The sequence below is a fragment of the Nelusetta ayraudi genome, unplaced genomic scaffold (assembly GCF_046127955.1).
Source record: "Nelusetta ayraudi isolate G7.1 ecotype Tasmania unplaced genomic scaffold, CSIRO-AGI_Nayr_v1 ptg000135l, whole genome shotgun sequence".
In the NCBI taxonomy this organism is placed as follows: Eukaryota; Metazoa; Chordata; class Actinopteri; order Tetraodontiformes; family Monacanthidae; genus Nelusetta; species Nelusetta ayraudi.
In genome coordinates, this window is record NW_027466185.1 from 10,718,525 (window position 1) to 10,787,667 (window position 69,143).

The following is a 69,143-nucleotide window of genomic DNA, read 5'->3' on the forward strand; positions in this document are numbered from 1 at the left end:
AGTAATGGACAGTGAACTGGGTCGTGTCAGAGGTCACTCGCTCGAGGCTGTGCGACCTCTGACCTAAACTTTGGCATATTTGTGGGTCCGCAGAGCAGGAAGAAGTGGACAGTCTGCTCGAGGTGAACCATAACCACCTCCTCCCCTTGTAGAATCAGACCTGTGATGGATTGGACCTGCTCTGAGATGGCGACTGCCACCTGGGAGGGCTCGATACAGACCAGAGTGATTGACAGGGGTTTAAGGGAAACACGTCAAACAGGGGCTGATGGGCACAACATCATTATTCTGGGTCACGGCAGAGGGTGGTCTGTACTCTGCGATGAGGTCTGGTGGAGGGCAGTGGCTGTAGCCAGATTATAGAGAGTATATGGAATGTATTTGTACTGGCTGACTTCTGTTCAGTTGTATGAAGTAGGGCAACACACGTGTATTAAATAAATCCTGGTTGGTGCCAGCAAATGGGGACATTATATACAAGTGATAAAATGTAAAACAGTGTTATCTACAGCATATCAAGAGTCATGATTAAAATCTACATGTTGAACAGAAAGTGGTAATGCAGAAGTGAAAACTTGCTTATGTGTTTATCTTATTATAAGTTGTATTTGAGGACATTGCTCCTTAAGAATTAGAAGTAGCTAGTTTGAAGATTTTTTAAGTAGTCTGTAATTTCATTAGCAGAGAAGATAAAATGCTGGTCTTTGTCTCTGCTGAGTGTCACAAAACAAGCTCACCTCTTAATGCGCAATCATCATTTTCTTGTCTCATTATTTTGATGGTCATAATAACAGCAGACTCAACTGTGAAGGCCATAACATACAGCAACAATATTCGGCAGTACATATTAAAGAGTATAATTACAATTTTACACATTTTAATGATGAATTTGATCCAGCGTAATTGCCAAGCTATGCCTAATTAAACATGTCATATCTCTCAAACCAAAAGTCGCTGGAGTGATTGTTACACAGAGAGAAATGAGATTCCAAAAAAGGGGAAAAAAATCCTTTGTGAGGCAAATTGAAATCCCCCCCCAAAAAAAGGTAATGGCCTTTCTCATTAGCGCCGTACCGCTGACTCTGCAGCAAACAACACATAATGTTGCATATTACAACCCTATTAGTGCATTTTAACCCACCATGCAATTAAAACCGTGACTGTTGCACACGCTGGAACAAAAATAATCCACCCACCCACCATCAACAAGGCTGCAAATTTGTCCATCGTGTGACACTTCAACTTGCATTCGTTTGCACCGTGAGTGGGAGACGAGGTGTTGATCCATTTGTGAGGAGGCCCATCATCATCAGGAACAAGGAACAAAATGAATGTGGTGCCATTTCAGCTACTGCTGGCACCGACGGAGATGGGTTTCACCGTGACTTCTACAGTATATATCCTGCCCCCTCCCACCACCACCACCACTAGCACCACCACCTCCTTTATCATTTTCCTACTAAGACTCCTTCATCTCTTTACCTTCCTCCTACTCCGTCTACACCCCGAGTACATAAAGCCTATAAATCACGTGGTGATAGATTAGCCCCGCTGGGAATGTCTCAACCCGAGGCTTGGCTCAAGGATAGCTCACCAAATATACCTTCTCTTTCTTTCCAGCCCATGTCACGTGGGAATATTTACATGAAGGGCACAGATCCCAGTCATCCTGGACTTAAAAGAGGGAAAGAAAGAGCTGTATTCACAGGAAGTCCAAGGACAGTAAAAGGCTGCGATAACAGATATTTTCAAGGGACCAAATTGCTGGTTATATTTGGACAGAGGCCTCTGGTGGGACAGAACACTACCATCGTCTCTATTTATATTGCCGCTTCAGGACTTCACAAGGAGTGGACCATCAAGGTAAAATGTGTGTTTGAGTTCAGGAGGTATAACCTAGAAAAGAGAGATGTGTTACTCGTGCGCGGGGAAACAACTGCCGAGGGGTGTTGTTTGTTTTTGGCAGCCTGGATCTGCGATAAGCGGCTTGTCTTGCAGGAAACGGCACCATTAGCACATATACGCGCTTGCTTTGCTGTGCTTACAAGTAACTCGGCGGAACATCCCCCTAATTCCTTTGGATACATCCTCTCGAACCCATCAGGTAGACAGCCTATGGAAAGTGCTTGTGAAGGGTCAGAGAAAACTTGGAAAGTGATTGGACAAACCTTCTGCCTATCACAGCTTGATGCTTCCTATTAGCGCCACAGGCCCATGGCTAGCTGCTATGTCCCACAGTGTTGGATAATCTCTTGCCAAAGCTATTCAGAAGCTACGCTAAAGCTAGCTCCTTACAGAGGCTGTTGTTGCTGGTGTTAATTCTTCTCTCCGTGTCAAAATTTCTGCCAATCCTGATAAAAAAAAAAAAACATTTGCATTAACTTCCTGTTTTTCATTGTCATCCCACACAAGGGCTGTCAGTGGCAGTTAGCAGCGGTTGCTTCCCTGTTTCATCATAACTAAAAGGACGCTGACTGCTTAGGAAACCCACTGTAATTTCAGGACTGATTGAAAACGTTTGCAATTGAAGGTTAAAAAAAATAGCAGAACAATGTTTGACAATTAAAAATGGCAGCAACTCAGCTGCCGTGCAGGGTTAGCTATCAAGAGGGTCAATTAAATCAGCTTTTCACACAGCAAATGCTTCAAATGACCTTCATCCCAACATGTTGCCTTGTAGCTCAACGCCGTGACAGCAGGGCACCATGGCTAGCTTCGGGGGGGAGATGCTCCCACCATTTATCATACCTCGCAGGAAAAGGTAGAAGTGGTTACTCTGCTCATACTCTTTCATGAGAGCCGGAAACAGCAAGGTCACGTTGCACCGTCACAGTTTGCCCAAAAAAAACCTTCTGCTGCGAGTCACTTAGAAATTTAACCTGAGGCGTCTTTCACAGTCGGATTAAATATTTATGCAACACAGTACGGGCTCGCAGTGGGGAGTGGCAGCGCTTAACACTATGCCAAGTGGAGTTATCACCACTTTGTTAATAGAAGCCACAGGACAAGTTGAGGAAGTTCTCCAGGTTATGCAAACTGGGGCTTCACACAGGTCGCCTGGGGGTTAAAAAGGGTGACAACTCACCTTTGAGCAAAACTACCTGTCTAAATGAAATGAAAACGTACTCGGTGGCCTAAAAAGTTGAAATGATTTCAAAACGTCACCAAGTGGCGTGAGTATGAGGCTAGAATCAATCCACCAACCTCTGAGGTTCACAAGAAAATGCAAAATAACCAGATGCAAACGTCTTATGACGAATTTCTAAAAACAACACCTTGCATCATTTGTCAGCGTTTGTACTAAGAGATGTAAATAATAATAATTGGCTTCCAAAAAGGAACCCACGTATTTGTATTTCTGCCTTGATTCATTTGCAACCTACAGCTTGTCACCTTCATAAAGCCTTGTTTTATAGCATAAAATATCAATTGGGGGACTTTATATATAGACTTTTATAACAAGCGCCTTTTTCCCCTTGGCTAGAAAGATGAAAACACACAAGACGCTTTTGTTTATCAAGATACCAGTAAAGTCAAGGATGTTTGCAAGCTGAAATTCGCACCCTATAAAATCACATTTTTATATGTAGAAATATATACGTACCTTAACAGTTAAAACACAAGGCCGTGTCTTCATGTCTTTGCCATAAATCCCCTAACAGCTCACAACAGAGGGAACATCGCTGCTTCTGCTGAAAGATGGAGAGAGAAAAAAGAAAGTCCTCTAAAAATCTCAACTTAACTTCAACACAAAAGACGATGCTCAAAAACTATCCTTGACAAAACACATTAGACATCCAGAACAACTAGGGTCCTTTGATAAATAAAGAGCAAAACACAAACCCCCTCATGAAGCCTCCCTGTAATTGCTTTTCATTATTAAGCGGTCAGAGGCTGGAGGGGATTTAGCGAGGCGAACTTTCATTCCTCCTTTCCCTCCATTAGCTGCGGCTGCTCATGGGAGAGACGCCTGCTCCCAGAAATCTGTGGCAATAACGGGCAATGCACAGTGACAAGGAGTAAGACTTTTTAATAAAGAATATAAGGGGGAAAATCCTGCCAGGAGACAGGAACAGGAAGCTTTTTTTTTCCTTTGCAGGGCCGCCCGTTCAAAGTGTCTCGCTCTGCATTATACTGTGCAGTTTTGGGCGCAGCGCCACCGATAAGGGTAAATAAAGCCTTTTATTGCCTTGATTTCTTCAAAGATAGGCTCAGCTGTGTAATATAGGCGCAAGATATCCAGGGGGGATAGAGGAGAGGAGTGAGGCGAGAAATACATGGTCTGAAAAGGTTTCTTTTTTTTTTTTAATACAATGCGTGCAAAAGGAGATCTCGCAAGTGTGGGCATTGAGGAAAATTAGCGAGGAATTATTTTCAATTAGGCGCAATTACAGAAACCCAAACGCTCGACGTCGCTCGCGTAATGAGCTGATGTGATATGAGAGGATTAATGGCCATAATAAACAGGCTGAAATGAGTGATTACACCTGAACTCATAAAGGTCACATCTGACAGCAAAGCGTTTCCTTTCATTACTTTCCCTTCTGACACTCAAAGTTCCTGATCGCACACTGTAGCCGCAGCGTGGATCGATGGAGGCATTAAAGCTACTTTAGGTGTTCAGCCTCAAATCAATGCGCTAATACTCCTTCACCTCCCAGGAAGGGGGCGGGGGGTAAGAGGAGAAAGAAAATCTCTTTTCTGAAACATCAGGTCCTCGAGCGCTTTTAAATAATTTCTGCCAGCACAGATGGTTGCTCCCCGAAATTACTTTTTCTTTCCTTTTTTTATTTGCGTCCTATTAGTATTCATCTGATAATATGGCAGTGATTGATTCTTGCACTTGGCCGTTTTTTTTTTCCTTTGCCTCTTTCTGACACGCAGCAAGCGGAATGACCCGTCGTTTACGAGCAAGGACGCTAGAAGTCAGCCTCAGCCCGCCTTTTTTTTCTTGCTACCTCATCCTTGAAAGTGAGAGTCGCTCCTTGCAAACACATCAGCCATTCATTCTCCAGCTATGAAACTTTTAGTTTGTTTTCCACTTTTTTTTAGATGTCAATGGGCATTTTCTTTCTGAATAAACCAAAAGTTGTTGGCTTGTGATTTTCTTTAAAAAAATAATAATAATAAAAACAAAAAGAGAAAGGATAGAATCCCTTGATTGCTGAAACTTTGACTGCAATAAGTGCTCATGAGAATCCTGTTGAACACGTCTTAAAAACAACAACATCTAACGAGAGAGTTTGGCAGTAAAAACAAGCGCGGGCGGGGCGGGCCTTCGGGCGAGTGACAGATGACGGACATAATGCTGAAATTACTAACAGAGCAGCAAAACAAAATAATTGCGAGCAACACTCAAGCCTTTGTCACAGATGATTCAGTCATTTACCTGCAAGAAAGGAGAGTTGTGAACACATCAGCGGTGAGTGCAGAGGCGTCTGCCTAATAAAAGTGAAACCTGTTTCATAAGAGGAACAGACAGGGGAAGCAGAGTGTTGAGTGAGGCTGATGATTTTTGTTTTTGCCTTTCATGTTTTTTTCCTTTTTTGTTGCATGATTCAGCCGTATATGACGGTTGACTCAGCGAATGTGAGCGTCACTCAAGATTCGGGCTTCCTTTATTAAAGATTTAGCTGCGGCCGAGGCTTAGGCCACTTGCCAGCTCGTCGGTGAGACAAAGCAACGCGGTGGGGGAAAAGAAAAAGGCTTTCAGGTGGATTCGCGTGTTGTATTAATTTACGGGGGCAGCGTGGCAGGATGATGAGCAGCCCCGGAGCGGGAGGCACCTGAGACCGCTCTGCCCTCACTCAATTTAAATCACATCACCGGCGCCGCCGAGCCAATTTTCCCAAAAGCTAAATTGAAAAGGAGGGGGCGGGGGTGGGGCGGAACAGGGGAGGAAGGGAGGGAGGGGCGGGAAGAAAGTGTGCTTTCCCCCCCAGAATGTTCTCATTCCGCCGCTGCGAGGACACAGAACTTGTTTTACACGAGGCCGACCGTGTCAGCTGTCTGTTCCCTTTAAAGGGGGAGAACTGTGGCGGGGGGGTGTGATGGAGAGGAGGCGGTAATCTTGTGTTAAACCCGCTAAGCTGCTCTTTCTCCTGGTGTTGCCGCGCCGGAGCCTCGTTTAGAAAAACTCCGCCATCACTGCATGATCGCCGTGAAACTGGGATGAGCGGTGGCGCAGCGCAAGAGGAGAAGAAGTGAGAGCTGAAATGCCGTTGTTGTGTTGTGTCAATAAAGTTCTTCAAGGTCATGCATTGTACAAAATGCACTAATTGAAAAAAACTGGACTTAATGATGTCACAAAGGGCACTGACACCTCTCCCGGTTACGCAGATGATGCTCTCAGTCTGGCATTTTATCCCAGCTTGGTTTCATCTATGTCCAAACACGGGTCCGTGAAGGCATCCGTTTTTAGTGGGAAGCTGCAAACAGAGGGCTAAATGTGCTAATTTCAGGAGATACAGCAGTATATAGACTTGATGAGGTAATTAATCACGGAAGGCTGCTCCACCGGACTCGTGTTCCAAAAAAAAAGAGAGAAAAATGGCATAATAATAATATGGGACCTTTAAGTTGATCCGTTTAATTTGCTCATCAGGGATTCTGCCGGCGATCTGTTCCCAGTCCTCGCAAGGCCACAGAGGAGAAAATATTCGACCTCTCACACCTAGCGTGTCACTGTTAATGTCATGTACTGATTATGCAGCAGGAAGAAAGCAGTGGAGGTGAGGGAGTGGAGGGATGGGAGAAAAAGAATCAGCAAACTCAGCAGCTCATCGAGTACGATGTGCTCATGCAGGTCTTTTAAAGGTTCGCCGTGTTTCCCACCAAAGAGGCACCTGCTACTCAAGACTCAAGACGCACGAAAACACGCCTTGCACATTTTCGGGGCGGGAAAAAAAGAAAGACGGCCGGAGGTCTCAAGGTCGACGGCTCCGTGATGCATGGCGGAGGTTTTCTGCTAACAGCTCGCCGGCGCTGCTTACAGCCGCCTCAGCGTTTTGCTCCCTTCACCTGACACAAGTCGGGATTTCTGCAGCCTCCACACAGGAGGCGTCAGCAGAATGACGGGCCAGCGGCAGCACATCTCGGCCAGTTGACCGGACACAACCGCAACATAGATCAAAATGTTCCAACTTTTGTACTTTTTCAATCCATTATTGGAATCTTTTTTACTTTAAACTTTAAATTTTCTTCTTTTTTTCGGTTATTTCCCATTCTGCTAATGCAGCGGCGGCGATGAAGTTTCACACCTGCCTAGTTTGAGGGCCAGTTGGAGTTTAGTGCCGCGCCAGCACTGCTGACAGCTGCGTAGTCTTGCAGCTGCGGAGGCTGATGCTATTCTTTTTTTCTTTCTTTTTTTTGCTGCTTGAACACAGAGCAGAAACTTGGCAGCAGCAGTCTGGCTTCACTCGCAGTTGTGTTATCGCGCCCTTTTATTTCACTTCAGATTGTCTGAACTGTCACAATTTTTGTTTTGCCTCGACAAAGGTGTCTCAGCAAGATTTTGTTTATATTCACACACAGATTTTATCTCATTAGACTTTAGTAAAAACAAAATGTCCGTCATTTACGTCTTTCTCGTACGAAAGCGCACTCGTACCTCTGGCAAGTGAGTGACGACACCCACAGCCAGGTGGTATTTCTGCCTCGCAGCTGCCTTTATTTATGTCCTCATCCAGCCATTCAGATGGTCCAGTCAAGGATCAGCTTTAGCTGAAAGCTTAGTGTGGGAGGCCTCAAACACAGGGACAGGTTTTGGTTTATTAATGGTCCCGAGCTCTCTGGAATAAAACAAATAAATATGTGAAAATTGCACAATGTGAGGCTTTTCATAGATTGTCCTGTGAAGTGCATTACTTACTGTGCGACAGTGTGTGTCAAATTCAAGTAATCCCTAAACTCGTGTGAATTCAACCTCCTGTTTCCAATCATTTATTTTTACTGTCTCTGCTCATGTGTCAGTGGTTTATGAAAACCTGCAAGAAAAAAAGATGACATATATAAATAAATAAACATTAAATTACATTACGTGCAATATTACAAAATGTCACCCTGACAGCTGCAGAAGAGAAACTTTTTCCCTGCGACTTTGATTCACAAGTCATACTCAAACGTCATTACACTTGTTTATGCTGCGGAGTCTCAAATCAGAGGGCGAATAAATGCTATGGGAGTCAGGTGGGCCCGAAACACATTTATGGAGTGTAGCCTGAACACGGCGCGCGTACATATTAGATTATGTTTTTGCACCTCCGTTATGCACAGGTTGACTCTGAATTGCTTTTCCCACCTAACAATATGTGCATAAATTGTCTTACATTAGTAATTCACTGAGTCCCCTCTGCAGGCAATAATAACGGGAGGATTGCGAGCAGCGGAGTCTCGCTCTGCGCTGGATTCCGTCCAGGTCACACTGCTGCAGGACGAAGACCCTGCACACTCAGAAACATTAGATGAACTGAGAATGTGGAGAACGTCGCCTTTGTCAGTATCCTGTGACATCCCTTAATTCATATCTGAAATACTGCAAACAGTGTGTTGCTGCACAGCTGAGGGAGACAAATTTGTCTACCACTGTTTGATAACTAACATGACATTCTCGTAAAAGTTTTTGGAAAAGGGAGACAAATATTTCGATCACATTCTCGCCGATCAATCAGATCAGTTGCTGTTAGTTTAAATAGGCAGCTGAAATGCGATGGTACGGCATTAGCCCTGTGGCTAGCTGCTATGCAACAGAGTTGTCCAAGCTAATTAGTTAAACTTCTAATGTATTTCTTTTCCTATTTCTTCAAGTGGAGTTTTTAGTCATATGTCAGCATCATAAATCTGTGTACATGGATTGTCACAGATCCTAAGTGAAAAGTGAACATTAGATAATGTTAGCGTTAGCTAGAGTCATACAGCGACGGGCTACCTTCAAAGAAAAATGCTACAATCCATTGGAATAACATTAAACTAAGACCACATAATGGTTAAAGGTATGTAAAAATGAATTAATCATTAACGGAACAATATTTGCATTTGGTTGTAATAGCCATTAATACAGAGGGAATTCTGGGAAATATCCCGCGGCTCTCCATTTGAATCGTGCCCACAAAAGAAATCTTAATTTCAAGGGCTACTGAGTCCTAAACATTTCAACCGAATCTATTTATGTACACTTCATAAATGTGCATAAATGGGAACATGCAAAACAGAAAGAGGGCTCCATGTGAAAGTACAGAGAAGAACAGGAGCAAGCCTGATTAAAAAACTGGAGCCTGGCAATATGGATGAGTGCTTGTTGAAGTTCAGCCCTCCAACACGGCCGGCAACAAGGTGAACTACAATGTATCAGAACACAGAGCAGGATTTTCTGTGAGAGGAGAAATACGGACCCGTTGTTTTTCTTCCTGCTCTCCTAATGAATTGGTTTTAGCCTATTTTGGAGCACATTATCCTTCCCTCTCCTTCTAATTTTCCAATTTGCTGTGTCATTTATACCTAATTGAGGACCGCACTGGGCTGTATTACTCTCACAAATAGGGTGATATAGTTTATTGAAGGGTCCGCTTGATACTCAGAAGCTGGTAAACCAAACATCAATTGTAGACCATACAGAAGATGGGGATTTTTTTTTTTCTTCCTGGCGGCCGACGGAGGATTGCAAAGAGGCTTTAATTATTTCTCAAAGGCACTCCTGGCCATTTGCTGCACCGCTCATTTTATGGTCACTTTTATTTCTTTGAAGCAGGTAATGAATGGGGTGAGAATTCACTTTATGTTCTCCTTGCTCCGGCGCCCTCGCTGATATTTTTGCATCTCATACTTACCTAACTGAATAAGGAGAGGCTGTTTTCCATCTGCACCAGGGTGGAAGGGGTGGAGGGGGGGGCATGTCCAGCATAAAAATGAATGGTGAATTAGTGCCTCTTTCAAAGGAAGTCCTGTTTCCATCAGACAAATCAGAAACGGCGCTTGTTGATATGCAGAGGGGGCAGTGACAGCTCTGCGCCCGCCGTAAACCTCCAATTTATGGGCAAACGCTATTACACATCACATTAACGACGAGCCGGGAAAAGGCGGAGTGAAGTGAAAGTCAACCCCCGCAACCCAGCCGATGCTGCAGAAACCCCTGAAAAGCAAAGCCAGTCAGATTCTCCCGGATTTGTCGGTATATACGCGATTCTGTGAAGCTCCGTGGCCCCCTTCTTTTTTTTTGCCTGTTTCGCCCTCTGGATGGCTGCTGCAGAATCCTCGAGTCCAATTCGCCCGTGCGGCTGAGATTATTCTGCACAGCAGGGAGCAGATTCAGGGTGTCCCACAGTGCGTCGTGACGGCAACTTCAGGTTGCGACTTACAGAATTAAGGCCGACTGAGCTTTTCCCCTGCACAGGACACAGCTGCGGGTCAAAGGTCAATCCAGGTGCTTTCCTCTCTGTTTGTATTTCACAACTTACAAAGAAGCACAACAGTATCCAGACCTCGAGACGACGCACACAACAGAAGTAAAAAAAATAATAATAATAATAAAAAAAACAAGAATGGAAAAGGAATGTAGGTGAACACAAATCTCCGGAACCGCTTCAGGATTTAGACACAATTACTCCGAGATAAAATGCACTTCAGTTACCAAGGCCACAGAACGGAGTAAAGATTAGAGCCCTGCTGAACAATAGATGGAATTCTCAATAACACTGGCATTTTTATATCACTTTTCACATTTAATTGCATTGCATTTTCATATTTTATTCTCATCACATGCAAATTCTGTTGTTCAAAACTTCATCTTGTTATTCTTTCACTGAATTTTGTTGTTATCATTATTATCAATGCCAGTAGCATTAGTGTTGTTATTGTTACACAAATACAAAATCTGCAAATTGCACCCACTGCAGACCCCCCCCCCACCCAAACCCAAAAATATCCAGCATTTTGTTCAAACACAGAACAAGGATAAAATGTCGAACCTCTTTTGCCAGCCAGTGCAAATAAATGATTTCTGCGGCAGACAAAGTGTCGGTGTTTCAGACCCAGCCAGGTGCCTTTTAAGAAGCGGTTGGCCTTTTGTGCTCTCAGTAAACGGCATTTTCTGGTGCCTCATTTCCACAGGAGGGTTTTTTTTGGGGGGGGGACTGTTGGCGGGGGGTGCAGCAGATGTTCCGGTCCTCCCTGCGCATCATCAAGAGCGGGCCGACAGCGACAGAGGGGCCGCCCATCAAAACGCCATCAGGACCCCGCTGGCCACCAGACTACCAGACTAGTACCAGACCGCTCAGTCACCCACTGGCTCACACAACAAAGCAGCCCATTACATTTGGTTTTTCCTTCGCGCTGACGAAGCAAAACCTCTGCCGAGAGATGCTCCCCGACCTCTGGCTGGCTCGGGGAGGGATTCTGTGAGGGACGGCGGCAGATGGAGGTGTGGGCATGTGAATAAATCGATTAGCGGGCCGCTTGACAGATGGGATTTATGGGGGGTCCCGACGCCAGAGAATTAATTTTTTTCGAGGGGAACAAGGCTCAGCCAGGTTCATTCGTCTTAGCTGGAAATTTGGCACTTTCTTCCAGTCCAGGGGCTCAATTAACCAGTTACTCCGGCAACGTGGGGAGCCGAGAACGGCTTGGCTGAGAGCTACACTGTGTTATCGCGACAGATGTGTGTGGTAGTGATGAGAGATGGGGGTTCTTGTTGTTTGTTTTTAAAGGGTGGGCTTGGGTGCTGAGAGGTGGGACAAAACGACAGGAAGTGGCCCTTTTGTACAGGTTGTGCCGCACAGTAACACAGGGTTACTGCATTACTCCACAGTCTTCTTTTTGTTTCCCGGCAGGACCATTTGCATTATCAAATTTTGCTCACATCAATTCAGATTCCAAGAACAGATTCATTTTTGCTTGTGATGCTTCCGTAGTTGGTTTAAAAAGTAATAAAAAAATATATATTTCGGTTCAATATCAAAGGAATTGGATTCAAGCAAAATGTAATCTCATTAGGGAACGCTGGAGGTAGGATTATGTGAACATGACATCAGCAAACAATTTTCAATTCACCAGAAACGGGAGATGGGAGGGGGGGACATCTCTGCATCAGCGTGACCCTGGACAAACAATCAAGACAAGCTCCGCCGTTTCAATCAAATCAAAACCATGAGTTGTACGACACGAGACCACCGCTAAGGGTTGCTAACATCAATCCCATATAATGCCAATTTCACTTGCTTTCCATGTTGAAGTTTCCTTTAACAAAGTGCTGTTCTCCTAAAATGGTTTGGTGCATCTTAAAAACGAGCTACCGTAGTTTACGCCGTCTTTGTGGGTGAATATAAAACTGGAGAACCTAGAGTGCCAAAGTATTTCTGTACCGCATCTCCGTCTCCCCACCTCAAGTTTCCAAGTGGCCGCTGCATCCTGAACATCTCAGCCGATGATTTATGCAGCAGCGCTGCTCTGTGACCTCGGGACCCGCCCCATCCATACCGCACCTGTCACTGCGCCACTGCCTGCGTGCTTACTGAGAACCAAGCCATCCGTGCAAAATGGCAATTTTACCAGCCACCCAGAGAATCTTTTAAAGAAAAAAGGAAAAAAAAAAAAGGATCCAATCAATTCAGAGGCAAAACTTGGAAAATTACATGATATGTAGAGCAGGTGCGGCAGGGCTTGGTGCTCCGCTAACGAGGGAACTGAACTGCACGCACCGCCGACCGCAACATCTGTCGTTTGTTGGGATGCAGCCTTTTTTTTCCCCCGTTACTTCTGCAACAGTCTGCAGAGAAAACCTAGCAGATGATAAAGCATCTCAGATGGATACAGATGGGAGCGACCAGGCTGGGTTTGCATCAGGAGCACGGGGGTCACGTGCTGCTGTTAGGTAACATATGATGCATGAGAATGCGGCAGGATGAGCACAGAGTTCCGTGCGGGCCTCTGGTGAAAGGCCAGGTCCGACCCAGTTCGCCATCCCCGCTGGAGACGTGGCTCATCAGGCATGGCAAAGTCTAACGAGTCCCTAATTAGCAGCCCTCTGATGTCAGAGAGCAGCTCTGCATGAATCTGCAGTGAGACAGGTTGCCACTTCCTGCCGACAGAACGTCACATGACCACCTAATGCTCCGAGGCAAAAACAAAATAAATCTGAATTGAGAGATGAGAGAAACTCTTCATTTATTAGTCTGTTGTTACCAAAATACAAGTGGCTTGGTCAAATAGTAGAAGCAACAGAAGGGTGCTGAACAAAACGAAATAAAAGTTTAACAAAATATATATTTACAGGTGTAACTGGCAAGATTTCTGAAAGTCACCACGACCGGAAACGCAAACGCTTCAAGAAGCTTGATGGCAGTTGACATTTTCTATGACGCAATGCTGCCATCTAGCGGCCACCGAGAAAAGCTGCAGCAAAAAATTACCCGGAATTTAAAATGCTCCTATAATTTTGTGATCAGTAGACTCGTTCATCACCGTTAAAACAAACAAAAACGAACTCACTTGGAGTCGAGTTAAAATGTTCATACATTTACCAGTTTTCAGAAAAAGTTTATACATAAAAAAAGAGAAACGATTAAAAAAAAGAAAATTAAAATACAGCCAACAGTAGACGTCTTGGTCACTCTGCTATCCCGCACAGGGTGGTGAGGCGATTCTGATGAGGAACAAACAGAAGAGGATGAAATTAAAGCCTTGCAAAACACTGCTAAACAGTCTGTTTCTTCTTCAACAAAGCCCACCGACGTACCTGCAGCAGACGAATGCTCTTGAGTGCCGTCTGATCCAGGAGCGACACGTCCACTGAGTCCATTTGACTGGCTAACAGCTGGAGGCTCTGCAGACATGTGATGGCGTTAAAGTGAGTCACAAGGCAACAGAGGCTTTTTGTGCTTTTAACTTTTTTTTTTAAGTTAAGGGCAACGTCTCGCGGGTCCCTGTGTGCTCACCTCGCCGTTTCTGCTGGGGATGCTGATGACGATGTCGTCGTTGGCCGCTGAGATGGGAGAGCCGTTGACGGACATGCTGTACACCCTCTCTTTGTGACGCGGAACTCGCACGGCGGTTCTGGGGAGCCTGAAGAGTTGATTTGTGTGGTTATTTTTGAAGTAACTTGATTTTCTGTTAAGGAGGACTCGCTGTCTCACATGGGGGTCAACTTTGTAAAATGAAATCCAAACCTTATTTGTATGGAAGGGGATCTACAGTCTCATTAGCTGATAACCTCCCAGCACAATTTCAATAAAACAAATAACAAACAAACGGTATACAAAAAATGTGGTTGTTAGCAAGCCAATAGAGTGCAGGTGTGTCTACCTTGGGTCAAAGCGTGGAGTGATGAGGGGGGTTGATCCCAGCAGTAAAGAACAATCCATCATGTTCCTGGCTGGAGTGACCAGTGGCTTCCTGTTGGACCTGCAATACTCAACAAATCATCATCGATGCATTGCATCAGTGGCTCTTGATGCTGTCACACTGCACACAGGTGTTTCAGGACAGACACGCTGGAATACAAAGTATCAATGTGGTGCCACCAGAGACAAAGACAGCACTGACCGCCTGACAGACGCGTTCTGATTGCAGACACCCATCGCCTTGGCCCTTTTTGTAGTCGCCGGCTTCTTTGCTGTTCTCCCCTTGAAAGACAAATCGATTAGTGATGAATGAAACTGGCATGCAGCATTCGTAATCAACTAATTCTTCACAGAGTTTTCGGTCATCGGCCACTTTCTGAAATGCACGTGGTAAAAAATCTGCCGTTACCTTCCTGGTCCTCGCTGGGACGTTTTCATCGTCTGAACTGGATTTGGCCGCAACGCTTTTCTTTGACGCTGCAGGGTGAGCACAAAACAAACGTTGTGAAATTCCCGTTAAGTTGGGGTCACTTTTTGTAAAAAAGTCATTTAAAGAAAGCTGCTTTCAACTTACTTTTTTTGACTGATTTCAGAAGAACTGCGTGGTCCTCTGCCATGACGCTGTCGATGCTGGCAGCCTCTGCTTCTTTCTGGAGAGGATTTTCGCAGTTCATTTTACTCGTTACCATTGTGTGTGGAGAACAGACGACGTGAAATGATATAGATGAATACAGGATTGCTATCTGTTCTGTTGTTGCAATGCAAGGACCCACAATATGCAGTAAAACAGTTCAAGAAGACGCTTGAGAATTTTTTCCATCTGCTAGTGTAATGAAACTTGTTCCTTCTCATTTAGTACCCCCATAAACACTGTCCATAACACTATAAAATATAGATACAATTCTAGGGATGGATAGGAGATCAATTCTAGACTCACCTTAGGATTAGTCACTTCTGGAGACGCTGGTTTCTCAGATTCTAAACAAAGACAGACGCATGTTTCCGTCAGCGAAGATAAACATAAAACCATCGGCTCTTTTCTGACATTGTGATATTGTCGTCTTTCTCTAGACACAAATGACACACATTGAATGAGGTCTTTGACGTGTATAAATTGTTCATTTCTGACTGCAATAAACACATTCAATACATTTCAGACCTCTGGAGCTTAATGTTGCAAAACAACATTACTGATTAGATGTGCATGTGATTTGCCTCAGACAAATGAGTGCAGGTGAACTCACTGAAGTATTCCAACCAGTTCATTTCCCGGACAGACATGGGGAGTTTGAGGAGCGCCATATTGGCGCTGTTGTCCATGTCCTTCAGCAGCTGGTTGATCTTCTCCTTCATCCGCACAACTCTGCTCTCCACTGTGAAGTCAAGGCAGGCATATCAGCAATTTGCAAAGCAGCATAAAGAAAGAATTAAAAGAGAAACAGTGTCCATTAATGCCATTGAAGAGACACTGACCCTCGCTGTCGAAATCCTGTAAGAAAGCATCGAGCTTGGCTTTCTTGGGGTCATTTTTACGTTGTCTGGTTGTCCTCTTCCTGGGAGCCATGACTGCATGAACAGACCATGCATTGTCAATTTCTGCAAAGTTATCAGTACCAGGCAGGGCATAACACAAGCATCTGGTTTTCCAGTGTGGTTACGTATGATTTATTTTGACAAAGAGGCCACAAGGAGATATGGGACATGCTCTCTGAGGTGCTAGGAGACAGCGAGCAACATCCTCTGATTTGCCAACAGGAAAACGCAGAAAGGGTTCTCAGGGGGTCTTTTATTTTGTACAAATTAGCTTATTGTTTTTTTTGCCACCTTCACTAGTAAGACACACATATATGCTGCGTGTGTGTCAGCGTTGCATGCAGTGCACTGCGCTTCCCTGTGCACCGCGGTGCTTTATTCCTTCAGCCCATCTGTAAATTCTCAACTGCGTTTCGGTATTGACAGCGCTGACTGCTTGGTGTGCATCCTTTGAACTGGTCGGAGCGGATAAGAGCTGCCCCACAACCCAGACTGCCACTTTGGACGAAGTGTGCAACACATGGCTGTCACGAAATGTAATAACATTTACGTAAATTAGTGTCGTAAGGCCGATGGGACTTACATTTGAACTACGCCGATCCCAAACACCACCACCACGGGCCCGAAAAAGGGGGGTCAGGATAAAAGAGGACGTATAGTCACACTACCCAAAAGAGGATGTGTCCGTGACGAATTATGGCCGCACTACCCAAAACATGATATATGTAGCTGAAAGAGACAATTCAACCATCGTATTCCAACGGTTACCTCGCGGAACATACATGCAACGTTCATTGTTTGCTAGTTGGATTAGCTAGCGTAATGGTTAGCTTGCCCCGTAACTCGACTGACTTACATTTTTATCGGTTTTTACACCGTGAACAACGTCCACAATTGCAACTGAATATTGCCTATGTCGTAGCGGTTAATATTTTAGTACAATAACTTGCCTTAATATGTTTTTCTCTTCCTTCGTCGAACGTCCTCAACTCTCCTCACAAATGCCGTTTTCAAATCTTGCCGCTGGGAGGGGCTATGCGTATGGCCAGCCAATTAGAAAGCAAGTTCTGCGTTGCGTCAGGAAAAACGTTGTCGTCCAATCGTGGTGCCTGACGTTGGTGACGATCTCAGGAAACCGGAAGTAGCTTTCACAACATGGAAGCAATGTGATTCCGCTGTTGTTACCTCAATATAAAGGACTACAAAAACAGAGAGTCATGTTTCCCAGGAACTTATGAAAGGGAGGTCAACTCGCGAAATATAATTTATGATCAATTTTTTTGTCAGAAACAGCGCGTATAATGTCAAGTACTGGAATGATTCCCCTTCACCAAGAACTGAGAAAAAACTTCCAGAATTTGGAGAACAACAGGAAAGTATGGGACGGTGCCTTAGCCGACTGCGCTCCACTGATGGTGTCTCTCGGGAACCTGGCCGAGCAGTTAGCGGCGCTCTCCAGGGTCCAGCTGTCCAACACGCCGCTGAGTGTCTTCCCGGACCTAGAGGCGCGTCTGCGTTTCAAACTCCTGCATGCAGCGGACATAGTACTGGGCAAGATGAATGAGAAGATGTGGGTAATTTTAATGCCAAATCAGGAATGTAATTGATGACATACAGACATCTCTTCTATTGCCTAGTTGTATTTGTTTAGTTTTGCTTTTTACTTCTAGAAGGATTAACTGATGAAGTATTTATTACCTCGAGCCTGTGTCATTGCTTTATACAGCTGTCCTTTGGATCAGGATATTTGATGGTTTAATTTGCCTACTTATTTATACAATTTGCTCCATAATATAAACATCTGTCACTTTAAAATGTTTAATATTTTTATCCATTTTTAAATATATATTTATCCATCTGTCTTGTCCCATTTAGATCTTCTCTGCAGTCTGTCAAAGATTCCATCAGTAACCAGGTATCTGCAGCCTTCCAGCTCTACGAGCAGAACAAAGACAGCCTGGAGCCGTCGACGGTGACGGCGCGATCGCCCACCACACCTTCCATCTCCGATATGCTGGAGTGGCTGCAGGATGCAGAGCGTCACTACAGGCAGCAGTATCCTTTCTCCTCACTTTATACCTTTAGTAATGGTGCCAAGTCACTGCTCGAAAGGACGATTCCTCAACTCCCGTGTTCATATTTGTGAAGAGGAAAACTCTGCTGCAGATGCTCAGGGCAGATGATCTCGCGCTTTTAGAGTCTGCGCCCAAAAGATGGAAGAGCCTGGAGTCGCCCAGCGCAGAGGACAGGATCACAGGTGATGTAATAGGATTAGTATACTGTAATGTTCCTCTTCTAAGTAATGACCGGACAATATCATAATCAAGTTAACCCTGTATCGAATATGTAGATCTGCATTGTAAACCTTCATTTGTCTTTTTAATTTTATTTTCAGATATGCTTTGCCAAGTCTCTTTTTTCATAGAGTCCCAGTAAAGCAAAAAAAAAAAAAAATGAAAAGCAAGGAATGGAATGAGAAATGTCAACAGTCAATGCTTCAACAATCTGCAGCTGAAGCTGAAGAGGACTTTCTGGACTCTCTGAACAACAGAACCCCCTGAGGAGTCATTTCAGACTGGACTGACAACACTGCAAATTTGAACGGTCTTGTATTCAGATGGCTGGTCAAAAAAAGGTGCAGAACAGATTTGCTTTTTGCACAAACAAGCAAGGACAAACCAAAGTCTGTGACGCACACTTGGACTAACCTATTTTATTTCACTCTTTCCACACAATGAGACAGTCGGAGAACAGGCCTGTCGGTAATCACTGCAAACTGTCACAACACAGGCTGTCATTAAAGCTGCTGAAAGAGTCTCATTTTGTCTGTGAATGCGGTGGATTTGACATGACAGGCGATGGTCTTTCTTCAGGGCGTCAAAGGAAGTCAAAGTGCAGTAGCAGTTTGGAGAAACGTCAGTGTTTATAACAGAGAAATACACAACAAGCAAAATACATGTTTTTAGATGTCGTGATTTCAATGTAAAGCTTGAAAGTCCAAAGTTAGAACCATTTTACATCAATATTTTTCTTATAGACTTCAGTGGTGTAGCCTCTTACCATTAATGGCCAAAAAAAAAAGAAAATGTAGATACACAACAGCATGTTCAGCCTTCTGTTTACAGCCTCCCTCATAAACCTTTAGTTTGCTGCTTTGTTGTTGTACCCTCCCCTGGTCCTGACATGGACAAAAACAAGTTTTTTTTGTCATTGGATGGAATTAACACCTGCCTGGGGTTGTTGTCACTGACCTCAGAGAGGTAGCGGTGCGCTTTGTGACATCACAAAGGGCTTATTTACAGAACAAGGTGGGGTTTTTTTTTGCTGTTCTTTTGCGCACACTAAAAAGTGGTAATTGACTGGCAAGAGACACAGTACCGTTAGAAAACACTGCTAAAGGGATTTGTTTTTCATACTATCTTTTTCATAAATGCACGAATCCAGAAAAGGTTTCCAAACAGCGTCCCATCTCTACACGTACTCCTTCAGCGGGAGGCTGCTGAGTGTGATGGGCTTCGGCGGGTCAGCGGCGGCGGGGGGCGAGTTGGCAAAGCTCCGGCCGACGTAGCCCCTCCGGTACCTCCCGCTCCTCTCCATGAGGGGGCAGGTGCTGCTCAGCACGGCGCCGCTGATCATCAGGATGACGGCGGCCGCCCAGCCCAGGTAGATGGCCTGGCCCAGCTCCCGCTTGTGCATCAGGGGCACGTTGGGGTTGTAGAAGTCCTGGATGACCGTGTTGGCCGTCCAGGACACGGGGATGAGCACGCACAGGCCCGTGAGGATGAAGAGGACGCCGCCCGAGAGCGCGATGCCCGCCTTGGCGCGGCGGTCGTCGCCGGCACAGGTGGTGCACTTCATGCCGCAGCAGGACACGGTGCACGAGAGCCAGCCCATGAAGATGGCCAGGCACATGAGGGCGCGCGCCGCCTGGATGTCCGGCGGCAGCGCCAGCATGGAGTCGTAGGTCTTGCACTGCATGTGGCCGGTGGTCTGGTAGATGCAGCTCATCCAGATGCCCTCCCACTTGATCTCCGAGGTCAGGATGTTGCTGCCGATGAAGGCCGACACCTTCCACTGGGGCAACGCCGTGACGGCGATGGCCATGATCCAGCCGGTCACGGCGCAGGTGAAGCTGATCAGCTGCATGCCAGTGTTCACCATGGCGACGCCGGTCCTGGTCCACCAGCGAGGCCTTGCTTTGTTTTCTTTTTTTTCACAGGGGAAGCGTCCTTCTCGTCCTTTATAGCACTTCACGGATCTCCTCGATTCGGTTCTCCGCAGCTCCTACCCCGACGCCACTTTCTCAGCATCCATTCTCTCCTCTTTTTCGTTTCTTCTTCAACATCTGCTCGCCACTTTCCTTTCTGGTCTCACCCCGAACGTCCCAGAGCGCTTGTTTTGCTTCCTCTCGCGTCCACAGACGGATCAGACGGTCGCACACTTTCTCCTCCTGTCAGTCATTCAATGCATTATTGAGCAGCCCAATAGCAACGCAGCCACCTGTGGCAGGTCCGGGTCCTGCCGGGTGAAATGGATCTCGGCCTGATTTTTTGCGAGTGTAGCGTTCGAGCGACGGGGTTCCTCTGCTTCAGACCCTGAGGGGGGTGGTGGGAGTGCAGTTGTTGAGTTGCGCTGCGGTCCAGTGTCAACCTCAGGGTTTGGTGTAGCCTTACTAAGGAGGGATCAGACTGATACCAACCTGATACTCGGAGCCAGCGCCAATGTATCCTCACACAGCCGGAATAAATTTAAAAAAGCGTGTTGATTTTTACCTCAGGGACAAGAATAAAGTGTTTCACTTCTTGAGGATTAGTTGAGGCAAACGTCCCGTGAAGAAGATGAACAATCAGTCATTTAAAATTAATCCCTGGTGTTAAGAGGCGTGTAAGTCCCTCCTCAGTCCAACGCAGTGCAGCTTTTCAGAGGGAAACAACCAAAAAGTGCAGTTTCTGGCTGAAGCGTCTCCTCCTCTCAGACAATGAACAGCGCCGAGGTCCGAGCCTTGACGAGGCCACTTCAGGCTTCAGCTGCCGCTCGGCTTCACCCAGCAGCCCGCCCACCCAGCCCCCGACTCAACCGCACTTCCTCTGCTTATCGACACGGCTAAAAGGATTTGGTTCAGTTCCAAATAAAAGAGCATAAAACAACAAATCAGGATCATGTCGGGGAGCGCGGCGTCAGCTCAACCCCCATCCTAGGTGGCGCCGCGGGGCAGTCGGAGCTGCGAGGGACGACGGCGAGCAGGACTGGATGCAATGCGGGCAGAGGGTGCGTTTGCATGTGTGTGTTAAGAGTGGGGGTGGTGGTGGCGTGGGGTGCATAAACAAAGGGAGGGAGGGAGGGATGGGTGAGGATGGAGAGCCCGGTTGCAGGTGGATCAGTGGAGCACAAAGACAAACATGGGGGGAGCCTCCTGGGCGAGGATTATACACGCCCGTGTCGCCTCAAACTGAACGAGCTTTCACGCAAAAATTTCACCTTTCCACGGCCCTTTTTTGTCCCGCCGTGAATCGGAGCTCACAAAAGCAGGAGCCATTGTTGTCTTTTTGCGCTTTCTTTTTGACAATTATGGACGAGAGACTGGGAAAGCCAAAGGGCAAAAAAAAAAATGCAAAGGTCACGTAAAAAAGTGAAGTCCATCAGTCGTGATGGGAAACTGAATCAATGGGGCAACGCGTATTGGAGAAAATTAGTATTTGCTCTAATACATATGGTCATCATTCACCAAATTAGGATTGAAAAGAGAAGATGTTGCAGTCTGAACAGACAATTTCTTTATGGTTGACATTAAAATGAACTGGGGACAGGGCTAATACACAAGTAAATATATAAATAAAGACCCTGAATGTGGCAGATGCTTGTGACAGCACATCTCTCCTGCCTTCACATTCAGAAATGGGCCTCTCAACCCAGCAGCGCTTTCCCTGCGTCTGCACGACGCTGAGGCTCAATGTGCCGATGAATTAAATATTATGGCATCAAGATCTGCGGCTCAGGTTTCCTTTCTTCTGGAGCCTCCACTCTCCCTGGTAACGGTGGCCGTGACAACGAGCAGGAAACAGGGTGATACACAGAAGGGGAAAGCGGGGGAAGGCGACGCATACCAGCGGCGGAGCACAGACGCAATGAAATGTTGAGTGATCAGGAGAAGTGACGCTGCCGACTCGTAAAAGAGATCATAACATGGCAGGAAACGCCATTGTTTTCTTTTGTCTCATGACGACGGTAATTCAGCAACTTGTATTTGCGAGAATGGGATCCCTCTCACTGACATAGCGCCACCCCCTGGCCTAGTGTAGGACTGTTTAACTTTGGTTGCCTGCCCAGCAACCTCTCTCAAGGATGCTTTTGTTTCAAAACATATTTCAAAAACGTTTGTTTTTTTTAATAACCGACTAATTTTTTTTTTTTTTTTAAATACAGTACTGTATACACTAGGAAGGAAACATTTGTATGTATTATTTTATGCATTTGGAAATATGTTATGTTGACAGTTAGTTTTGTTTAAATTTGATTTTAAAGAAAAACTTCCTTTTTAAAATTTAAACAATGACCCATTTTCTAGTCTCCCTTTTGTGTAAACATGTTTGTAGTTGAACTATTTAATAATTTGAAGGCGTTCTGAGGATTTTCTTTGCGCTTGTGTACAGGGATAGGCGACAACAGCAACCACAGATGGTATTCATGCCAATCAGCTGATCAATCTTCCTTTGGCAAAGTTTACCGTCCAACAACGGTGTACATGGAAATGAATAGCTGATGATTGGTGAACTACATGGTTTACCAATAACCACAACACACAAGCTATTTTAGAGGCATATAATACCAATTTATTACTTTGCACATGAACACAAGAATTCCCTGCAGGCTAAATAAAAAAAAAAAAAATTAACATCACATAATAGCAATAACAGTGAGCAAACAGCCCTCAGCTGGGGGCCTGCTGGAACACACCCCCTCTCACCACCAGAGATTTGGAACGCTCCATTCAAGGAACTGGACGGGAATGTTCCAATTCTACAATCCTTATTGCTATTAAACAATCAAACACAGCGTCAGAGACCACTAGCAGGAGGGAAAGAACAGAAAATAAAAGGGAGAGAAAAAAATAAAACTGAGCAGAGCTATAACAAAACCCCCCAGGATAAAGAAACCAAGAAAAAAAATAAGGAAAATAAACTAAAATACACAATACACAATGTCAAAATACAAACTCGTTAGGATATAACAATATATCAAAGTGAGAGGAATCTGAAAATAATTCATGCTCTCTTTCTACCAGGGCAGAGAAACAATTGTGAGTCGTTAAAAGAGGTACACCTGCACCGCTGATGCCACAGGAAGTGCATTTGTGAGGGGGGTCAGCACGGGTGCCGAGAAGACAGACGGGGCCGCCCACCGAGAGAGAGGCGCGGCCGCGTGTACAAACCCCGAACGAGGAGACCAAAAGAAACAATTAAAAAAAGATGCTCTACAGTAAGATGGGTGGAGGCGAGGCGGCTCTTCAGCGCGTCCACGTTTGAAGAAAAGTACCTCGTTTTGGATGTGGCCCGCGGCACAAAGAGCCACCGCCTCGCCTGGAGACACGAGTGGAGCTCCAGAATTACTGACATTTGTGTAGGAACTTTTAAAATACATCTCGGAGAGACTGGACACAATATTGCTAGACTAAAACAGTTTCCACCAAAAATGTATAAACATGTAATAACCCTCCTCACCCACCCCCTCAAAAAGAAAAACATTTTGATTTTTTTTTCTTTCTCATAATAAATATGATTTCAAAAGGTTGTTTTTTTTTCAACTTTACATATCTTTTTTTTTTCTTTTTTTTTAATAAAAAAAGGACAATACTCTGGCATGCATGCGGGCCAAGTCTACATGATCGTTACTTTCAAAGGAAATTGTCTAGAGCCTACGTAACTACTCCACCAAAAAAGGAAAAAAAAAATGCACATTCCCACTGATTGATACAAGCAAAATTAAAACGAACTAGACATAATTAAAAAAAATAATAATAGTAAAAAATAGAGATACACAATCGCGAGAGTTGACGACCGACCACAAGGACTAGATTTATAGCTTCGTTTCTGAACCGTGTTTGGAAAGAATAGCTGGCTAAATATTGCTTTGCATGGTTACGGACAGGGAGTGATCACTGATCTGAGTGGGGGTGTCGCCGAGGACGGGAGACCGTTTTTGCTCCTTTTGAGATGCCTGGTGAATATTTTATTATAGTCCGCCTGGCTTTGTAAGACTAGTGCACGTTTTCTTTTTTATTTCGTTTCATTTAAAAAAAACAAAAAACTTCTCTGTCCCCCTTTTGTTCGCACAAAGAGTAACATTTATTGCAAGCAAAGCCTGGAAAGCATCATCCAAACACACACACACACTCTCTCTCTCTCTCACACACACACACACACACACACACACACACACACACACACACACACACACACACACACACACACACACACACACACACACACACACACACACACACACACACACACACACACACACACACACACACACACTCCACGACGACCTCCACCGTGCCAACGCCCACGCCTTCGACAGGCAGGCGCTCAAACTCATTTCATAGTAAACCTGCTGCTTTACGGGTGGTTTATTACAAGAGAGCTGCCGCTGAGCCGTCCCTCCCTGACGAGGCGTGCACGTCGACCTCTCTTCTCCTGCTCCGGACACTAGGGGGAGTGGCGCTACTTGTGCGTCTGTCAAACCGTCTCGAAAGAAAAAAGCCACGCCCTTGTGGGGGATGGCTTCTACAGAAGCGTATTACTGCTACCCTGGGGGGGGAACAGGGCTCAGTATCCTGTTATAACGTGAAACTATCACATTTGTACGTGATAATTTTCACGTTAAAACGTGAAACTATTAGCTCAGTGGTCTCGTGGTCGAGTGTCCACCCTGTATCAATGGTACCCATTGCCTCCCTGCTTGGCACTCAAGTATTCGGGGTTGGACTTTGGGTTAGATCACCCAATGATTCGCGGGCGCAGCAGTGCTGCTGCCCACAGCTCCCTCTGGGGATGGGTCAAATGCGGAGGACAAACTTTGTATCCTTCAGGATGTAACAATCAGTGGGACTTTTATTTTGTGATATTTATCACGTAAAAACGTGAAACCATAACATTATTTCATGATAATCTTCACGTTATAACGTGAAGATCATCATGCAAAAATGTGATAGTTTCACATTATAACGTGATACTGAGCTCTGTTTTTTTTTTTTTCCAAGGGTGACATCAATGCGCTTCCGTAGGCTTCCGAGGGCAGTGCTGATGCTTCCCGCCGTCAATTCATGCCATCCAGTGTTAGAAAGAAAAGGACATTTAAGAATGAAGCCGCAATGCACGACATCCACTTTTAAAATGGGGGGCAAGGGAGGTAATTTCACAAAACATTAAAAAGCTTTCTTCTTCTTTTTTTTTTTCAAACTCATTGCCTATCGCAGACTGTTTTTAAAACAAAATCCCTTAAAATCGCTCCGATTACAATCCCTGATTGTCGCCGTCCGTCTGATCCGACACCAACGCCTTAAAATCTACCATCCGGAAGTCTAACATTGCATCGGAAAAAACCTACAGAGGAAGCGTGTGCTCGTCCGTCCCGGGCCCCCACGTCTTCTCACCCAATAGTCAGAATGCTACACATAAAAAAAAAAGAAATAAAATCGCCAAACCCAGAGCTGGAAACTCATCGCCTGCAGCTCAGCAACTGAAGTCTATTCCTGAAGTCACACTAGTAAATATAGAACTGGCTTTTGCTGCCGACCGTAAAATTTTATCACAATAGTAACAACATTGACAACAACGATAACAACAACAACGACAGCAACAACAACAACAACAACAACAACGTTGTGGTACTAATTCTAAACAACAGCTTTTTCTTTTCTTTTCTTTTTTTTTAAGATAATCATCACAAAACATCTTATATTAAAATTTTACAAATCTGCTTTGTTTGATTCCTATGTATAAATGCATAAAGGTACGAGAGATTTGAGAGTGCCCTCTGTTGCTTGCCAAGCGTCCCGGGTCAGTGCAATGAATTGGCCAGAATTCGTTAAGGGAGACCTCGAAAAGAACCACGTCGGGATTATTCCGGCCTTTCGGACTACAACGAAAAAAACAACAACACATTAATGCATTTAACATCCAGCCGTCTCGCCATAATAATAACCGTTCAGATAATCAGGTCCAAAGAAGAAAACAAGATCCTGCCTTTCACACAGGCAAGCGAGGCTGATAAAGACCCAAACTCTTGTGTTCAATGCCAACCACCGTTCAACAGGTCCCAAAGCTGAGCCAGTTACTGCTGCTACACGTCAGGCCCGACGTCACCTACCACTTTAAATACCTCAAATTGCATCTTTTTTCTTTACTCTGCGGATCCTGGGCTCCAAAAGGAGCCCCGTTGGCAGCTCGTGGTGCGAATCCCGTCCCTCCTTTAGCAGTGCGCACTAAACGCACACATCCACGATGCAATTCAAAAGCATTTCAGACTAATAAGTGACCCCAGGACTGCTACAAATACCCATGCCGGCCTCCACAAGGCCCGTTAAAGTCATATGTCTCAAGGTTTGCTTCTATAGATGTAAATATATGCTTATATGTACTGTATGAGTGAATATAAAAGGAACATATCTGAGGCATTTACAGCAGTTATCTCCTTGATTTCCCTTTACAATTCAGTGGCCTGCCATGAAAACGCACACATGCGCGCGCGCACACATTCATACGGAAATACATGTATATACATAGACACGGACATACACACACAAACACACGCAAATCAACACACGCACACCCATAAATGTATGCTTTGTTAAATTGATAGGAGAGTAGTCTTGGGTAGAACACCCAGGTCACCTCGCTTGTAAAAGATCGTAAAGGAGAAAAAGTTAAAACACACGCTCATAAAAAGGAAAAATATATATATGTATATATGTATGTATGTGTTTATATATATATATATATATATATATGTATATATATATATATAATTATTCTCAAAAGGTCTACTCCTATCCATCTCTTTACCTGTAGAGTTCCCTCCCCACCACCCAATAAACCCAAGACCTTATGACAGATTTGGCCCAAAAGGGCTTTGAGGTAAAAGTAGATAAGAGTCCTGCTTAGCTGGGAGAGCTAAAGAGCTGCGCTGACACGGGCCGTGCCAAATTCACTCCCTTGCTCAGTGTATTTTACAAAATATAAGAGTGCAGACATTCAAACAGGAAAAAAAAACAAAACAAAAAAATGCAAAAAATAATGGCTCATCTTGTACAATGTGTGAATGTTTTTTTTGTTTTGTTTTGTTTTGCTTTTCTTTTTTTTCTTTTTTTACGCACCGGTAACCCTGAGGGGTTCCCAGCACCGGATTGCTGGTTTGAAAAGGCGGCTCGAGCGGGAACGCTGGTTGCTTGTTTGTTCCTCAACGAAGATTTAAAAAAGAAAGAGAGAGAGAGCCGCTTTGGTACAGATGAAGAAAAATGAACACAGTGAGTGTGAGGAGACAGAGAGACTAGGCGGAGAGAGAGCCAGAGTGGCCAACGAGAGGAGGGGAAATAAAGAGCGAAAAGAGGGAGGAGCCCACGGGCGGGCGGACTGGCTGCTGCGCTCGCCGGCTCAGGCGAAGTACATGGTGTGTTGGGTGTCATAGTGGATCTGAACCGCCTTGGCCAGGGCCAGGGGGTCCCGGCCGTTGCTCTGCCCCGACACGTGGCTGCCCTCGGCGCTGCAGGACAGGGAGAGGGCAGGGTTCAGGAATTAGTTCACGTCTCACACACAAAGGCCAGATATGGATCCATAATCACAATTCAGTTGTCATCGCGACACTTGCATAGGGCTGTGCAATTAGTCGATTTTAAATCGAAATTGGATTTATTAGTCAAGACAATGTTAAAAAAGGAAAATCTTAAAATGGATTTTCCTCTCGCATGCTTCCGGGCTGTGCGCCTCTTCTAAAAAATGTGAAAGTTTTGCACTTCATTCATTTATTTATTTAAAGTGATGTTTGGTGAAAGGGTTATGGTTGTCACTTTATCCACAGGGGGATTCACTTGTGTTTGGTTCTTACAGGGATTTGTGTGCTGAAAGGGAACTTCATCTTTGTTTATGAAGTACCTGTTGGCAGTCGCCGGACCCCGTCCAATGACATCACATATGGAAGTCTATTACGGCAAACTACATCGCGGTCGAACAAACAAACGGAAAAAACTAATAATATTTAGATACAGAGCTATCTATCTATCTAACTATCTATTGTTAGTTTGTTCTATTACATGTATGTACAATATGCTTATATCGATTTATCTATTTATCTACTTTTCTATCCATTTAGCCGACCACGATGTAGTTTGTCCTAATGGAGTTGCCGAAGAACCCCGGTCACATTCCCTAGCCCCGGACAGGTTCTGTACCTACACTGGAACTGTCTCTCAACACATTTGATTAAATAGCAGGACTACAGCACCCTCTCATGGAGGGGTCGAACAACTACAGCCCATTTTTACATCATTTATAATTTTAAAAAGAAACGTGTGGGTTTATAAAATGTTATGCACACAGAAAGGACTCAATCAGGGTATTGATCGGCACAAAGACACATGGGCCAGATTAAGCCAGTTGGAACCGGAATGGGAATCCTATACCGAGAACCAATCACAATTTAAAAAATAAAATAAAATTCACGTTTACCTATAAATTTTAAAAGAAAATCCGTCACGCCTGCTTGGATTTGCCAGTGCAAGCTGTGACTAGCGACACCCTCACCTGTCATGGTCTTTGTCCACCAGGTGGTAGCGAGCCCGGAAGGCCACCAGCCTGGCGTAGTAGGCCGGTGCGGGGATGGAGACGGAGCGCGTGCAGCGGACGTAGGTGTGGCACAGCTGGTAGGTGAGGAGCTGCAGTTCGTCGGCAGTGAAGCAGTTGTCATCCCACAGGACGTGGTAGTGGGACGGACGACTGGTTCCCTGGGGGGGGGGGGGAGGCACAGAACAGCAACTTAGTATGCAACCAAGTATGATTTAATGTTACAAGTCCTGCAGGGCTTTTTCAAAGAAACGGTGGAGGATTAGTTTGCTACTGTATAACCAAAAAAAATCATTAATTTTTCTGCTTGAGGCATTTCTATTTATTTCTAACCTGGAATTCTTCAATATTTACAAAAGGTTTGCCAGAATTTCTAGGGTGGAGCAGGCAGGCTTCCAGTTATGCCAAAGCTTTACAATAACAATTTCCCTTGATGCAACCCCACCCAAGCCATGAATCGTCCTGTGGCAGGTGAAGGTCCTGAAAGAGCTGAAATCAGGCAGGCAGGTCAGAGGAAACAGTTCCACTACGAGTAGTGATGTGAAGGGATGTGCAGAAGCAGAGCGTCCTATCCAAGACACTGAGACATCTGCGTTGTCAGAAGGTATGCTTCAGGAGATCCTTCCTGCCGGGAGCCATCAACCTCTAGAACTCTTCTCCGCTGCGTGACAGAAAGCATTCTGGACATTTTCCCTGGACTCAATGACAAATAATGCACTAATGGTTTAGAAAACCTTGCTTGTCTCTGCCTCTGCACAACTTGACTGTCTTTTGCACATCTGCTTTGGATGTTTGTTGTACATAGATTGATTTGGGATTAATAAAGTACATCTTTCAATCTATAAGGTGTTCTCTGGCGTACTTGAAATTGAGATAAAATGACTTTTTTCACATGAAGATAATTTCATTGTTTTTGACGCTAAAATTTAAACACCAAAACAAGGTCCAACTCACTTCCTGCAGCCTTTTAGAAAGTGATTAAAATTCTGGGCTATACAACTAAACATGGAATGTAACTTACACTAGTCGAGCCCAACGTGAGCTCAGACTGTTGCTGAATCAAAGGAACAAATGGTGTAATTTTTCCAAGTTTTTGTAAAAGTAGCAGCCAAAGACTCTAAAGCCCCTTTCCCAGTGGTCGATGGGCTTGCAGTGGAATTGGGACAACATTGCGACGACATCACATCTTTTACCTGCCGCACGGGATGACATTGAATGTTACGTGCACTAAGTCATTACATTGCACCAGTGGCGGCGTATATATCACGTATCGAAGCAAAGGTGTTTGATTACGTTCCATCACCGCTTGAAAAATGTTCATTGTCCTGGCTTTTTCACTCGCGGCTCGCACACCAGATGGCGAAATGATGGCTGCACAGTGCGAGCAGGCCGGCTGCAGAGGTGAGCGCCACTTCAAGTCTGGCATGAACGACAACATCGTTCGGCAGCTATTCGCGGAACGATTCTACAGGCAAAAGCGGCCAACAACAAAGAACACTGGCCACCGCCAGACTCGCTTCCACGTTGCTCTCCATTGTTTACTTCCCTGACTTCTGTCGCACTTCATCTACGCGATCTCAGCGTGATGACGTCAGCAGACACGCAGCGGTGAAGGCTGTGCAGCTTTCCGGCAGGGGTGACACCCCGCTGGGTTTGGTCCGTGGGAAAGTCGACCCGCGTTCCAAAATCAACAGTGGGAAAGGGGCTTAGGACTAAAGAGAAAATAACCACATTCCCTTCATTGCTTTTACTGTCATTTGGCGTCGGTGGTGTAAAAACCGCAGACCAAAATGACTTCACACCACCAGGGGTAATGAACCGTGACCACAACTTTTATTCCCAGTGTGTTTAATCCATACGCCGTTTCTAAACCAAATAAGTGTCAGTGAACCCGAGATGTCAAGCACATTCTGTGACTATATAATCTCTGCCACAGGCCTGTGAAGGAGGCGTGGTTCCGTGAAGGCCTCACCTGTATCCCTGCATGGCTGCACAGGTAGAAGTCAAACTCGGACGGGTGTGTGATTGTGCTGTCCACTGTGGTGCCCGCCGGGACGTTGCCGCTCTTCCCGACCTGCGGGAGGCGATAGAGAGCACACTTGTTAATACCGCCTCGTGACAAAGGGGGCCTGCAAACGGGGGCGGAGCCGACGTGCACATACCCTCTCTGCTTTGTCGGAGCAGAACAGACGCGTGTGATGGCGTTTCTGGACCACGATGTAGGTGATCCCCGGCCGGTAGTCCTCCTCCAGGCTGATGCAGGCCTTCCTGATGGCGATCAGCTCCGGCCAGGCCACCTCAAACACAATGACACACACATTTTATCCATTTGGGGCTCCTGTGCAAAGATTTTGGCAGAGGTAGCAAATGCTTTGATGCTGTATTGAAGCAGATTTTTCAGGTATCTATACTTTACTCCAGTATTTCTTTATCTAACGACTACTTTACTTTTATTCCCTACATTTATGCACAAATATCTGTACTTTCTACTTCTTACAATGGGAAAACATGCTTGTTATTTTTGTGTTTAACTAAGTCCTCGGTGTGCATACTATTACATTCGATTCAGAGTACCAAAATTGTTAAAAAATAATGCCGCTCTCGCAAGTCAGTTTAGTTGAAAATCTTCTGTCACAACTTTTTCATTTTTGCAAAATTATCAATACCATTTTCACTAATGGCCTTTTTTTTTAAAACCTTTTTACTGAGGTACATTTCAGAATCTGTACTTTCTTACTTTTACTTGAGTAAATACTGTCCTTTTTAAAATTGTTTTTGCATTCTGTATATTATTTTATACATTGCACATTTTTGTATATTTTTAATTTTCTTTTAAATACTTAGTCCCTTATTCGGCATTCTGTGGGCAACAAATTAAGAATTTCATTGCATAGGGAAACTTGTTACTTTACTGTGCATAAGACAATAAACGCTTTGATTTTGATTTGAATCGATTTTTTTTTTTAAAGGTGTCCGTACTTTAGTACAGAAGTAAAGAATGTAAATACTTTTGCCAAATCTGGACTGTTGGCAGGCTCTTGCAATGGGCTGCGTGGATAATGTCGAGAAAATACCTCACCTGTTTCATCTGTCCCTCCGACACCCCGCCGCGATAATAAATGATGCGGGTGGGCTTGAAACGGGTGGCTTTGTAGAACTGGATGAGAAGCTCGCGGACCATGTTGGTCAGATCCTGGATGACCTCCTGGCTGAACAGCTGCTCCTAGAACCGAGAAAACAAACCCAAGTCTCAGTGATTTTTATTAACAAGTGCAATCTTGACGTACGGGCAGCGCTCTCGACCTTCACCTGCGACATGTCTTGCCGTGACGTCTGCACTCGCACGGTGGCGCAGTAACGGCTGGGGTGGCCGTCCATGCTGCCCACCACCGCCGCGATGGACGGCTTCTTGCCGTCGCCCGCCGGGGGGTGAGTGACGTCTGCGCCCAGGAAGATGACAGGCTGCTGGAACACAGAGGGCCTGGACCGGAGGAAGAGAAGAAATTACCACACAACAGCGCTCTGAATGCAGAGCGCAGTGAGCAGCGAACACACATCGCTTGAGACTGACCTCTGATGGGGCACCAGGACGTTGTTGATGCCTCCCAGCTTGGCGTTGATCTTGAGGCAGAGGTTGGAGAGGGTCTGGGGGGAGGTCTTCACCACGTTCTTCACTTGCACACACTGGGTGGCCATGCCCAGGAGGGTGTCGCCGACCCGCTTCACCTCGGCTGAAAGTTCAAATGGACGGCCACGATCAAAATCAGCATGGCTAATGTTGTGTTGTTTGTGTTATGGTTGAAAAGGCATTTGTAACACTTAACACTGCTGAGTCTAAAACAAATTTCCCCCGGAGGGACAGTATATTGTATCGTATCGTCATGACAGACAAGTAAATGAAGTTTAGGTGAGACGCAAGTTCAAGTTCCTGCGCTCGCTCAGCCTGAGTTGACAGTTCAATGCCGGGGATTTATGTCTCGCACCATAGACGGGTGTTTTGCCAGGCAGGATGACCACAATCAGCTGCAGCCCCACGTAGGACATCTTCAGGTGTTTGAACATGGGCTCCACGCTGTCGGCTCCCTGGGCGTATTTGCAGAAGCACGGCTGGCCTTGAATGGGCATCCCAGCGTCCTTGGAGATCTTTCGAAGCTGGTCAGTGAAGCTCCTACCAGGGAAAAGAAAATCAATACAAACAACTCCTTCCATGCAAACGTCTTGAAAACTTGAGTCGGTGTCTGTGACTCACTTGAGCAGATCCTCCCGGCACTGTTTCTGCGGAGCGAAGCAGGCCACGGCCCACACTTTGATCTCGATGCCGGCGTAAAACTGCTTCCCTCTCATGTCCCACACGCCCTGGTTGGGTGTGGCCACGGTTTTGTTCTGCGGAGAGAGACCCTACTCTCTTAGTCAACCCCCCGGTTGGATGAGCCGACACACCGAGTGCAACAACGACCCACTTGGCCAGGATATAGAAAAACAAACTAAGACTTTAAGGTGCATTGTTCAAATTCAAAATGACTTAGAAACAGGGCTGTACATGTTTAAAAGGTGCTATATTGTGCAATATTTCCGTCGCTAATATTGTATATTCTAACAATTTTTATTAGAGGCTGTAAACTGTTAATCTGCCATTTTCTTGAGATCTGTGGAGTTTTTTGGGAAATGGGAAATAGTGCCTAATAGTCATGAAGACTACTGCAGTCTGATTTTAAGCATTAAGATCTTAAAATTGGTAAAATGCAGCAACTGATATTTCAATACATATATAGTGTATTTTTCCCCCAACTGCAGACAAAAACAAATCTGATTTTATTACCATCAAACAAGAAAAACAATACTGCAAATCCAAGGCATATGATGGTGATGATAAGGCAAGCTACACGTATCACTACAGGCACAGACTCAAAAGAAAGCAGACTTTCATTCGGTTGACAAGATTTGCCAGAGGCCATTAAGAGATTTTACTCTGCTGGAGTGACGACGGGCCGGCTGAGAGAGGAATGCCAAGGAAAAGTCACAGCGTCGGTTTTATTCAAAGGTAGTTTGAAAAAAAAAATCTGAAATAAAAGCAGAGCCTCGAACTTTCAAAGTGTGTCTGTCTTCCAATTGACATGGATCCATATGGATCATCAGCTGAACATACAGTTGGGCCACTCCAGGGAGTTCTCTTCATCTTTCTGCAAGTGCACTAAGTGCATTAAGACGCATGCTTCACAGTGTGTGTTTGTGTGAGCGTTCCATTCATTTATAGCAGGCTACCTTTAGATGCATTTTGCAGGGAAGCAATCAGCCCAAATGTCTCAGCAGTGTTGGATGATGGAATCATGGCCCCTCCAACAACACTACCGCCCTACACTCAGTTGTTTCAGGAATACCTGAATGCAGATACGATGATCAACTGAATGATTCTCACCAGGACAATAAAGCCATAAATCACTTGCTGCCTGCGAATGAGGCGTCGCATTCCAGCACCTAGTATTTACAATGTGATTTCATGGAGGGAGATTAAAGTAACTCTTCTGGCCATAAAGATGAATCTCTCAGCAATTACATCGACGTTTGAAGCCTCATCATCTTCCACACGCTTCCTTTCAAATCCATTCACACAAACTCGGATTTCAATTTGGTTTTTCGTGCATGAAAACTTAGCTTTGAAGAGAAAAAACATACTGTATATAAATGAAAACTCATCTAAATGCATCGCACCACCAGGTTCAGCAGCTGATTTTCTGCTGCCTGCAGCAAGCTGCTCTTCATCTCCACGTCTTTTCTGAAGCTGCACCGAGACAGAACGCAGGCTTTATTTTTTGTTTGCACACTCCCTGGCTGTGCCAGTGAAGGGTTGGAGAAGTTGAGCAACGCCTTTGACATACTGCACAGATGCACCACAGGATGAAAAGCAAGGGGCAAGATCCAGGTCTGAGAGAGAGCGGCAGTTGGGCCTGGCCAGAATTAAATTGGAGGAGATTGTAGCGTCCGTACATCTGGGCTCGCACGTGGTTGTCATTTGTGACAATTTCAAAAATGCACTGTGGGAATTTTTTTTATTGACCTTCCTGATTAGCAACAGGCAGGTACCAATTATACAAAAAAGAATAAGATTAAGACGATTGATTTGAGGTGACAAATGGTAAATAAGTAAAAAACATAATTGCTGCATAATTAAACAGGCAAAACATTGACAGACTCAAAAAGACAAAGGACCTCAACCTCACTTCCAGACTGCTTTGCTCTCTGAACCTAGATTGTGTGTGTGTGTGTGTGTGTGTGTGTGTGTGTGTGTGTGTGTGTGTGTGTCTGCAGGTCCAAACAGGAACTTAATTAACACTCTTGCCAGAAGATTTTAATGATCAATGACAGCAGACTGAAACTGATCCTGGGCCTGCGCGGCCCCTGCTGCCTTCTTTTCAAAGCGGCAACGGGCGTTTCGTAACGCGGCTGTTTGTCATCTCCGGCGATGACTCAACTGACGCACATCCAACCATTCGAGCCTTATGAATACTCCAAGCGTGACTCACGCGCTGTTTATGAGAGAAAAAGTCGGAGTGGGATCTCGCTCCTTCCCACTCTGCAGCTCGGGAGTCACCGGGTCGGAATGATGGTGATTCGCGAGTCATTTTGTTTGCATAAAAACCCATCGAGCGCCAATGTTCACAGCCTGACGCCCCCTCCAGCCCTCAGTGAAGCCCACCGCCCGGTACTCACCCTGCCACAGTCCCTTCCTGTGTCGGTGCTCACTCGGCCTCCGTACTGCAACATGGGCGCTGGGAGAACGCGGCCCGTCACTTCCGTCATGTCGTTGTGCACGACGATGCCAAATTCTTTCAGGTAAGGGTCCGGGCCACCGACCATGCTGTTGCTTTTCACCTGCGGGCAGAGGGCATAGTCGATTAGAAAATATAGCAAGTTACAAAGTATGTTGCAGCAAAGTTTTTAATTGTTAAAGAGAAAATTCAGCAAAGATTCATCCAATCAGCACAAACCCAAACCCTGTGATGTGGATGGAGGCTCCGCTGCCTAGACAGTGCATTACTGCTGGGTGTCTAGCACTTATTTACTTTTTATTTATTTTTGGGTTTGTTTGTGCGATGTTTTTTTTTTTTTTTTTTTCAATTTCCCCCCCCCCAACATTCAGGTATCTTTATGTTGCATGCATGGTATGTACGTTACATGCATACATGTACATGTGCATATTGTGTGCTTGCGTTGCGATATAATATGGTGTTTTATTAGATGGACTTTAAGAGGGAGTGGGACCAGATAAGTTGTACTTCCTCCCACTCCTTCTCAGGCATGTGAATGGGATCTATGACCTTTGGTTAGATCTGTCTTGTGATTTAATTATCTTATTTTTTTGTTTTGTATTTGTATTTTTGTCTGTGCATTAATGCAGTGTAATTTCTTTCACGTGTCTAAAATAAATAAATCAGAACTTATTAAATTAATGCCAACGTGGCTAAAAATACAGCATCAACCTCTGCTTTTTTACTTTTCAACTTTTCTATTCACTAGGCTGTTTCATGTCATTACTGTGATTAAAATAATTATCTTTTTGAAAAAGCAACAGCATAGTTTCCCAATTTGGGATAAATAAAGTACATCTATTCTATTATTTTCAAGTCAAATGGGACGGCAGAGTCTTCCAGAGACTCGGACGACTTTGAGCTTCCACTGTGTAAACACTGGGTGAAATTCTGTCGTGCTGTCAACCCGTGCTAAGAACGCCCCCACAGACTAGAAAGCGTCGCTCAGCAGAGCCTCCGTCGACAAGAGGCGTGAGTAAAAACACGCAGTGACTCACCAGCCTGCTGATCTCTTCCTGTCTGTCGGGGGCCGAGCGCGCCGTGGCCTTGATCATGGTGGAGGTCTGGTTGTCCGTCAGCTTCTTGATGCAGCGCTGGCCGGCCACGATGTTACAGACCTGCGCAGCGTCAGGACACACCTCGCTGGTTACACAGGGATCACTCAGACAGGGAGAGCTAAACCCGGTGGATTAAGAGAAGGTGGAAAGGACAAAAACTCCTCCGTCTCACCTCCAGGGGAAGGTAGGTGTGCTTCTGTTCTTGGCCCACTTGCAGGCAGGGCAGGTGCGGATACTTGAGCTGCAGGTTGTACTTCTGCTTGAAATACTGCGCGACGGTGCACTCCATGGCCTGTCCGTTCTCCAGCTGCAGTGGGAACCTGCAGGTAAAACAGGGAGATGTAGGCAAAGCTCGCAATTGCAGGAAGGCGAGCCCACTGATCGGGCCGAGGGGCACATACGTTTGGTGACTGGCAGGCCGGCGCGTCACGTTGCACACGCGGTACTTCCTCTTCATCTGGCCGCAGTGCGTCACCTCCACTTTCAACCCTGCGTCGTCCGCAAAAGAGAGAAAAGTTAGGCAATCGTCTTTGGATCAGGTGGTGTTTTTTCTTGAGTTCGACCTCACAAACACTTCAGACATCAGTTGACATGGTCTCGACCGCTAAGGGAACAGGCGACTGTTGAAGAGATTCCATCATGATAGCGCTGTTAAAAATGACATCAAAATGTGGAAATACCCCGAGTCATTTGATCAGGGCCTTCACAGACAAAAGGCAGTTGTGTTGGAAATACAGCTGGTTCCATCCAGAGGGAAAAATTCAAAAACAAAAACTCCATTCATAAAAAAAACGTCTGTGGAAATATTATCTAACTTTGAGCATCCAAGCTTATAATTCAGTAGGGAAGAAGCATTTTTAGGTTCACCTGAGGTGTGGAAGGAGGGTTCAGCCGTGGTGTAAGTTCAGGACTGCGTGAATATAAAGTGAGGATTCACTTTTAGTGTTTGTTGTTTCCCTCCCTTTACTTTGCTTGCAAACACACAGTTGGTCCTTCTGCACACAACTCATTAGCTGTGTTTCCATGACCCCTAGAATCGTGCAAAACCTAAATATTGCAATAAAAAACTGATAATGGAAAAACCTCCTCAAATATGGCTAAAAGGTTTTGACGCTGCCATGAGGTGGTTTTTCAGACATATCAATATAGAGGTGTATCACAAAAGTGTCATGGAAACACTTTTTTCACATTACATGTCAGCAGAAGTGACATACGCGGTCACGTGATCAGTTCACTTCAAGTGAAAATAGCGAGTCTCTGGACGGAATATTTTCATCAAAGAGAAAACCATTCTTGACAGCAAACAACATCGAAATGCAGATTTCTCACATAATGGAAACGCAGCTACTAGCTGTTAAACACTGGTGTGTGTGTGTGTGTGTGTGTGTGTGTGTGTGTGTGTGTGTGTGTGTGTGTTTGTGTGTGAGAGTGAGTGTGTGTGTGTGTGTGTGTGTGTGTGTGTGTGTGTGTGTGTGTGTGTGTGTGTGTGTGTGTCAGAGTGAGTGTGAGTGTGAGTGCGTGTGGGCTGAGCGTCTCACCTCTTATTTCCTTGGTGAACTTGACGCGCTGCGAGTCCGTCAGTGGTTTGGTCTGCTCGTTGATGTTCTGTATATCCAGCACCTCGCACATGAACTCGATGACAGGCTGGGCGCGGTAGAAGGCCGTGGCCGACACTGAGGGCAAGCACGGAAATAATGACATTGTTTTGACAACGCCAAGAGAAAAATACATCCAAACAACTATGTGTGGTGGTGATGATGACGACTAATTGTCCATCTTCTCTAGTCAGGAACGCTATTATATAATTATTTGATTATATCTTGCACACAACGCAAATAGGAAGCTGGTTGCACAACAGCAAGTCCTAATTTAAGCGACTAAGAATCGTGTTTAACTGCTTTTGTTTGAGGAACTGGCTTTGGCACAAGGAGGTCTTGCAAAAGCGTGAGTTTTACAATTATTAACTGTTTTACCGTGAAACAAGGGGAATGTGCTGAGGCGACAAACAATACAGAGTAGACGGTTGATTTAAAGTGCAGCCAGAGAACTCCAGGTTGTCTCAGGCCCTACCATCGATGTTGAGCATCATGTTCCACATGGCTGGACGGACCGACTGATGGAAGCCAAACCACACCTCCCTGCCTCCGCCCAGAGGATGGTAGTAGCCCTCCGGAGGGGAGAAGAAGGAGCGTCCCACTGGTGTGTATCTGTGTAAAAGACAGAGAGGGTGAAATAAAGAATCTGCGGAAGAGCTTGTTGACAGAATCTCTCAACAAATCCATCATTTCTGTCCAAAACCAGCACATGTAGAGGAGAAGTTTTCACAATAACGGCGGAATACAAAGCCGCAGCTGCATTTTTGACGCTGACGAGTTTACCAAGGCCTCGCCATCAGTGTAGATATGCTGCAGGAGTGCAGAGATGGACAAAGTCGAGCGACTGTGCTTGTCTTCGCCGCTATCACAAGTCTTGCTTGGTTCAACTAACAGTCCTGGTGGTCAAACATTTTAATCAAAGGCGCGTATTGTGTCTGTTAGTTCCAGTCTGATCCTGTAATCTGCCATCGTGCCACCAACAAGGAGGCCGGCGCCTCATTATTTCATATTTAGTTCATTATTTTTGGTACACTGGGACACCAAAGGAAGAACTTTGTGTTTTACTGGCGAGCAGTTTTCGTGCAGGATTTTAATTTGCTGCAATAAAAGGCTCTGTCTCCGCGAGTCAAGACTGTTATAAATGTATATGAAATCCTATGACATCCAAATTAAAGTGGCCAGATACAAGTAATTTTGTTCCGAGATCGACAGATACCGTCGCAGATTAGTTATTAATGTGTTTTCATGCACATGCAGCGAGAGTCAAGGAAGGCGCTGTGCCCAGCTATCGCGCTGCATAATGAAATTTGGTGGTAGACAAAGCGCGGCAGGAAATTGAGCAATACAGGCGAAAGGTGAAAAGCAATAATCGGCAGCAACCGCACCTCATGGAAGGGAGGTGTCGCGTGATGACGTCCAGAGCCTGAACCGAATCCTCCGGGACCTCGTTGAGGTGTCCGGACAGAGCTTCCAGCAGCATCTGGAGACTGACCACCGACACCCACTGCAGGGACACTTTGAACGTCTGATCCTTCCCCTCGCCAGGCAGAGTCACCTCCAGATCCACCTAGCAGATGATCGGGGCAGAGGGGGCGGAAGGGTGCAGAAGACACAGAGGCAGAGGGATTGATTTTGGGAAAACGGGTTACAGTTGATACCAAAGGGCAAAGCGAACCAAGAGAGTACAACAGAGCAGCGCTTGACCATTTTGTTGGCTTTGAAACAACAAACCAGTGTTAATTTTGTTGACCAAAATAGTTATCGTCTACGACCTTTTTTTTCTTACTAAAACCAGACGGTCACCCACTAAAAGTTCATTCACAAAGACTAAGACGATGACAAAGTGCATTACCATTTTTGTCAACAAATGAAAACGAGACAAAAATGTCTGCCAGAGACGAGATCCAATCAGAGCTCATTTTGTCTATGGAAGGAAATGATGATTTAGAAAGTGGCGGGAGGAGTTGGGAAGAAAACCAATCAGAGCAACGTGGTACACACAGATGATCTGGTACAGACTTGTTTGAGACCAAATGTCAACACTGGGGAGGAAGAGGCGACAGGACATTTGGACGCACTTCACATTTGATATGAAAGAAAACAAAACACTTTGTAAAAACTGTGGCACGAAGATATCAGGAATCTACTTTAATTTTAGTAGACTAAAATGATTATGATATTTCCTCAACTAAAAATGCTGTCAAAATTAACACAGTGACAAACACAGCGAAAAAACAAAAGATAATTCAAACAGAAAAGTTGATGAAGCCTCTAAAATAAGTGTGTTGTTATAAATTAATATCATAAAATTATAGATATATTTTTTAAGATTGCTCCAAGATTCCCTTTACTTAAAAGAAAATATCAATTTCACACTTGGTAAATTTGGTTCATCATACACACCCTGTCTCTCCCAATTGGCAGTGGATGTGCTGTGTACATGTTCCTCTTCCCGTCATAGCCAGGCTGTCGGTCTCCAAAGATCTGCATCTTGAAGTGCCGCACCATGGTGTCCACCACCTCCCTGCAGGGCGAAAAAAATAAAATTAAAAAATGAGCTTTTGGTTACGTAATGCATAAAGCAACATTAACATGGCTCTTAGTGTTCCTGCACCCGCTGCTTCTTAAATGTCTTTATGTGAAAGAAACAGTCGTGAACCATCTCTTTTTTATTTTACCTGTTGACTCTTCGAGGTCGTTTCTCAGGCTTGATGTCGATATCATAGTGATAGACATCAATCTTGGGAATCTGCACCTGGAAGTGATTGGCAAGGAGCCGAATGGGTTTCCCCACCGTGCCGAGGCCGGGACGCCGCGGAGGCTGGAACAGAGAGGTCGGTGCAGGAGGGCCTGGAGAAGAGAGAGAGAGAGAGAGAGAGAGAGAGAGAGAGAGAGAGAGAGAGAGAGAGAGAGAGAGAGAGAGGGAGAGAGAGAGACAGACAGAGAGAGAGTAAAAGTTAGAGGATGTGCGATAAAAATAAAATAAAATCCAGACAGCACATTTTTCCATCTTCACATTCAAGAGCTATTATTAAATGACATCAAGGCCAGTACTTTAAGAAGACGGTTCTGTCTGAGGCTGGACTTTCTCCACTGCACTCAATTATTCTGTCCCAAAAAAATACTCAACCCCACATAACAACATTAATGAACAACAATTTTGTGTCTCCAGCCTGTCAGCGAACTCAGCAGAAGGGAAAAAAATTCACTCTTTATGACATTTGCTTGCTCCACTTTTCAGAAAACGCGCACTTGTAGGAATTAGCCATGCGTGATGTCACAAAGGGGACCGGCACCTCTTTCAGGTTGCATGGGTATTTTTGTGTTAGGTTGTAAACACAGGGCACAAATCATCATTGATTAATCAGGCAAGGCTGCTCAAACAGGGGTCCTTTAAATGGACCCCGGAGCTCGTCTTTCCATCTCACATCAAACTAGGGCTGTGCCATTAATCAATTACAAATCGAAATCAGGTTTAATAGTCAAGACGAAAAAAAAAAAAAAAGAGGAAAATCTTCAAATCGATTTTTCTCTTGCACGATTCCGGGCTGTGCGCCTCTATTTTACAAAATGTGAAAGTTTTGCACTTTATTCATTCACGATTCTTCAAGATGATAGAAAAACCTTTTATCTTTTTTAAAGTGATGTTTGGTGAAAGACAGTACAGGTTGTCACTTTATCCACAGGGGGAGTCATTCGTGTTTTGTTCTTAAGTTTTCACTTTATTCCCAAATAAGAGAATGTTATCTTTGTTTATGAAGAACCAGTTCATCTCCAAGTGAAGTTTGGTGAGAGTGAGGTTCTCACTCCATTAATCCAAAGGCATTCATTCATCTTTGTTTGGTCAAGAAGACTGGAAATGTCACTTTACTAAACACAAGCAGTATTTACAGTATCTTTCAGTTGCACTTCATTCCCAATAGGGGAATTTGTTTGCTATTTTTCTTTAAAGAAATAAAGACAGAATACTTGAAATAATTTATTCCATTGTCTTTTGTAGTTTTACCAAAAAAATTGAAAATCGAGTTTTCAGAGAATGTTTTTTTTTTGTCCAAAACCACCCAGCCCTACATCAAACCCAGCTGATAAATGTGCCGAGCCTGCGCAAGACCGACCAAGACCAACCACCTCGTCACTGACACCTGCGTGAATGTGCTGGGCGGCCCCGCACGCACGCCGAGCCGATTGATCCGCAGCTCCGGCCCCCCTGACCTACATGGGTCAGCGAGACACTTGCGAAACAATGACCTCAAATTATCCTTCAGCCCCTCCCACCCCTCTCCGCCCCGGCTCCACCCAGACACAGAGGGCGCCCACCCCTCACGCCGAGACAAAGACCGGGGGTGGGGAGGTGAGGGGGGGAGACTCCTCTCAGACAGACGGCAGCGAGGCCATATGGAGGAGGGGTGTGTGTGTGTGGGGGGGGGGGGGGGGGGGGGGCACGCAGAGTCTGGGATTACCGTTACGCCGCGCACGCCATCGCGCACACAGTGGAGGAAAAAAAACGCACGTGCAAGCTCGCAGGTGGCGGGATTGGGGGGGGGGGGTGCAGGAAGTAGCGCATTTTTGCGAGGGCGAAACCTTGTAACAAAACACCTTGCGATGACACGCCGGCGATCTGTTGGTTTTTTTTTGGGGGGGGGCTAAAACGGCGAACTGGGAAGAACGAGTGACAATGGACGAGAGACAACAGCGAGGAAAAGACGGAGGCGCAGGGACACGGGGTGTGTCGAGGGTGGGGTGGTGGCGTGGGGGTCCCTCCTGAACTCCGTGCACCCACACGTTCCAGTTAGCAAGTGAAGCGCGAGAACACGGACAATCGGGGCCCTCCCCATCGCTTGCTAACATGCCCCTATAGTGGCCCGGGCCCCCCAAATCACACGGGTCGTCCTCCTCCTGCTCCTCCTGCTCCTCCTCCCACTCCATCACACAAAACCAGCCATCAGCCTGATGAGAACATCAGCGGGCAACTCCGCCATCATTGTGTTCACGATACCGACCCCTAAAGCAAAGCCGCGTTTCTTTTCCGACGCCCGCTTTCCTTTGTCACGACCGGGTGTGTAAAAAAAAAAATCTTCTGATGATTCACTGGGCTTTGTCCTAGTGGCCTTGTTACTGGTGCAAACCCAAAGCATAAGCGTGGTAGCCCTCACGCTGTGTGTGTGTGTGTGTGTGTGTGTGTGTGTGTGTGTGTGTGTGTGTGTGTGTGTGTGTGTGTGTGTGTATTTCTACACGGACCGTGGGCTACGATGACTGTACGCACGCCCACGTTTTGGCGCCCTGGGTTGATGATATGTAGTCTTACATAAAACACATGTGCCACATTTAAAAATGTGCACAGAAATTCTTCAAAATCTGATTTTGTTCTTTTGGGGAAGAAAGAAAACTATTGAAATACGATAAAGCTTGCGCACATTTTTCAGCAAAGGCGCGTCTCTGAGAATTTAACGTGTGCTCCTTGTGAGTTTTCCCAATTGACGGAAAACAGGACGTTGCTGTGCATGATAAATATAGCCCAACCACTTTCACACCACTGCAGCCAAAAAGTGTCAATCACTGAGTGTCAGGACCGGTCCCTTCCTCCTAGAGATATCTTCTTCCCAGAGATAAAGCCGACAACTGCAGCACCGAGACATTCCCACAACAGGAGAGTGTGTTCATGGCTAAACAGCAATTCAAATAATGGTTTCACTCCTCAATCAAGAAAGTAATAGACATTTTGTCCTTTCCTTTAATGTCTTTAAATTGCTTAACATAATCAACAAGTCTTAAACACACATTTCCTGACTTCAAATACTGTGTTTTATTCAAAAGGCATTGAAATTGCTCATTTTGTGAAGCCAAAACCCGACAGATGGCGCTCTGTTCTTATCTCCCTTTAAATTCTGAAATCTTGCTGTGACTGAAAAACCTGACAAAACATTTCAAACGAAGCCCAGTGTGAGACCGAGTCGCCCCGCGGCCTCGTCACAGGTGGCACGTCGCTCGGCCTTGAAGACGCTCGCCACAAAAAACCTTCCGCAGTCATTTTCCGCTGATGCTCCGAGCGACAAAGGCTAAATCCAGTGTGAGTCACGGAGGAAGTGAAATTAGCTTTTTTTTCTCATCGCACACAATAACACAAAGGCACTCGAGGCCACCGAGTCACTGTGCTCCCGCTAGTCGAGTGCACCAATTCAGAGAGAACTTCCAATGGAATATGCGACGGCTAAAACTGAGCGAAGCAGCTAATTAACGCGGTGGGGAATCTTGCTTTTTCAACATAAAATAACAACAATATTATACGCGCAGTGTGGTACAATTTGGACAAAAAAAGGGGGTCCGTTACTCCTGACGAGGCGACTTTGCTCCGTGTGTCCGTGGCAACCACTGCGCGACCGAGCAGAGAGACAGCTGGGCTTTAGGCCGGTTGCATGGCCGTAGCGATGAGTCACAGACTAACAGCACTGAGCAGGCAGCGCGCTGACGCCCACACCTGCAAATCACCTGGATTAAGATACAACGCAGACGTACTGACAGGCGCCATTCACAAGACAGAAACAAAGGGCCCTCAATGGAGATGCTCTTCAGATTAATCACGTCGTTCTTCTTCTTTGTTTTTGTTTTTTTAAACTGACGGGTCATTTAAAGTCCAACCAAATAATACAGGGTGGCCCAAAATATTTGACATCATTTCGCAGGCCAATAATTTTGGCAATTCTTTTCTAAATAACCTCAAATCTTCACAGAATGTACAGAAACGGATCAAGATTGATTTCATATCTTTTTATTTAATGTTTTATTTTTGTCCTGTTTTCAGGTTGAGCCATGCCGTTCGCTCCCAAACAGAAGGCATTTTGCGTCTTGGAATATGCTTGCACACAGTCACCCAGTTGTGACACGGTACACCCAGCTGATGTGTGTCCTGTCACAGGTGGTGCACATATTGAACACTTATGAAATCGGTCCCATAATAAACTTATGATGTTCAACACCAACACTGTTCAATTTCATTGAGCCAGACTTAGTAGTTTTCAAGATGAATTGCTTTTAAAATTATGTAAATTTTTAGGGATACCCTGTGTTGATAGTGACAAAATGAACTCTTCAGACAATGTTCATGTTGGCTGCATTACCAGCATTCATTTTAAGACATTAACAGGTGCCATATTAGAATTATGATCATTTTTCATCACACACTCCAGTAAGGCAGCCTCATAGGGAAAAAGAATCTTGTCTAAACAATAACAATAAACCAAATGGCTCTCCAAAACAGCATATTTAGCCCTCTGTTTGCAGCCTTGTTGCACCTGTCACGTGTTGGATAATGGGACAAAAGCAAAAGGGATCAGCCACATGAAAAAAAGGTGGGCCAATTGTGGCATTACGATCATTGCAAAACGTTTCAGATCTGCATGTTTTTAGCAAATCCTGAAGAAGCAGAGGACCAACCTGTCCACATTTGAGCTCACTGCTAAGCATGTTTTTTTTCAGATAAGGCTATTTCACCATTGGGCTCACGATGTTCCTATCGTGATGATGACAACAGAAATTGAACAATAATAGTACTAATCGTTCTTTGGAGACAAAGAGGGGACAGGTAACCATGCTGCCTTGTCAAGATATCAATATACCATGATGTATTTACTTTGTGTCTTGGAAACAGATCAAAATGCATGGCTGTCAACATGTATCTTTTTCATGATGAAAGGAGGTAAACAACACAGCTGAATCAGCATCCATGAGTAAAAACCTGACTGAGAAACCTCGCTAATTATTCGTGGCTCACACACATACACACACACCTGTGGATGGCTGCACACCACTATTGTGTCCACACAATCCAACACCTCGAGTCTGCTTCCACACAATTTATTTCAACAGCACCGCTGCAGCCCGACAATAATGCACGACAATTTGCATACGCAATGCTACCCCACATCCCACGCGGAACTTGTTTGCAATGTGCACTCCATACCCGCGTTTCACTGACAATAAACATTGCTTTTTGTTCTTTCCTCAGCAAGATGCAAGCTTCATCCGAGCACCGTGGCGTCTAATAATAATAATAATAATAATAATAATAATAATAATAATAATAATAATAATAGAAGCGAAAACGACGCGTCGTTTTTTTTTTTTTTTTTTATTGTGCACAAAAAACCAACCCACGAGGTAAACACAATGAACGTGACATTACAGATGTCCATACATCTGGCTGGTGGAGGAAGGTCTGTGCTGGATTCTCCCTCCACCAACCCCTGCACGCCTTACTACGAGACCGACGCAGGGAATAAGTGTCTTTGTTATCATATGGCAGAAGAATATCAGCCGCAGATGTGATCGATAAAAGCGCCATTCATCCCCGGTGCATTCTCACACACGCGTGAAAACAAACACAAATGTTACATAAATGGATCCTAATGGATGCACACCCCCTAGTCTATTAGACGCTAGTAACGCGTGCTATGTTTTACATTTATATATTTTCCCCTTCTCTCCCACCCACACCACCGCTGTCATCTTGGACGAGGGCAGCCCGAAGAGACGCGCTGTGTGTCTGATGGCGACGGTACAAATGTTAGGTGTTAGCTGTCAGAGTCGCTGGGAGATTCGACAACGGGTCTGGTCGTGTTTCCGTGGTCGAATTTCGCCACGATCCCAAACGTTCTCGGTTGCCGCCGCGCTGCCCCCAAAAAGAGAAACGCGGCAGCGAACGTAAACACACCACGACGCGGAAAAAGGAGGAAGCGAGTTAAATCCCCACTCACACAATGCCTGCCAGCCGAGCCAGCCAGCGCCGACACACACGACGGGCTGTGCGTGCCTCGGATAAATAAAGCCGCCGCCGACATGTTGTCTCCGCGATAAACACAGCGAAGCCTCCTTCGCGAACACGTCCCCGCGTGGGCTGTTATTAAAGCCACATTAGCGGACAAAACGGAGGCGCTCGCGCTGGGCCTCGGTTTGTTTTCCCCCGTCAACTCGTCGAGGCCTCGTTTGCAGCCGCGGCCCCGAGTAGAGCGACGCGTTTGCGCTCCCCGCTGAATCTCTCGCTCCTTTTTTATAAAAAGAAATACTCACCAGGTCCGAGCGCTTCCATGGCCGAGGCCTCTCTCTCCGTCTCTGTCCCGGCCTGGCGGCTCCGTACCGGCGCTGAAATTGGGGGCGGTATCGCGAAGCTTAATGTGGCTAATATAAAGAAAAGGGGGATATATAGTTGCCTGTGTGACTGCTGGCTTGACTGACTGACCTGAACTACCCACTGCTGTTGCTCGTACGGAGGATTTCGCCAGTGCGCATGCGCTACTCGGGCTGAAACCCCTAGATCCCCGTGTGCGCATGCGTAATTTGGCATACTGCGCCATGAACGTATACTTAGCTGGGTGTATATTACAAAACATTAATGAATTTAGGTTGTGGAATGTCCAAAAGCCAAAAAAAAAAAAAAGCGAAAGAGATTTTGATTTCGTAGGAAATAATGACGTATGACTCTGAAAAGGAAAGACGTGGAGGATAAATGAACGCAGGTTACCTCTACGAACAACATAAAAGTGAGGGAAAGCGATGAAGGCCAGCTGCAAGTTTTGGATTCAGTCTAATTATTTTTAAAACGTTGTTCAAATTCAAGACTTCCGAGGCCAGATGAAACGTTCAAAAAATTTTACCAAACGTAGATACTACTTGCAGTTTAAAACTGAAGATCCAAAGGGGAGCAGTTTGTAGCAGTTAGTAATGTCTCGACTGAACGTGAGAACGTATAACATTTGTTTGTGAGGCATGGCGCTTCGTTGTATGTTTTGTTTTTGTAGCGGATACGGCTCTCTTAATTTATATGGAAAAGTCTAAATAAAAAACCTAAAAGCTAAGGATGCACACACGCAAAAGCCAGTCTTGTAAAACGATAATGTTTTACGGTTATTCCTTTTTCCTTCCATATATCGTGCCTTCTTCAATTAATTCTTTAAAAGCCCTTTATTCCCTCACTTTTCCTTTAACACCGCCCGCCGCAGTGAACGCGGTGCCTAAATTTAAACGCAAGTTGATTCGTCACATGGGCCGGGACCAATATCTGAAATGCACCAATAGGAGGCCGAGAAGGGTGCGATTGACACCCCTCAGGGGGGAAAACTACAGGCCAGCTGTCACGACGCGCGAAAGATCAAAATTTCTATCGGGTGTATGGAACAGGCGGGAGCGAGAGAAGAAGCCCGGCTAAACACCTTCTTAATGTGCTTCCGAAGACTGAAATAGCTTTTGTCACCCAGGCAATTGCTTCAAGACGTCTTCCGTTGGCGTCTAAGCTGCGTCGAAGTCGTCGTTGTCGCGGGTTTATTTTGCAACAGAGTGAAGAACTCGTCGAACAAAGATGAGCCTGGCACTTGCTCAACCGCAGGTGAGGAATCACTACTTTTAACAGCTACTTCGCTCATAAGAAATGACCTTATCCTGACGGTGCTGCGACATTTGGTTATACATAAGTATCGTGTTCAAAAAGAAAAGTTCCTGTTCTGATGTTGGTGGCCAACATCGGTGAGGTTAGCCACCGAGCTAGCGGCTAGGTTGTGCCTAGCCCGGTTGTAATGGTGGTGGGTTAGGCCTGGTTAAACCGATCAGCGGACCATTGTCAAGCCGTTGACTTCGACATATGTTTTAGCAGGTTGTGATTTTTTTTAATTTATTTTTTTCTATTTTAATTAAGGCTGCGTTTATTTATTTTTTAGGTGCACTGTCACGTCTCATGTTGCTAAGTTAGCAAACAGCCCGCTGTCCGAAGCGACATCGTTATGTGACTTCAGTTGCTCATTGTTTGGCTTTTTGCAGGGCGCCACTGGCGTCCTTTAACAGCCATCTTGCCCACCTTAATGCTTCTTTTTAACACTGTAAAGTAACTCTGTATCTCAATGAAGGTGTATTATAGATTTCTGCAGCGTCCAAAGCGCAAAGTAGATCATTTAAACAAGAGACTGTATTTAATTACAAATAGGTTTTCACCTATCAACGTAAACCAATCAGGCTTCATTAGTTTGATTGTAGTCGTTGATCTTTTTTGTCTCAATTTGAGTGATTGGATCCGACTGAAGGTCCTGTAATTGTCTTTAATGATGATTCTATCTTGGCACCCAGGCAGAGGTTCTCCCAGCTCTGGCCCAGTCAGTACCAGAGAGTGATTCAGACAGCGGGATGAGCTCTCCAGTTGAGGAGATGGTCACGGAGAAGGTCGACAACAGAGAGAAGCTCCAAGGTGACCTAACACAACAGAAGACGTCAATCAACCTCATAAGTGCATGGCACAATTCACTGTGTTTCTGTTGCACAGTAAACTGGCCACACTTCCTGAAAAATGTTACAAGCTACTACCCGAGTAGTATTCAAACAAGTAATATTTATGCAAACAAATAATAATGCACACGGAAATACATCTGTATCCTCTGACTTGATCCTCTCATTTATATATTAGATTCTGATGACGACGAGGACATCGCGGTTCACAGAAAGCCCCATCGTAACGCCATCAGAGACAGTGACAGCGAGGAAGAGGAGGCAGCTGCAGACAACAGCGTCTGCATGGCCGAAGCACTGGTGCTGTCTGCTTCCAGCGGAGAGGAGGCGGAGGCCGACGAGGGAAAAGCCGGAGGGCCGCAGAGGAGCAGGAGGATAAGCCAAGCGCCCGTCGACAGCGACGACAGCGGCCCTGAGCTGGAGAAGCGTGAAGACGTGCAAGAGCAACAGCAAAAGGAGGGCCGAGGAGTGAAATTGAACAAGGAGCAGAAGAAGAGAGAGAAGAGCCAGAGGCATCGGGAGAAAAAGGAGAAACATAGCAAAGCGGTGGAAAAACTAAAGAAGAAGGACAGGTTCTCCGATATTAGTGGGGTGGGTGAAACTTGGTTTAGTTCTCATTCTTTTTTTTTTGGCCTCATTAAGTGACCTTCAGCAGATAAACATAGAAAATGGTCTCATTAAGTTCCATCTTATGCAAGAGTCCATGTGAGATTTGTGAAAAAATGCATCCTGAGCCAATTTCAGCATTTTAGTTTGGCGTCCGTAAACACTCAGTATGTGAATAATAAAGCAGTCAGCACTTATATCAGTACATTGTGTGCCATCCCCTTTAGAGTCCACCACTCCCACGGGCGCTGAATGACAGTGGGTTTCCGCTGGGTGACACAGACCTGTTTGATACGGGTCTGGGCGAGGAGGAAGAAGAATCTCTGGAGGTCATCCGTGCTGCTGTCAAGCAAAAGATGAAAAAGCGAAAGGTTAAAAAAAAATTCTTAAACTTTTTTTGTATGTTTACTGTCCCTGGTTGGTGGACCACAAACACAAAACACTTGTATAGTGTTCAGACACTCACTGAGTGTTTGTCTCATTGTTCAACAATGTAGTTCATCAGGATTTTGTGAAATGTTCCTTTTTACGTCATTGCAGGATCCTCTCCTAAATGAGGAGGAGGAGGAGGAGGAGGAGGAGGATGAAGAGGAAACTGAGAAACCCCAGAGAGTGGTACGCAAGGCTTGAATTATGAATTTATCACAATTGCTGTCAGATTTGCTCAGACTTGCATCATTCTCAACATGTGTGATGTTCTCAGGAGCGGAAAGCTGCGCGTGCCAGCAAAGAGGCCATGAAGCAGCTCCACAGCGAGTCCCAGAGGCTGATCAGAGGTCAGTTAGAACTCTGATAAGTAGTTGACTGCTGATTTTTCGGGTTTTGCAGCGGCACTATTTAGAGAGCAGAATCAAAATGCTGAAATAATTATTTTTTATTTTTGTCCTTGTTTAAAAACAATTAAATGACAAATGAGAAACAAAATTGCTGAACTTCAGTGAACACTGAATAAATGCAGACACAGAAAAATATGCTAAGTGACCACAATAATATATACAATATAACAAAAGTCCTTATGAGAGAATTTGCAAACCGTACAATTTTGTAATGATTGGTGCTCAGTTATTTTCTTCTTTTGTTAAGACAAGCACAGCAACAAAAAAAAAAAACGGTTGTTACCTTGCTGACAGTTTCGACTGTGTCTCCAGTCTTCCTCAGATGCGTTGATCCAACGTGCTGTCATTTATTAGCTGGCCAGCCCGAAAAACCTGTCCGAGTCTTTTGGCCTCCCAAGCCTCGGGTCGTTGTGTGCTACGCTTGTCTTAACAAAAGAAGAAAATAACTGATCTAAATGGAAGACAAAAAGAACATAATCTATGTAATATAATGATTGGTGTTGTTGCACTTCCTTCTCTTGTGTGCAGAGTCTCAGTGTGGCCTGCCCTACCACGTGCCTGAGCCCAAGACCATCGACCAGTTCTTCAGGAAGAGGGCCAGGCCAGTGGGGTCCGCCATGGGGTTGATAAAGTAAAGATAAATAACACACTTTCATCAGACTGCATGCTTTCATTAAAGTCTTCACTATGATTAAAAAAAGCAGGCGTTGTTAAATAATGCAACTAAAATAATTTTATTGTCTTATAGGTCTTCAAAGTATTCAGAAATCATGTTGGAGACACCGTCAGCTCCACCTCCACCCCCTACCAGCGATCCCCTTCACCTCCCCATTGACCAGGACTCCTCCCCTCAGGACCAACCTCTACCTCAGCCCGCGGCCACCTCCTCTCCTCAGAAAGAGGTCGTCGACCAGGACTCGGAGTCGGCTGCGACCGACCAGTACTCCGGCCCGATGCTTTTCCTCTCCGAGAGCCTGCAGGAGTCGCTCACTGAAGACGCGCCAGAGAGGTCGGTGGTCGAATCCGGAGAGGAACAAGCCCACTCTGCGCCCGACTCCTCGGAAAAACGGCCAGTTGCTCAGCCTCTGGAGGCGCCTTTACCTGCTGAACCTGCAGTGATGCAGCAACCCGCACAACCCAAGAAGGACAAACTGGCCTTGCTGAAGAAGCTGGGACTGAACCCCCCACCGGTCGCTAAACTGTGCGCAGATGACGGAGCTTTCGTTCACCTGGAGCCCCCGCAGATCAAACCCGGTGAGGGATAAACCTGGGAGGGGTTCTCAGAACCCCCACTGCAGGGATGCAGTGGGGGTTCTGAGAACCTAAATTTTGCAATGAAAAATGTGTAAAGAATACATTATTTAACCCTTAAATAATGTTGAGGGTCCAATGTGACTCATTCTTACATTAGAGAACAGTAGAAACACCCTAAACTTGTACCCTCTGACTTTAAGTTGACTCATAATGGGTAAAAAAAAAAAAAAGTATCTTGTTCTAGGTATATTATGACCATCACAGTCATAGACTATCTAGACTATCTACAGGTGAATTGCTCTTTCCTACCACTACACTGTCACAATTATGTTGACTACTCTTAATTGTGACTAATTTAATTTAATCTATTAAATTCTTAATCGACAATCAATAATTGATGAACTGTTAACATCGCTACCTGGGAGGGTTTTAAACCTCACAGAAAACAAAACATTTCTGCCACAGCTAAAGCTTATCTTTGTTCACTTCTCTGCCTGAACCAGGCGTGGTGGCCCTGAGGGAGCGCTACCTCCGCCACGTCAAAGCGCCCAAACGCAAGCAGGGAGAGCAAACGATGCAGATCGACATCGTCTGCAAGAACAAGACCCCCTCTGGCCGGGAGGAGCTGTGCACCGAGTCGCTCACCGTCACCGTTAAAGAGAAGGCCAAGGAGCCGCCAACCACCAAACCAGGTGTGCACGGCGCTGAGATTTTACATGATGAGATTTCACCATGTTGCATGTCCCGGTGCGAGTAACTTTGCAAACTGCATGCAACTGTGTGTGACAGGTGAGAAGCTGCTGACCCTGAAGCAGCGCCTGCAGCTCGCCATGGCGCAGAGAAGGCAGGAGGAGAGGGTGCGCAAGGCCGAGCTGAACCGCCTGGACAACGAAGACTGTGGGGAGGAGGAAGAGGAGGAGGAAGACCTGACCGACGAGTCTGGGGACGAAGAGGTAGGAGCTTTAAATGGGGCTTTCTGCTTTTGTGCAACATTGGTTATGTGGAGCATGATTATTATATAATTAAGGGGGTAGGAGTAAACAAGTACGTACTTCTTCCTCCTCCTTTTTGAACACTTTGAACACATTTTTTTTTACCACTTTTTTTTATTTATTATTGTTTTTTGTTTTACATACTGTGGCTTCCATTAATTCTGTTATTTTGTTTTACCTTTTAAGTTCAAAATCAAGATTTTCATTCATTCATTTATCATGTGCAACATTTTATTCATTTCGTGTTGGTTTGAGCTCACATCACTTCCTCCGATTAGAACGTGGACGACTTGCTGGGCGGTGCCGAGGCAGAAGATGAAGAGGAAGGCAGCGTGGCCCAGAGTGTGAGGAGCACATCTCCGGCACCTCTGATCAGACCCTCCCCCACCCCGGACCTGGTTCACACAGACAGCACCCTCATCCTGTTCCCTGCCAACTCCTGCTCCCGCACCGGGTACGCTGCTTTTGATTAGTTTTTAGTTTAATAGAAAAATAACATAATTCATTTGCGAAACGGAACTACTATGAAATGTAGTTTCAGTAATTTAGTTATTTTGTAAGTTTGTGTGGACTCTTCTCCTTTTCAGTGACGGTGTGAAGCGTTTGGGTCCTGCCGGACAGGACGGCAGCAGTAAGATGGGTGGGTGTCAGTCACAGAAATACATTTCAAACTCTCTCTCTCTCTCTCTCTCTCTCTCTCTCTCTCTCCCTCTCTCTCTCTCTCTATATATATATATATAATTATTTTATTTTTTTTACTCTTGTGTGTTCAGAAGAGGACGACTCTCTGTCCCTGGTCAAAGACAACAGCCACAACAGCAGCTTTGAGCTGGCCGGATCCATGATCACCTCCTACCAGCCCATCAATCAGCAGCGCTCCATCGGAAGAGCTGCCTGCTCCAACTCCTCCGCCATCCGCTCCCCTTCTCCCTGCTTCTTCAGGCCCAGCAGCTTCCTTGGCTCTGCCTCCAAGGTAAAATCTAATCCTCGGGAACCTGCGGAGGATTAAATTAAAAAAGAAAAAAAACTCACTGTATCCTCCTTCACGGAGTCTTAAGCACCTGAAGTGGCTTCATGTTTCATCGCTTTTCCACTCCAGAGCTCAGGAAAGTTCTCCGAGCCGTCCCTCTGCCTCCCTGTCGAAGACTCCCAAGACCTGTACGCGCCCCCGTCCCCGGCCGCAGACTCGGGACCCCTGGGCGGGGCCGTGGGCCCGGGCCTGATGGGAGACTCGCAGGGTCGCTTCTCCCTGGAGGACGACGCGCACTCCCAGCTGCTGGACGCCGACGGCTTCCTCAACGTGGGGCCGCGTGCCGGCGCAACCCGCTCCCACAAGAGGCAGCTGATCCTGGACAGCATGGACGAGAACGCGATGGACGGCAACATGGGCGATCTCCTGGGGCTGTGCTCCGGGACGTTCGCCACGCAGAAGGGCGGCTCGAAACGGCCGCGAGGCCTGGAGGCGACGCAGCAGGGGGAGGAGGAAGAGGAGGAGCTGCTGGGGTTGTGCTCCGGAGCGTTCCCGCAGGCACCAGCAGGGGGCAAGCGCACGGACGGGGACAAGAAGAAGGAAGGGGACGAGGACGAAGGGTCAGCTGACAACATGGACGAGCTGCTGGGGCTCTGCACAGGGAAATTCTCCGGAGCAGGTAAAGGAGTTTGGCTCTGCACCCACATCCCATTTGCATAACTAATTATGCAGGAATTGTGTATATAACACAAGTACATGAATAACTGTATAAATAGATTTTCTGCTTTGTTCAGGCTCCGCTCACTCTGCTTCACCGGTGCAAGACAGGTACAGCATATGTGCTTTATCTCATTTATATGCAAGTAAATGAAAAATAAGTGAATCCTCAATTGAGATTTTTTTTCTGTCATTTTTAGTCAAAAGAAGCCAGAGGAGGAAGAGCAGCAGCTGGAGGAGGAAGAGGACTGTGAGTTCCGACTTCTGTCCGACGTGGAAAGTCCCAGTGAACAGGTATGACTGCAATAGCAAGAGGTTACATCGTGAACCAGTTTCTGGAAGATTCAAATGACTTTGACTTTCATAGGAGGAAGAGGATGGAGAGGAGGATGAAGAGGAGGACGAGGCAGAAGACGACGACAAAGAAGTAGAAGAAGAGGAGATGGGGGCCGTGTTTGCACCACGTCGGGTGAAGAAGAAGAAGAAAATGTGAGCAAAGCGCCACAAACATCTCAGTGTTTAACATCATAGTGTTGATGATGGCTCAGATGTATTTATTTATTTTTTATTTCCAGGCGTTTGACCGACTATCTGGACTCGGAGGCCGAGCTGTCGGGCAGCGACGTGGGCAGTGACGACGACGACGGAGACGGAGGCAGTGAGTACGAGGAGGAGGAGCTCCTGGAGGACCTTCCTTCTGACGAAGAGCTGCAGGACCAGGTCAACAAGATCCACATGTGAGTAGCAGGTCTCACATCTGTGGGAAACAGAAGAAATACAAAAAAGCTTCTTTGGTCTAAACGATGTAGATATGTACAGTTGTGTGGTTTCACTGAGACTTTAATGTCAATACAGGAAGCACGTAATGGATGATGACAAGCGTCGCCTGAGGATCTACCAGGAGCGCTACCTCGCTGACGGAGACCTGCACTCCGACGGGCCGGGCCGAGCCCGCCGCTTCCGTTGGAAGAATATCAGTGAGTTTCATTTCAAACGGGTCGCACATGTCAAAAATGTTTTACAACAACCACAAATAACAAAATGTAGAATCTAAAAGTAGACGTGCAAATAAACATCCTGCAAGTTGTTGCAGCTGTGGAAACGGAGCCTCTTTTTGAATTTCTCCTCCAGACGATGGTTTCAACATGGACCGGATGGGAGGGGAGGGCGAGGAAGAGGAGGAGGAAGATGATGTCATTGACCATTCAGAGATCCAGAGGAGGAAGGAGAGAGTGGAGAGAGAACAGTGGCTCAGAGAACAGGTCGGGCTCATTGATCTTTAACTACGATTCGATTATTAGATGTCATTAGAATCATTAGAAATTAAAACAATTAGCAAATTCAGCTCAACTGACCGACTTTTAAACAAAGAGCACATCGGCATTGAGTAAAGAGCCGTGATTGCTTTACATTTATTGTTTGTTTGAACCTCTGATCAGTCCGAGAAGACGAACAAGAAGGGTGAAGACGTGGACGCGGACGATGAGAACGTCGGAGAGGAAGACAGCCAGTTCATGAAACTGGCCAAGAAGCTGACAGTCAAAACCCTGCAGAGGAAAGGTCAGTTTGATAGAGACAGAGACATTCCAAACTCCCCCTGAATATTTTTGTCCTGCAGTAATAAACAAGTCACGCAAACATGCCGCAGTGTTTAAATATGTCCATTTTAAACAGATCCTTTTAACTAGAAATGGACTTGAAACTCTGGGTGTTTTTTACTCCAACAAATGATCAAGGTTTTAATCAGCCCAGATGCCTGCCTAGGAATCCAGTTGTGAAGGATTTCCGTAGCCTTTGCCAAACAAACACACACACACACACACACACACACACACACACACACACACACACACACACACACACACACACACACACACACACACACACACACAGACTGACTGCACTCAAGCATTGGCACGCTCCAGAAAACGAAACGAAAACTATATGCAGAGCAGGAAGGAGCTACCAGGGAGTCGTTCTCCAAATCACGAGTTGCGTCAGGATGTTCGGCTCCAGCCGCCAACAACAGCTGTGGCCTTCTTGTACCACAGCTGTGACTAAAAGTGAGCGACTGCATGTAATATTTATGAGCTCCACTTACCAGCCACTGCACACAGGCTTGTAATCCAGAATGTCCAATACATCATAAAGACAAGGTTTTATAAATTAGTTTGTCATGAAAAGATACATTTTTTTAATTCTCAGAGACCTCTGTGGCTCCACAACCAGAGAAGACCTCATCTGCCTACCCCTTCCAGAGACCCTCACAGCCCCTACAGGTACACTAACATAAAAATAAAATAGTTTTGTTTTTTTCCTGTCATTGAACTCACTGAAATGCTGCTGTGTTTTTTGCTCTCAGATGAGGAGAGGTTCGCTGCTGAGCCAACCACAAGCCGTCCTCCAGAAGCTGGCCTCTATCTCCGAGGGAAATCCCCTGGCACCAAGAAACAGCAGAGGCTTCCTTTTCCAAACCCTCTCCCCCGAGAAGGAACGCTCCTCTGAAACTGCTCAGAAACAAGTAAGAGGAGAAGGCTGACTGTGCTTCAAGCGCTGTGTGTGTGCGCATGCAGGAGTGGGGAGACATTTAGTTGAAAATGAACCAATAGCAAGTGCACAAAAATGCTTCATCAAAGTAACTGACGGCACAAGCAAAATGGTTGGCAGACGTTGCGTGATTAGTCATGTGATGGGTAAACGTTAATTCTTTGCATGCCTTCTGAACCTCCACCACTAGATGGAGCCATAGCCTGCAGTTGGGAGTCTCCACGATGAGCGAGCTTGATTTATCTCCCTTTCGAAACATTTTTTAAAGGACATGGTTATGTATTCAAAATGGGGATGTTAACAATTAATCGATTATCGATTAATTGTCTTTTAAGGAATTTAATTGATTCAATTCAATTCAATTCAATTAGTCACAATTAATTGAACATTTCTTACACTGGGTTTTCTGGTTAAATGGCATGGTGTATACCTGTATGCCTAGAACAGTTACTTTTAAACAATTTTTTTTTTTTTTTTTAGGTTGAAATATGGCCCATAAGAAGTCAACTTAAAGTCAGAGGATACATGTTTAGGGTGTCTTTCTGTTCGCTCATGTAAAAATTGGTCACATTGGACCCTCATTATATTACATATTTTTCATTGTGAAATTTAGGTGCTCAGGAAAAAGTTGCTTATTAATTAATCGTTAATAGATTGATATGGTCAATAAACCTAGGATTAATGAATTAATCAATCATTTGCATCCCTAATTCAAAATTTTTCATTTGTGGTTGAGTGGTGGAAATAAATGTTTTAATGCTGTGAAAATGTGTGTTTGAACAGGTGATGAAGAAGAGAGGTCCTGTTGGAGCTGTGAATCCAACTGCAAAGAGGGTCTGCAGAGAGAACAAACCAGCTGAACAGACAAAAGGACCTCAGAGGAGCATCTTCTCCTTCCTGGGCCACTGAGACACAAACCGTTGTGTGTTGTGGAACCTGCATTGTGGGAAACTGACCAATCGCCTCTAGTGTCTCTCGGAGGAGGAGGTGGAGGCTGAATGATGGTCAGCGGTGGATTCCCCACCTGTCCTTGTCTTAATGAATCACAAACAGGCATGTGACAAATGTATCTTGTACGAGCGTTTGCTTCCCTTGAAGGTGTCAAATTTTGTTGAAAACTGTGTGTGCTGTTTATCGTATAGAATTTTTTTTAAAAATCCAGCCGACAGTTCGTTTGTCCATTCCTTTTTTTCAAGCGCGAACAATAAACCACTTGGAAGAGGTTTTATGATGTAAATATAAATTGTTTTTTTATCATAGGGAGTCTTTGTACGATGTTTTAAAGTGTATTTGTTTTACAGTGTAAATAAAAGTGTATTTTAAGACGGCTGCCTGTTGTTTTCCACCTGCCAGCTTGGATTGGAAGCCTTCAAGCTCTGAAGCTCTGTCTGCGTGTGTCGTCATTCACTCAGTTTTCCTACCTTCATCTCGCATTGCGCAAAGGAACGAGAGAAGCGCATCTTCTTCTTCCTTAAAGAGTATGCAGTTTCAGTTCCAATAAAAACAAGACAGCCCTTTGTGATTTCACAAAGTCGAGATGCATCATTTTCTTTTTTTATTTTAAGAAGTTTGCAGTGACTGCCCAAAACAAGGTAGCCCTTTATGAAGTCACAAGTGGTATTCCAGGTCAATGAACACATCCAGCCAGGTGTAAGTAAGTCAATTTTATTTATGTAACACTTCTCACAAAGGGGCCTCACAAAGTGCTTCACAAGTTAAAATGTAAGAAATACAGAAATATTACAAATGCAGATTAGAAAAAAAACAAACATACAGAAACAGTCAATACACCCAGACTATAAAAAAGATACAGCAACACACACAATGATATGTTGCAGGAACACAAGTCTAAACAATAGAGTTTTTAACTGCTTTTTAAAAATGTCCACTGAAGAGGCCGCTCTCAGCTCATGAGGCCGAGTGTTGTTGTCTTCAACCTTGTGTGTGGGACAGTGAGAAAAAGGCCTTCAGACAATTGCAGTGACTGCACAGGTGCTGCTTCTACCTTTTGATTCTGAGGGCATCTCCTTCCTATTGATTGCTTTACTTCAGGCTTTTGTCTTTGTTGAAGATGCACATCATTCCAGACATTTAAGATCATTGAAGTGTCCTTTTAAAATGACTCAGTGGACTGTTTTTTCCCCATATAGACTAGTTGAACTGATATGCATAGGAAGCTGTTTTTGAGAAGAAAGTAATTTCCCACTCTGTATGAGAAAGACATTTTTTGCGCCACTTGCTCACATCTTACACCATCTTTCCAGCCTGTCCTTTGTGGTAGTCAGAGGTCTCCTCCTTCTCCTTCTCGCTTTGCTTCTTAAGCATAATCGCAGTTTAGAGAATAATGATTCGCTAAGTGGCTAATAATAGGTCGACATTAAAGAGTGGGTCTTCTAACGAGCCACTTTCATGTCTCTCCATCTCATTAGCGGCCATGGTGATTAGGGGGAGGTCCTGAGGTGAGGGACGGACGCAGGAGGCCCATCACGCATCATTAGGGGCCAACGCCACGAGACTCGGCGCTGACCCCCGTGGTGGGGCCCCCACCATCGCGCAGAGCTTCTGTACCTGCAGGCGGGCCAAATTAATCCCGTTGCTGAAGTCGCGTCAGGTTTTTTTTTTGTTTTGTTTTGAGGGAGGCCCAAAAAAAAAAAAGTCACCCATTTGGAGAATTTTGACAAGCGAAGCAGCTTCAGGCGTTTTGGTGTTGAGCTGCGTCCGTCATTATCTTTGGACCATTACGATGCAATTAATCGAGATAAAGACTTGACTCCAAATCCTGAGGGCCTGTTTTCCAGGGTCAAGGAATTTCTCCTAATTGGGATTTAATAGGAATGCTGTCTGTGCAAACTGAAGGGGGCCGTTTTTGTTTATTAAGAAAATAAAAATATTTCCCATTTTTCTTTCTCTCCATATCAACGGCACATTGCCCAAACAGAAATTCACAATTCCGTTTTCACCCTGACAGGCACTTACAAAGGTCAGCGTGCTGAAGCCCAACCCTTCCATTTCGCTCTGTCTCGGCACCGCACACTGTTGCGAGAGGAGGAAGGTTACGCGTTTTGGCATGGAGGCCCTGGCTTCTAAATATCTAGAGGACACAGATCAGACTTTATTCACATTACGAGGAGGAGAGAGGGCAACGGGTGGAATAATTGAGGAGAAACATGAGCTGTTGCGCCCAGAGGAAGTGCAAGTGCACTCTGCTCACGTCTTTGCCTTAAAAATAAAAGTGTAATTAGTGTGCACAATTTGCAAGAAAAAAAGAGCGGTTGAGGGGCTTTTTCAACTTAGCACGTCTTGGATGGCTGTGAGCTGGAGGTCCGGCAGGCTCCTCTTTACAGCCTCTTTACTGCGTCTGGGCAGCAGGGATCTGACAGCGTGTGGGGCCCCCCGGGTCCCGCTCAGCCGCCCCCTTGGCCACTGTCACTGCAGAGACTGGGGCTGGTGCAGATGTGGAGCCCAACTGAGGGAAGTGGGTCACGCCCCTGCAGGCTGTGTGCAATCTAAACAAGGTCTCATTATGCACAAGGTAAGTTGTGCTCCCTTCGCTTTTTTTCTTTTTTCCGTGTGTGAATGGAAAGAGGGTGGTGTGAGTGTTAACATTTGAACAATCACACACGCTCTCTCTCTCTCTCTCTCTCTCTCTCTCTCTCTCTCTCTCTCTCTCTCTCCAGAAGGCAGCCACTCCCCGCTGGTTCAGTCCGTCAACGTCTTGCTCCGTAAGCTTTTTAGCTTTTTATTTTTATGTCGTTTGGAGAATGAGATGAAGAATGCTGTGCATGTGTGTGTGTGAGAGAGAGAGAGCAAGCGGGGAGGGCTACGTGTGACGAGGCCTTGGGCGGCCGGCTGTGTTTGATGTATTTTTTATGTGCTTAGGCTACTGGTGAACAAGGAGAGGCGGGGAGGGAGGAAGGATGCCTCGAGCTGATGCACTTGAATGGGGATGTTGTTGAAGGAGAGATGGGAGGGCAGATTGTGTGTGTGTGTGTGTGTGTGTGTGTGTGTGTGTGTGTGTGTGTGTGTGTGTGTGTGCGTGTGTGGCATAGAGAGGCTACATCAGACGGACTTAACAAGTGTTCACTGTCTCTGCTCTTATCCCCCTGACATGTCATCGCTGGCGGCACACACACACACACACACACACACACACACACGCACCTCTATAGAAAACACTCTTGCAGGATGCACACACGCACGCACGCACACACATATATAGGCTACACACTTTCATGCCCTTAGATCTGACTCAGTCACAACAGCAGCCCCGAAAGATCACATTGCAACAAATCCCGCAGTTCTCTCCTTCACTGAGCTTTGGACATGTGACGTCTGCCTGGGACAGTTGTATTATGGGTAATTCTCATGCCTTGAAGCGTACCTGTACCGATGTCTGGTTTGATGACATAACTTCAGGATTCTCCTCAGACACACTGACAAAGGACTGCAGAGCAACAGAGCAGCGCCAATGAGACTTCCTCCGTTCCCCAGAATGCAACAGCCACACAAAAAACAAAAACATGTTTTTCCATTTAATGAAAGTGGGTTTTGTCTACAAATCACATGCTCGCTGAAACTACATGATTTTTTTCTCCTGTGAAAATTTCACTTAAATGATGTCACAAATGTGTCTTTCAACTCCACTTTGTCAGCTTTGGAAATATTTTTCTTTGCTGATCAGCTTTTCAGACATATCAGTACAAACCAGATCTGAGATCTGTCCCTAATACACCATCATATCTTGGTGTTTTCAAATATATCGTCACCCGATTAAAATAATTGACTAAGTCGTTTTTTGACGAAAATGAGTTTTTGGCTTAAATCATCTCTTGATAATGCTGGCCATCTCTTTTTGTGTTTTCCCAAAAACTTGAAAAAAATGACCTAGGCCATTATTTTAATAGGGTCACGATATCTTTTCAAATGTGATGCCATTAGTCTATTTTTACGCTTAGGTTGTGAGATAAAATACTGAACAAATGGGGGTTTTCCATTTATGCAACTGGAAGACAAAAGTGGCATTATGACATAAAAAACCTCAAAAAGTTTTTCCAAACGTCTTGAATGTTTTATTTAGATGCTGCACAAATGCATTTGAAACACTGTTTGGGCAAGTTGGACATGCTTCAAATGCACAAAACACCATTTAAATGCCACCAACATCAGTGTAGACTGGTGGTTTAGTTAAATTTCTAGCTTTTGTCAGCAATCAAATAGTTTAGGGCTCCTCTGAGGCCAGTTGCCATAAGATATTCTTTAAATTTAAGTCACTTTTTAACAATCTTTTAAAGGACCAGTGTGTTGCAGTTAAAGGGGTCTCTTGGCATAAAATGGAAGAGAAAATACATGTGCGTTTTTTGTTAACCAGTGTCACTAAAATGACTAACTTCTGTCTTTGCTGTGTCCACTTAGAAGAAGATATCATGCCACTGTTGCCCAGAGTGTGGGTGTTTTTAATGCCAGTGACTTAACTCTAAGTAAGAAAACATTTTTAAACATTGCAATATGCTTTCGTACCACTAGATTCAGCAGAATCTAGACATGAGATCTTGAAACATTCTTTAAATTAGGTTGGGATGTGAAACACAGGCTAATGTTGCTGCTATTATGGTGGTTTACATAAATAGTTTATGTAATAAACCATGACGTTGATAACCACCTGCTGTTGTACACTAAAACCTACAACAAACACTGTTGAATGTATATTAAGAACAATATAAACAGGGACATATCAGCTCATTGTTCCCTCATCCGTGGCCTCCTCTCCAGTCCCTAGTCCCTAGGGGCCGAGCTATAGTGGCTATGCCGCGGGGATGATTTGACAAAAGGCCTTAAACCTTCACACTGTAGCATCTCAAGTCACATCTTTCTTATTTGATTATGCGGTATCTTTTTTTCCAACATTAATTTCTGACTTGATGATGATTCTGTTCTTGGTGGAAAGAATACACTCTCAAAGAAATTGAATGTAACCCTCATCTTGACCCTAAGATCTTGGGAAAAATTAGCATTACTAGAATTAACATTGGTGAAGATTTCCTGTTCTCTAATTCATAGAACAACTTTTCTGTCAAAAAAAAAAAAACGTTTTGTGATTACTGTACAAACAGCTACTGATCTAATCTTAATCTTAACTAATCTTAATACAAAAACAGCCAAGTAGGCATTTCAGGAATCTACTTTTTACCCCTGTGTGAGTAACGATCTGAAAAAGTTTCCGCCACTGCCTGTCCCTGCCCAGTTTAGGAAGTAGTTAGGTACTGAGCCTGGCAGAAGGCTGGCTCGAATGAGGAGGGGGCATGCGAGTCGCCTACTACAGCCTATTACTGAGGCAAAAAAAAAAAAAAATGTATAGGGCTCTGAATACTCGCTAAATATAGCCACAAAGTTGTGGCAACATTATTTCCCGTAATTTCCAGCACACATGTGTCTGTGAAGGGGATGGGAGGCGGAGGAGGAGGGGAGAGGAAGAGCAAAAATAAACATCGCATAGGAGGGCTGGAGGTTGCGGTGGTGGTGGTGGTAGAGTGGAGGAGGAAGAGGAGGAGGCGGAGGAGGAGGAGGAAAACTGGGAGGGCGCAGCGTCCGGCTTCCTCACCGAGCCGCGAGCCAAGCAGCAACCAAAAAAAGGTAAGACCACGCCAGACACTCGCGCAAATAAAGCCGGACGGACCTGGCGTCGGTGGCTTTATTTCATCCGAGCGATTAGAGATGGAAGGCAGGCCGTGAGCCCGTTAGAGAGGAGACGGCGCGGACATGGGGTGAGCGTTACGTAACGCACGGCGCGCATCAGCTATTCCGTCATTTTTATCCCCCTTTTTCATCCTGAGATGGACTTTTAGCTTCCCTTTTTTGACTGTATTGACTCGCCGTATTAACACTGGGGCGTACCGTTGTCGTGTTTTGCTCTATTATAATTTTTCATTTATTTATTTATTTATTTATTTATTTATTTATTATGTGAAATAATCACAGTTCACCATTAAGCCGTCAACATGCAGCCGCTGAGCGCCATTGGCCGCCTATTCTGCGTTTACTTCCGTCGTCCGAGCAGAGACACACATCTAATGGTTCACATCAGAAACATCCACCCAGCAGCAACAGCAGCAGCAGCGGGACTATTTCGGTATAATTCCTCATATATTTTTTCGTCCGCGCTTCTGCTCACGCTTTTGCCTGAACGACGACTAAACGATTCTGTCACGTGACATCGCATGCATTACCGTTGGATCATTTCGAATATTGAGATATAAGCGCTTTTTTGTTGTTGTTGTTGTTGCGACAATCATCTTCCATCCTCCCCACACCCTCCCTCATTTCCCCTCTTCGTTCTCGTGCTCGCCCAGCATCCGCCTGTGTACCTCGCGCGCGCGCGTTCCCGCCACCGTGTACGCGCTTGCAGGGGTTGAAGAGAGGAGAGGAGAGCAGCGGTGATTGACAGCAGCCCGCAGTCAGGATTAGACAGATTTCCATCCTGACGAGACACGTAAATATTTGATGCTAATCGAAGCGGAGTGTGTGGAGCAGCCCGTAGTCGTTCCCCACTCGCCTGCGTCGGGGAATTATCGTGCGACGCTGCAGCTCGTTGTGTGTCTGTGTGCGTGTTTATTTGGCCTGTACTTGGTGAACTCGATGTGTTTTCTTCCCTTGTTGACTTTTTTTTGTGGTTGCATGTCCTTGCTTTTCCCAAAGGTACCTTGTTTACGGCTTTGCTGGGGCTATCGCCTGTTTGCAGCCTCCTTCGATAACTGTTTTCCCACAACCTTTAATGAATAGGAAGTTAAGAAGTGGTTTATCAAATATCACATTCAGTTGACTGACAACTGATGGGTGGCACAATGACGCAGTGGTTAGGCTGTCACCTCACAGCATGAAGGTCGTTGGTTCAATTATGGGACCTTTTCTCTGTGAAGTTTGCATGTTCTCTCTGTGTTTGTGTGGGTTCTCTCCAGTTACACAGTCCAAAACTGGGTGAATTGGAACTCTAAATTGACCGTAGGTGTTTGTGCGAATGGTTGTTTATCTCTATGTGGCCCTGGCGACTTGTCCAGGGTGTCACCATGCCTTCGCCCTATGACAGCTGGGATAGGCTCCGGCAGACCCCCGCAACCCTGAGTTCAGTAAGAAGTGGGTATTGGATGGATGGATGGATGGATGGATGGATGGATGGATGGATGGATGACAGCTTTTGGATGGAGCTTAGTTTACTCAGATTTGTTGATCCTGTATCTTCCTATCCTGCACTCAGGGTCGCAGGGTGTGTTGGTGCCAATCGCAGCTGTCTTTAGGCTGGATTACACCCTGGACAGGGACAGAGACTAGTAACTATCAGGTTTTTGTACATGGTACAATGACAAATAAAGCCATGATAATTCTGATTCTGATCCTGAGCATTGTTTGTTTTTCCTCAGTAAATGTTCCGTTTCTTCAGACACAAAACCAAACAAAGGGCGAAAGATAATTTTTAAAAGGTCCCTTTTTTTAATAACTGGAGAACAGTCACGCAATTGTGACCAGAACTCCTCCCCGTTGACAAATCTGTTCAGCCATATTAATTGATTTACTGCTTCAGGCTGTGTGATGCTGCTTGTCATGGCTCATGTGGTCTGTTTTATCACTGCATCGCACTGAATCCGCTCCGCTGTCCTTTCAGAGAAGCTCAGTCAAGGTCAGAGATGCTTCAGCATCAGGATCAACCCCAGAGCCCAACCCACGGAGGAGGGCAGCAGGGCTCTCGCGGGAGCCCCTCCTCCTCGCTGCGCAACCGGAAGAGCGACAAAGATGGCAACTTCAACTTCCTGCCGGGCAAGGACGACAACGGGCCGACGGGAAGTGGAGACGAGAACCGTAACCAGGTGCGACCGCGCAACCTGGGCCCCATGGGGCGGGACCCTTCGCCGGGTTACCACCACAACTCGGGGGTCTTGTCGCCACGCTCCCGCCTGCCGTGCTGGAGCACGCTGGAGCCCCTGCCCGAAGTCGAGACCGGGGACGACGGCTACGGCCGGGTGCCGCCCGATGGGGCGGAAGAAGGTCGGATGGTGGAGGAAGGCAGGAGGTCACTGGTCAGCCACGGCGAGGAGCCGCTGCGTGAGAAAAGGGAGCACCAGGGGAAGAACAGCAGGAGGGGGAAGGAGGACGTCGTGATGGGGCTGGAGGACGACGACGACGAGTGGGGCGACAGTGAATCCGACTCCGAGTTCAGCCACCACTCGGGCGGGAGCGCGTCCTCCCTCAACATGGACAGCGGAGGGGAAGCGGCGCTCATGGGGGGCTGGGACCGCATCGGGGTCGGCGAGCCCAGATCCATCCACGAGAAGGCCGAGCCCAACAGGAACCGGAGCCTCAGCAGGTCCAGGATGGGAAGCAGCCTGGGGAACGTTCTGGAGGAAGGGGCAGGCTTGGGGCAGGACCAGGAGGAGGACGAGGACGAAGACCAGTCGTCGGACAGCGACTGCGGGCAGCCCGAGCTGGTGATGGACGCCGTGTGGACGCTGCGAGACCGCGAGCACTTCAAGGCCCAGGAGATGGAGAAGCACCAGGCGCAGCTCACCATGTACCGGCGCCTGGCCCTGATCCGCTGGGTGCGCACCCTGCAGGGCCGCGTCCTGGAGCAGCAGGACCGGCTGCAGAGCAGCTTCGACATCATTCTCACCCAGAGGAAGGAGCTGCTGCGGATGGGCGCCGCCACCATGGCCAACGCCGCGCCCGCCGCCGCCACCGCCACCGTCACCGTCAGCCAATAATCATGAGGGAGAGGCAGGGAATAACTGCACTAACAGAACACAACACAACAGAATTGTTTTTTAATGTTTGCTTCCATTCTGCTGACATTTTCCCAAACCTGAATAATAAAAATATAACAGATCATCTCCTCTCATCATGTTCGACACTACCGTGGCTTCACACTCACAGTTTTCTGATTGTCAGGTTCTTGTCCAAAATGTCTTATCATTTACCATCCAGAGCATCTATGTGTATCTGTTGAAGACCAGACTTTATAAATGTATGACATCCACACTGTATTATGGTAAAGCAATGAAAACGACAAGCACTTTGTTTTACAATAGATATTATAAAAGATGTTGTGTGTGTGCTGTACCTCTGGAGTCTTGTCCTGTGTGTCGAAAAAACACCTGCTGTACCAAAACAAATATAGATTTTACATTGTTAGAGATAATTTATATCCTTGGACCATGCTGTACATAAAGAGATTAGGAGTAAATTAAAACTGATGAATAAAAACCTATCTTCCATCTGAGCATTTTTGTGCGCCTGTTTTTTTTTATTGCTCATTCATAAAAGCCCATCTAATGAGATTTGATGTTTTTGTAATAAAAATAGATTAATCAGAGAATGTGTGAAGGTGGTGGTTGGGGGAGGGGGAGTCCAAGAAGGTTTCTGATTAAAACCATTTCAAGAGCTCGGAGACTTTGTTTCGTTCCGGATCAGCATGTCGATGCCATCGAGCAGGTTTATCAAAGCGCCCTCAGTGCAAGATACGACTAAAGAAGGCCTCTGTTTTTTTTGTTGTTTTTTTTATCTTCGAGCTGTACTTTTGTACGATGCCCCCGGGCCAATGACCTTTTCAGTTTTACAATTGCCTCTTTGTCGTCTGAACAAAGTTGGCTTGTATCTGCTCATCACACGGGCTGGGAGAGTGTGTGTTCTGCTTGCAGTGTGATAGCCTTGTGAGGCTCCAGTCAGGGTTTTTTTTTTTTTTTTCTTCCATTTATTATTATTATGGGTAAGGCTGCCGCCGCGGGCAACTTTGGAGATCCATCTCACCTCCCTCCACGAGCCCGTGTGTATGCGTGTGTGTGCGTGCGCATGTTCCCGGAGATACCAGCCACGTTGCCACCCTATAATCTCCACCCAGGGCGAGTCGTCTCGGGGCCCCCAGGGAGCCAGTCAGTGTTGCGCCCCGGGGCCCTGCAGGTCCTGTTCGGCGGCCGTGCGCGCTGAACAGACGCCGCTGCGGTTACGCGCAGCACAGCCAAAACCCCGGGGCGAGTTTCGAGATAATCCCACCCGCGTCTCTGCCTCCATTTAACTAACTCCTGTTTTATTTCTTCTCCGAGCTTATCGTCCTCTCCTGGACGCAGACGTGGCAATGGGGGAGAAAAAGTCTGAGTCGATTTATTTTCCATATTGATCCCTCCCTGGCTGGTTGGCTGGCTTGGCTGGCTGGATGGCTGGCTGGCTGGAAAGCGGGTGTTTTGCGACTCAGGCGTGAAAGTGGCGAGGGGGATAACATGTTTCCACCGCGCTGCGAGCCTTGTAAGTAACGCACAAAGCGGCAACATGCAGGAAGAAGGACAACGGGAAGAACAAACGCGGCTTTTGACTGCGATCTTGTGAACAAGCGAGGAGCGATTTCAGGGCGGAAGACTTGGATGAGAAATTCATTCAAGTTAGCCGATGAATTACAGCGGAGCCTCGCACTGCAGCGTCAAACATTTCAGAATAATAATGTTGGGGGTAAAAAAAAATAATAATAATAATAATAATTTAAAAAAAAAAGCTGTTCGCATACAAACAAATCTTTAACTGACGCATGTTATCTACTGTCATTTTCATGGGGCATCGAGGCACTTGCATACATTTTTTTCCCCGAGAAAAAGAAAAATTCCGCACCCGTGGATGCCATGTTAAATCATGAGTCCAGTGTGAGTGTTTGTGTGGAACCTACGACAGACGACAACACGTTTGTTTTTAATGGCGAGGTATATTTACATCGTTTTATTTCATAGCATTTCCTTTACAGTGCAAGAAACAAATACTTTTCATGTTTTGAATCA

At 45.6% G+C, this 69,143-nt stretch overlaps 6 protein-coding genes across 10 annotated transcripts; 3 read left to right on the forward strand and 3 right to left on the reverse strand.

Moving 5' to 3' along the window:
• Positions 1–13,138: 13,138 nt before the first annotated feature.
• Positions 13,139–16,951, reverse strand: cdca8 (cell division cycle associated 8). Its single transcript, XM_076011381.1, has 11 exons — positions 16,814–16,951; positions 15,804–15,896; positions 15,575–15,703; positions 15,268–15,308; positions 14,905–14,980; positions 14,740–14,807; positions 14,533–14,612; positions 14,293–14,391; positions 13,926–14,052; positions 13,727–13,813; positions 13,139–13,633 (listed from the first exon to the last, which is right to left on the reverse strand). The coding sequence occupies exons 2-11, from the start codon at positions 15,892–15,894 to the stop codon at positions 13,598–13,600; spliced, it is 834 nt and encodes a 277-aa protein (XP_075867496.1). The 5' UTR covers positions 15,895–15,896; positions 16,814–16,951; the 3' UTR covers positions 13,139–13,597.
• A 66-nt stretch (positions 16,952–17,017) lies between these two features.
• On the forward strand, positions 17,018–18,394 carry airim (AFG2 interacting ribosome maturation factor). Its single transcript, XM_076011383.1, has 4 exons — positions 17,018–17,433; positions 17,739–17,918; positions 18,002–18,120; positions 18,259–18,394. Exons 1-4 carry the CDS (start codon positions 17,165–17,167, stop codon positions 18,297–18,299), a joined length of 609 nt encoding a protein of 202 aa, XP_075867498.1. The 5' UTR covers positions 17,018–17,164; the 3' UTR covers positions 18,300–18,394.
• cldn35 (claudin 35) lies at positions 18,382–22,218 on the reverse strand. Its single transcript, XM_076011382.1, has one exon. The coding sequence runs from the start codon at positions 20,022–20,024 to the stop codon at positions 19,335–19,337; it is 690 nt and encodes a 229-aa protein (XP_075867497.1). The 5' UTR covers positions 20,025–22,218; the 3' UTR covers positions 18,382–19,334.
• A 2,775-nt stretch (positions 22,219–24,993) lies between these two features.
• ago4 (argonaute RISC component 4) lies at positions 24,994–47,422 on the reverse strand. 2 transcript variants are annotated; one of them, XM_076051679.1, is made up of 19 exons: positions 47,222–47,422; positions 40,837–41,008; positions 40,562–40,682; positions 39,544–39,725; positions 38,634–38,770; positions 38,102–38,236; positions 36,965–37,052; positions 36,736–36,883; positions 36,504–36,623; positions 35,408–35,569; positions 32,949–33,097; positions 32,683–32,867; positions 32,271–32,430; positions 32,009–32,180; positions 31,779–31,922; positions 30,862–30,996; positions 30,672–30,773; positions 28,661–28,860; positions 24,994–27,623 (listed from the first exon to the last, which is right to left on the reverse strand). In XM_076051679.1, exons 1-19 carry the CDS (start codon positions 47,238–47,240, stop codon positions 27,515–27,517), a joined length of 2,640 nt encoding a protein of 879 aa, XP_075907794.1. In that variant the 5' UTR covers positions 47,241–47,422; the 3' UTR covers positions 24,994–27,514. The 2 variants fall into 2 exon arrangements, with proteins under 2 accessions (XP_075907794.1, XP_075907795.1); XM_076051680.1 differs by having other exon boundaries at positions 32,949–33,082; positions 47,222–47,421.
• A 491-nt stretch (positions 47,423–47,913) lies between these two features.
• Positions 47,914–58,667, forward strand: clspn (claspin). The gene is made up of 24 exons (XM_076051687.1): positions 47,914–48,533; positions 49,265–49,382; positions 49,599–50,011; positions 50,254–50,397; positions 50,567–50,641; positions 50,730–50,802; positions 51,391–51,493; positions 51,611–52,116; positions 52,620–52,808; positions 52,906–53,069; positions 53,387–53,562; positions 53,696–53,748; positions 53,882–54,081; positions 54,208–54,757; positions 54,873–54,906; positions 54,996–55,089; positions 55,163–55,284; positions 55,371–55,532; positions 55,651–55,772; positions 55,927–56,057; positions 56,235–56,355; positions 57,001–57,074; positions 57,158–57,316; positions 58,126–58,667. Exons 1-24 carry the CDS (start codon positions 48,507–48,509, stop codon positions 58,249–58,251), a joined length of 3,936 nt encoding a protein of 1,311 aa, XP_075907802.1. The 5' UTR covers positions 47,914–48,506; the 3' UTR covers positions 58,252–58,667.
• Positions 58,668–63,830: 5,163 nt separating this feature from the next.
• On the forward strand, positions 63,831–67,603 carry c19h1orf216 (chromosome 19 C1orf216 homolog). 4 transcript variants are annotated; one of them, XM_076011547.1, is made up of 2 exons: positions 63,831–63,972; positions 65,996–67,603. In XM_076011547.1, exon 2 carries the CDS (start codon positions 66,018–66,020, stop codon positions 67,086–67,088), a length of 1,071 nt encoding a protein of 356 aa, XP_075867662.1. In that variant the 5' UTR covers positions 63,831–63,972; positions 65,996–66,017; the 3' UTR covers positions 67,089–67,603. The 4 variants fall into 4 exon arrangements, with proteins under 4 accessions (XP_075867662.1, XP_075867661.1, XP_075867660.1 ...); XM_076011546.1 differs by having other exon boundaries at positions 63,972–64,103; XM_076011545.1 differs by lacking the exon at positions 63,831–63,972 and adding an exon at positions 64,318–64,468.
• The last annotated feature ends 1,540 nt before the right edge of the window (positions 67,604–69,143 follow it).

Excerpts from the sequence above, each read along its gene's own strand:
- ago4 (XM_076051679.1), bottom strand. Across the intron at positions 38,237-38,633 it reads CATGATGCTCAACATCGATG|TGTCGGCCACGGCCTTCTAC; the intron begins GTAGGGCCTGAG and ends GCTTGCCCTCAG. Across the intron at positions 36,884-36,964 it reads CGGCCTGCCAGTCACCAAAC|GTTCCCACTGCAGCTGGAGA; the intron begins GTATGTGCCCCT and ends TTTTACCTGCAG.
- airim (XM_076011383.1), top strand. The coding sequence starts at position 17,165 with ATGTCAAGTACTGGAATGATTCCCCTTCACCAAGAACTGAGAAAAAAC. Across the intron at positions 17,434-17,738 it reads GGCAAGATGAATGAGAAGAT|ATCTTCTCTGCAGTCTGTCA; the intron begins GTGGGTAATTTT and ends TGTCCCATTTAG. Across the intron at positions 17,919-18,001 it reads GAGCGTCACTACAGGCAGCA|ATTTGTGAAGAGGAAAACTC; the intron begins GTATCCTTTCTC and ends TCCCGTGTTCAT.
- clspn (XM_076051687.1), top strand. The coding sequence starts at position 48,507 with ATGAGCCTGGCACTTGCTCAACCGCAG. Across the intron at positions 49,383-49,598 it reads CAACAGAGAGAAGCTCCAAG|ATTCTGATGACGACGAGGAC; the intron begins GTGACCTAACAC and ends TTTATATATTAG. Across the intron at positions 50,803-51,390 it reads GTCCCAGAGGCTGATCAGAG|AGTCTCAGTGTGGCCTGCCC; the intron begins GTCAGTTAGAAC and ends TCTTGTGTGCAG.
- cdca8 (XM_076011381.1), bottom strand. The coding sequence starts at position 15,894 with ATGGCTCCCAGGAAGAGGACAACCAGACAACGTAAAAATGACCCCAAG. Across the intron at positions 15,704-15,803 it reads ACAGGATTTCGACAGCGAGG|TGGAGAGCAGAGTTGTGCGG; the intron begins GTCAGTGTCTCT and ends TTGACTTCACAG. Across the intron at positions 14,613-14,739 it reads TCCCAGCGAGGACCAGGAAG|GGGAGAACAGCAAAGAAGCC; the intron begins GTAACGGCAGAT and ends TTGTCTTTCAAG.
- cldn35 (XM_076011382.1), bottom strand. The coding sequence starts at position 20,024 with ATGGTGAACACTGGCATGCAGCTGATCAGCTTCACCTGCGCCGTGACC.
- c19h1orf216 (XM_076011545.1), top strand. The coding sequence starts at position 64,338 with ATGCAGCCGCTGAGCGCCATTGGCCGCCTATTCTGCGTTTACTTCCGT. Across the intron at positions 64,469-65,995 it reads GCAGCAGCGGGACTATTTCG|AGAAGCTCAGTCAAGGTCAG; the intron begins GTATAATTCCTC and ends CTGTCCTTTCAG.